The following is a 60,948-nucleotide window of genomic DNA, read 5'->3' as shown; positions in this document are numbered from 1 at the left end:
GCCTAATTAAGTCAACATTTCGCTAATCGACAGTTAACCGTAAAAAATTGACGAAACTGAAAAAATGGACCTAACCGACACGGATTTCATTTGTTTTAGACCTGTTTTCCAAAAAGTGAATGTTTTGGACCAAATTTGTATTTCGACCATATATTTAGGACTAAAATTGACCTTTACTTTATTTTTAATGAAGTTTTCATATTCTTCTCTTTGATCTTTATTTCGTTTCTGCTTGAACATATAAATTTACTTAAAAATAGTTACTCCCTCCGTTCCTCTATAGTTGAGTCGTTTTTCCATTTCGGGAAGTTCCTCCATAGTTGAGTCGTTTCTAAAAATGGAAAAAATCAGCATATTTAATGGTGATTTAGCTGTTTTAATTAACACCCCTTATCACAATTAATTAAGTTAATTACACACTTAAAAAAACTATCCCTAACCCTAATTCTCCCTATCACACGCCGCATTCCCCATCTCTCTCTAGAACAAAAAACGCTCCCCCTTCTCTCTTCTTCATCTCCTTCTTCCTTAAAACCCTAGATCTAAAATCCGTCGCTGCCTCTGAAATTTGAACACCAAATCAAGGTTCCGCCCTCCTATTCTCACTCACAACGTCGATTTCCCCCTACTCTCTCAACTCAGTCGTCTATTCTCTCATTTCGCCGACCCCAAACAATGAACCGGTCGCACACCGCCAACGCAGACGACCGGAGACAGCCACGCAGCCCCCTCGCCGATGGAGACGGCTGGATTAACCCTCGCATCATTCGTATTCCAGCAGCGTCGCGATTCAATTTAATGTGAAGTGCAATTACTGTAAAAGTGGCGGCAGATTCAATTTAATTCCCTTGTAAATTTAATGTATTGTTACAATACCAATGGATCAATAAAAAAAGAATTTGCTTTCTACTCTACTCTCTAGCATATGTGTTCTCTACTCTCTCACTCTCGAAAATTCAAAATTTAATTTTGAAGATTTGGTTAATTAACAAAAGAATAAGCAATTTATAAATTTGAATCTGTTGTGCAAATTGTGTTTACTTTAAATAAAAAGTTCAAATCAATAATTAAATTCAAATTCAAAAGTCCAACTACTTTTTCAACTTTATTCTATTTAATCCACTAAACATCCTTTTCTTAGACTCTGTGCCCAAAAGTTCCGCCTCAACTGTAGAGGAACAGAGGGAGTATATGTTAGTTTCTTTAAATTCTAATACTCGTTCTTAATTTTAATAGTTTCCATTTTGACGACTATTACTCAGCTTCGACTCTGGAGTGAGAAAGTCTTCGCTGTCATTGCTTTCTTTTCCGGAGGCAGAAAATTTCGTTATCTTTATACTACAGCCAACATTGTCCTCGAATACTTTCTTTTGAACCTTTTTACGAAATGCTATGAGCAAGCAAGCCTCTTTTCAATGATATGTTGTGGTTGAAATCAATGATATAGTAGTAAGTAACAGTACTCTCATAAATTTAAGTGAATCACTATTAGAAATCTGAAAAAAACTTTAAACTAATTTCGGTTTAACTTATATGCTAGTAAATACTAAAGCATAAACAATAAAAAGAGCAAAGAAGAAGAAACTAAAATATATAAAAAGAAGGAATATAAACTAGTAATAGTACCTTAGGAATCATCAACAAAATATGATAAAAAAATATTTAGTTATGGATAAAAGTAAAGACCCATGATATCTTACCAATCATCATTTTTCAATCTTACATCAATATCTTGGCGATGATGGGATTGAAAATAGTCTGGAGCTCTTCCATCTTGTCTTTAAAAACATAAATCTCTGCATGTTGGTTGAGCTTTAACCATTGTGTGAATGACTCGAAAGCATCCTCCATCTTCATCTTGTCTGCTGCTGTGACCCTTGCTGAACTTCTGATGGTGTTCCTCATGTCGTAGGCGTAGTCCTCCAAAGCTAACCTGGCCTTAGCCTTCTCCCTAAACTCGCCATCCTCAAACTTGTACTTCTTCGCATCCCGAATCATCCTCTCAATTTCTTCCTTAGACAGCCTGCCCTTTTCGTTGATGATGGTGATGCTGTTCTTCGCTCCACTCTCTGTGTGCTCCGCTGATACATTCAAGATACCATTCTCATCAACGTAAAAGCACACGTTGAATTTAACAACACCTCTGGGTGCTGCTGGAATGCCTTGGAGTTTGAATTCACCTAGCAGATTGTTGTCTGTTGACTTGCTTCTTTCGCCCTCATACACCTGAATCCTTACACTGGTTTGATTGTCCTGAGACGTCACAAAAACTCTATCTTTCCTTGTTGGGACATGTGTATTTCTCGGAATACAGACAGCCATCTCATCTATACCAACTTCAGTTCCAAGCGACAGAGGAGTCACATCTAAAAGAACCACATTCTTCACCTTATCATTGCCTTTACCACTCAAGTTGGTAGCCAACACTGCAGCCCCATATGCCACGGCTTCGTCTGGATTAATAGTCTTGCACACCTCCTTTCCACCGAACAACTCCTGCAACATCAGCTGGACCTTGGGAATCCTACTCGACCCGCCCACCAGCACCACCTCATCCACGCTGCTCTTCTCTACCTTTGCATCACTAAGGCAACTTTCAACCAGTTCCATACACTTCCTGAATAAGTCCATGTTAAGGTCCACGAATTTAGCACGACTAACAGTAGAAAACAGATCAATACCCTCAAACAATGATTCAATTTGAATTTGGACTTCCAAAGTTGAGGAAAGGATCCTCTTGGCTCTTTCACATGCACTCTTCAATCTCCTGACAGCTCTTGAGTTTCCACTAATATCCTTACCAGTCTTGCTTTTAAACTCCTTCATGAAGTGATTCACCATCCTATTGTCCATGTCCTGGCCTCCAAGATGTGTATCTCCAGCAGTAGCCTTCACTTCAACGAGACCATCCTCAATCGTGGCCACGGACACATCGAACGTCCCACCGCCAAGGTCGAAAATCAGCACATTCTTTGCCACATCACCCCCTTTATCCAGTCCGTATGCAATGGCGGCAGCAGTTGGCTCATTGATGATCCTCATAACATTCAGTCCAGCAATAGTTCCAGCATCCTTGGTGGCCTGACGCTGAGAGTCATTGAAGTATGCAGGGACAGTTACCACAGCATCCGTGACAGTAGATCCAAGATATGCCTCGGCAATATCCTTCATCTTAGTGAGCACCATTGAGGAGATCTCCTCAGCCGAAAACTCTCTCTCTTCCCCTTTGTAGGTTACTACAATTATAGGCTTACCATCAGCACCAGGAATAACCTTGAATGGCCAAAATATCATGTCTTTCTGCACCGTTGAGTCACTGAATTTGCGACCGATCAACCTCTTTGCATCTATGCATTAAGTAGGAGAAACCGAAAAAACAATAAACTTGTGCTTTGTTTGCATATGAATCTAATAGATGAGAAAAAACTGAAAAACTAATAAAATTGATAGAAGAGAAAACTCACCGAAAACAGTATTGATGGGATTTTCGGCGACTTGATTCTTAGCGGCGTCGCCGATGAGACGTTCGGCGGCAGTGAAAGCGACATGAGACGGCGTGGTGCGGTTGCCCTGATCGTTTGGTATAATCTCAATGCGGTCATGCCGCCACGCCGCCACACACGAATACGTCGTCCCCAAATCGATCCCAATTGCCCGTCCATCCCCCTTTCTCGCCATTAATGATGCTAACAATGAACAGCTCTACAACTAAAAGAAAACAGAAATATCAATAGGAATGCTTCATAAATTTCAACAAGGAACTGGAAACGCACTATACCGTTAAAGGAAGCCCTCTGATATGCTCGGCGGCGGATCATCAAATCAAAATATATAAAATAAGTCTTCCCCTTAACGGGCCCCTGCATACCCTGATCAAACACCCCTCACAATAATATCGGGCCGAAGTGGGGCCCCTTGGAGTTGGTGTTTCAACCTTTTGTAAGAATAAAGTTCTTCATTTCCCTAGCATCATCTTCTCTCCGTCTTCCAACAGGTAGTAACAACGTCTCTCTATCTTCCATCGCCCACGCCATAGCATCGTCTCTCCTTCTTCCCAATCCCAACAGCATACTAACATTATCCAATAAAAAACATTTTTACTAAAAAATTCAAGGTTTTTATTTTAATTTGATGGTAAAATGTAAGAGTACTTTTAATGTAACTTCATCATATAAATTAATTTATTTACAACAAAATTTAATATCTAAATTTCAAATTTATCTACATAAAATCTTACTACTATTTCCTAAGCTTGGAATTTAATAGAAATTTATAGTAACGAACTTGAAACTATTAATATTTTTTAAAATGTACTATATTTTTATTAGACTGTTTGGGGTGTAAAATATATACAATCTATTAAAACTAAATTCAATTTTCAATTTTTTATATACTCGAACAAAACCAAAAAATGAATTTTGTCAAAAATTTAAACCAAATTGAAAACGAAAAAATCGAACCAACTTTAAAAAAAATGGTACAATTCGGATATTCGAAAACAATTATTCTTAATTTATGTTTATGTTAAAGATGGAAGCAATCAACAGGATGATGAGAGAACTAATTTAGCTTCAAGAAGGAGTTGGTTAAAACGGTTGGAGCAGGGAAGCTTAAGAGAGAGCCGTTGGGGACCACAGCTGATGTGTATATATAGGAGCATGCATAGATGGAGAGTTAGTTAATTTTCTCATTGTAAACACACACTATCTTTGCGAGGCTTAGTCGATATTGAGAGTTCATTGTAACCAAGAGGAACAGCTTGAGTGTGTGAGGATTCTTTGCATCTTGTATATTCTCTACCATTTTTTTGCATCTTGTAAACACACACTATCTTTGCGAGGCTTAGTCGATATTGAGAGTTCATTGTAACCAAGAGGAACAGCTTGAGTGTGTGAGGATTCTTTGCATCTTGTATATTCTCTACCATTTTTTTGCATCTTGTAAACACACACTATCTTTGCGAGGCTTAGTCGATATTGAGAGTTCATTGTAACCAAGAGGAACAGCTTGAGTGTGTGAGGATTCTTTTCATCTTGTATATTCTCTACCATTTTTTTGCATCTTGTAAACACACACTATCTTTGCGAGGCTTAGTCGATATTGAGAGTTCATTGTAACCAAGAGGAACAGCTTGAGTGTGTGAGGATTCTTTGCATCTTGTATATTCTCTACCATTTTTTTGCATCTTGTAAACACACACTATCTTTGCGAGGCTTAGTCGATATTGAGAGTTCATTGTAACCAAGAGGAACAGCTTGAGTGTGTGAGGATTCTTTGCATCTTGTATATTCTTTGCATCTTGTATATTCTCTACCATCTAAGATTAAGTTGTGGGATTATTTTAGTTGGAGGGGGGAGGCTATGACTAATTAGAATGAGACTATCCATCTAGGATTAAGTTGAAGGGTTCAATCTTATGAACCAAACATGATACATTGATACGGTGCAACCCGTGCTGCCCTCTGCGAGGCTTAAAGAGACGAGACCAGAGCAACTGAGGGAAGAGTTGGATTTCGATACATCAGAGAAGGTCGACAAGGAGCCGGAGAGAACGATCGGGAAGGATCGCCCGCGCCGCCTGAGACGGCCGCCGGATCACCTGGCCGACTTCTCCACCAGCCGGAAGTGAAGCAGAGTAATCGAGTCTTATTTTTGCTTAGTTAGTATTTTTATTTTTGTTGCTTTATTTTTTATGACAATTATTTACTTATTGAATATTTTAAGTTGAGCGGGCTTTAAGCTCCTTTCCGGGTTTTCTTCGTTGATTCTTTCCCGGATCGTAGGTCGAATCAACCATAGAGTCCTTAGATATAAATAGGCGTGTATTTTATTTCACCGTCAAGGAATAAAATATTTTTACGCTATCTTTCTTGCTTCACGTTCAACTCTATTCTTCTCGCGATTGATCGTCGGGCAAAGGTTCCTGCGACTTCTCGAAGGAATTAATCGTTGTTGGGGAGTTTCTCCTTAACATACATATTTAATCATGAGATTTCATCTTGCCAACCGAACACCCCCTAACAATACTACCGAGAGTCCGAGACAGAGTAGGGAGTGAGCGCCGCTACAAAAAGCTAGACAGGGAGTGACTCATACTTTTGAAGCGAAAGAATACATCAATAAATACTCGAACAGAGAGATTGTACATTATGCCAAGTACGAAAACTACATTGGCTTAACAAATTTAATCAATGGCTATATTGTAAAAGTTGTTCATAAATTTTTATCATATTGTAGATACCCTTTAATATTTTTTTGATCTTTTATCACCCTTCAGTTGGATTTTCTCTTGAAAAGCTAAAAAGTAGAGTAATTTTGATTAAACTCGTATGCTGCATAATAAGGAAAAGGAGCAAAGGAAAGAAGAAACTGACAAAAGAGACAGGAATAAATCAACATAAAAAAAGAGCAAATAAAGAAGAAACTAACAAAGAGATGAAAGTAAACTAATAAAAAACGAAGTAACTTAGAGTAGGTAACTTAAAACTAAATACCAATCATCAATCAATTTCCATCTTAATTCATATTGCTGATGATGGGATTAAGAACAGTTTGAAGCTCCTTCGTCTTGTCTTTAAAATTATCAACCTCTGCATGTTTGTTGGACTCCAACCACTTTGTGAAAGCCTGGAAAGCCTTCTCCATCTTCCTCTTGTCAGCTGCTGTGACCTTTGCTGCATTTCTAATGGCATCCCTTGAGCTGTAGGCGTAGTTCTCTAAAGCTCTCCTAGCTTCAACCTTCTTCCTAAACTCCTCGTCCTCCCTCTTGTACTTCTCCGCATCCTCAATCATCCTCTCGATTTCTTCCTTAGACAGCCAGCCCTTGTCATTGGTGATGGTGATGTTCTTCTTCTTCTTCTTTCCAGTCGTTATGTGCTCCGCAGACACATTCATGATCCCATTTGCATCAATGTTGATGCACACTTTGAATTTAGCAACACCTCTAGGCGCTGCTGGAATGCCTTCGAGTTCGAATTCACCTAGCAGATTGTTTTCTTTGGACTTGCTTCGTTCGCCCTCATAGACTGAAAACTTCACCCAGGTCTGATTGTAATCGACCGTCGTATAAATTCTCTCCTTTCTTGTTGGAATTGGTGTATTCCTTGGAATAAATACTGACATCAGATCTCCTTTAACTTCAATACCAAGTGACAATGGAGTAACATCGCAAAGAATGAGCTTTTGCACATTGTCATTGCCTTCAACACTCAACTTGGCAGCCAGCACTGCAGCACCATATGCTACAGCTTCGTCGGGATTAATGGTTTTGCACAACTCTTTCCCACCGAACAACTCCTGCAACATCTGCTGCATCTTGGGAATTCTACTCGACCCGCCAACAAGCACCACCTCATCCACGCTGCTCTTCTGCATCTTTGCATCACTTAGGCAATTCTCAACCAGCTCCTTACACTTTTTGAATAAATCCATATTAAGGTCTTCGAATTTAGCACGAGTGATAGTCGAAAACATATCAATCCCTTCAAACAATGATTCAATCTCGACTGGCGTTTCAATGGCAGAGGAAAGGACCCTCTTGGCTCTTTCACAAGCACTCCTCAATCTCCTAATAGCTCTTGCATTCCCACTGATATTCTTACCCTTCTTTCTTTTGAACTCTTTGATAAAGTATTCCACCATCCTGTTATCCATGTCTTGGCCTCCAAGATGAGTATCGCCGGCAATAGCTCTCACTTCAACGACATCAGCCTTAATCATGGCCACGGACACATCAAACGTCCCACCACCAAGGTCGAAAATGAGCACATTCTTTGCCATAGTTGTAGAAGCTCTTTTATCCAGACCGTAAGCGATGGCTGCAGCAGTAGGCTCATTGATGATCCGAACAACGTTAAGGCCGGCAATGGCTCCAGCCGCCTTGGTGGCCTGACGTTGAGAGTCATTGAAATAAGCCGGCACAGTCACAACAGCATCCTTGACAGTTGATCCAAGATAGGCCTCCGCGATTTCCTTCATCTTAGATAGCACCATCGAAGAAATCTCCTCAGCTAAAAACTGTTTCTCCTCCCCTTTGTAGGTTACCGCGAACATAGGTTTGTCGCCAGCCCCAGGAATGACCTTGAACGGCCAATATGTAATGTCTCTCTGAACCGTCGCATCACTGAATTTGCAACCAATCAATCTCTTCGCATCTGCATAATTCAACTAGTTGGAATAGGGAGAGAAGAGAACATAACAAAACTAAAGCGCAAAACAAACAATGCATTAAATCAAGAAATATACTAGTGCTTTGATTTGGTACTCATCACCCAAGATGAAAAGAAGAGAAACGGTATAAACATATTTTTAATGATAGGAAGAGTAATTAAAGTCACCAAAAATGTGTTTAAAAGTATAATGAAGGCAGAGAACACTTACCGAAAACAGTGTTGATGGGATTATTGGCGACTTGATTCTTAGCGGCGTCGCCGATGAGACGATCGGTGGCGGTGAAAGCGACTTGAGATGGCATGGTGCGGTTGCCCTGATCGTTTGGTATAATCTCAATGCGATCGTGCTGCCACGCTGCCACACACGAATATGTCGTCCCCAAATCAATCCCTATAGCGCGCCCTTCACCAGTTCCGGCCATTTATGATTACCGAGAGAGGGGAAAGAATTGGGAGTGGTTTGGAAAGAGGAAAATGAAACCCTAATCTGATAAGCAGTAGTCCTACTCTGAAATTAGACCTATTCTGAGAAGCGCATTTAAATCACCTCCGCCATCACATTAGCATGCCTCCATCTTCCACAATCCAACTGATACGAATATTATTATGTTTAGATATTTTAGGATTTGCATATTTTTTCATATATTGGTTTTCATGCTTAGTTATAATATTATAAATAGAGCTATTATTATCTTTAATATTCTCCCTGTCAATATTGTAATGAAAGTATAGATAAATATAAGTATGTGGGATAATTTGAGGAGGGGCAAATGCCCCACCTGCCAATACATTGACCCAACCCAATCAGCAACCCTCTCTAACATCAGCAGCCGCTGCCGCCAGCCTACTTCACCTACCACTAACTCAACCCACTCATCTATCACTTAAAACTAATATATACAAGTGAGACATGCATTCCTCTAACTTTCTTCCACACCCATTTTTCTTAACATTTCTTAAAGCCCGAGTCGGAAAGAAATGAGACTTTTATTCTCCATTAGGAGTCTCATTTCTTAGCGGCACGGATTTTAAGAAATATTAAGAAAAGTGGGTGGAAGAAAGTTAGTGGAATAAAGATGTCACTTATGTATATTAGTTTTAAATAAAATGTGAGTGAAGTGAGTTACTGGAATGTGAGATCCTATTACCATTTATGATAAAAGTGAACTAGGACTCCTATTTGCAGACGGAAGGAGTATTAAATAAAAGATTAATAAAATAGGATAGATAGAAAAAATAAAATAGGAGAAATAGAAAAAATAAAGTACGAGAGAATGAAAAGTAAGAGTGAGAAAATGTGTTACTTTTTTACTCAAAAAAAGAAATGACTATACTACTATGTAACATTCAAAATGAGAAAAAAAAATGAATCTACTATTATGGAATAGAGGGAGTACGAATTTTAGTGGAAATAGATTTTTAAAAATTACACCATTTGTTTCCTGAAAATAGAAATTCTTTTCATTTTGAGTCATTTCCTGAAAATAGAAACACTCTAATTTAGGAAACTCCCTTCTCTCTATGAAATGTGATTCATTTTCAGTAACACACTTTCTCTTTCTATCTCTCTTGCCTTACCTATTTTGTACTCGTATCGTTTTAAAAGTTCTTATTTTTAAAAAACGGAGGGAGTGGTAGAGGAATGGAATTTTAAGTATCTCATTAGCCTTGATGGATGGAATTTTAAGCTATAACAAAACAAAAGTAAGAAAAATGTAACAATGGAGACTATGTTGTGCGCTCAACCATCACCCGGCATGTCACAAAAATATGCATTTAATCATCGTATTAATACTTGATTGGTTGTGAATTTATATTTTATTATTTAATTTTAAATTTTTACTGTTATATTTTTTCAATTGTTAAAAGTTAATCAAATTTTTTTTTTCTTTCAAATATATATGAAATTATATTTTAATTCATTATTTAAAAATCATTCTCATCGTTTTATTTTTATAGTTGCATTTATCATAAAAATTATATACTCCCTCCATCTCTCAATAAATGTTCATTTTGGTTCCGGCTTGGGTTTTAAGAAATGTAAAGAAAAGTAAGTTGAAAAAATTAGTGGAATATGAGTCCACTTTTGTATATTAGTTTTATAATAAAATGTGAGTGAAATGAGTGGTATGTGAGACATACTTACCATTTATGGTAAAAAAAATGAAAGTGAACATTTAATAGGAAGCGGACGAAAATGACAAAAGTGGACAGTTAAAATGGGACGGAGAGAGTATAGATTTAAAAAATGGGAATTATTTAGAAAACACATGTAGTCTAATATATCTACGAGTTATGCATATTAATTTCGAGCTTAAATAACACTTATTTGTAGATGTATTCATTCATTATATACTAGTATAAAATTATTAATGAAGAGTAGTAGTTAAAAATTACTACTACTATAATTTTATTAGTCCAATTGAACCACCAGGTTAGCCAAAAATCTGAAATTGATAGATTAAGACTAAAAAATTTTGTAACCCAAAATTATAATCCGAATTGCTCATATCTAAATAGTCCAAAATAATTTGATAGAGAGAGTCCATAAACTTGAGCGGATTGGCCTGACTTATATTCCTTACCTATAGTTAATGCCAGCAAATCATTCCTCTTTCATTTTTAACAAAAAGTACAAGCAAATTTCCATTTAAAATGTATTCAAAGAAACAAATAAAGGAGACGAAAATTAACTATAAAAATCAATAGAGAAATTTAAAGATAGCAACGAGCGGGAAATTATCACCCTTTCAGTAAAAGAAACAACATAAAATGAAGCTCACGATATCCTGCCAATAATCAATTTTCATTCTTGATTCAGGTTGGTTATGATAGAATTGAAAACAGCTTCCAGCTCCTCCATCTTGTGTTTAAAGTCATAAACCTCTGCATGTTTGTTAGACACCAGCCACTTTGTGAAAGACCGGAAAGCTTTCTCCATCTTCTTCCTGTCTGCTGCTGTGATCTTTACTGCATTTTGATGGGGTACGTACTAAACAAGCCCAATAGCAGTGACAGCTCGGCCAGCCCAAAGCCCAAGAGTTCAGTTCGGCATTACCAAAGAGTTCGGCCTCAGCCTACAGCTCGGTAAAAGCCAACCAATCAAGCTCTGCTCTCAGGTCGGCATCAAGCTCTACTCTCAGATCGGCAACCAAAGCAGTTCGGTCTCGGTATTCGACCGAACAAGGAGTTAGTGGACCCATACCGGATGTCCAACACACCCACTACCACGTGATGTCAGTTCAGGCCACGATCGTAGGCCATGACCTACGCTTCACCCACGATCTTAGGCCATAACCTACACGACATCCACGACTTAGGGTGGTGACGCAAGCCATGATCTGAGTTCATTATATAAATAGAACTTAGATCTGATAGAAGAGGTTAGAATCTCTCTAGAGAAACAATCATATAGCAAGTCTGTGTTGTAAGCTGTATTTGGCAGATCAAGCAATACAAACCTGCCCCCATTTCTCCCCGTGGACGTAGATTTACCTCAGTAAATCGAACCACGTTAAATTCTCTGTGTCGTGATTTATTTTTACGAGCATTTATCATCATCAATAATTCGCGGAATCATCACTGGCGCCGTCTGTGGGAAACGAAGAACAAAATTTGTGATAAAGCGAATTTTTGATCCATTTTTTCCACCCAAAAAATGCATACCAGATCGCAGAATACCCGCATTCCTGCCCGTGAGAACCCGGAGGAAGCCAATCCATCCCATAGGTCTGGAAAACAGCCTAGGGATAAATCCACCACCAGTTCTCATGGCGAAGGAACAGGCCGCTCCAAAAATCGTCCCACTGAGTCTTCCCAGCAGCCTGATCTGAATGAGGCTGTCAAGCTGTTCTTGGCTGAGAAGCAGGATGAGTTCTTAGCCTTCCTGCAAAAGAGCCAAGAGCCGAAGACGAAAACGGAGGATTCTCCTTCCTCATCCAGACATGAAAGTCACTACCGCAGTAGTGCCGTGTCTTCCAGGAAGAAGAATCCTCAACCCCGACATATTCCTGATCTTCCTCGGTACCGGAATCACAGGAGAACTCAATCTCCTCCATACCGACGAGATATCGGATTCGCCGTGTACGGAGCACTGAAGACTCCGTTCTCGGACGACATCACCCGAACTCCCCTACCACAGAACTACCGAACTCCGTCGATGACTTACGACGGGCTCGTGGACCCTCACGATTTCCTGGGGCGCTATCAATATAACATGGCGAACCAGGGTCTCAACGAGGTCCACATGTGCAAGCTATTTCCCGAGCTGCTCATCGGGAACGCGAGAAGGTGGTTCGATAGCCTCCCCCAGGGCAGCATCAGATCTTACCGAGATCTAATGGATGCCTTCCACAGGAGGTTCTTTCAGAAAGCGGAAGCCCGAATCACTTCGGCTCAGCTGCTTTCCATTCGTCAAGGTCGCGACGAAAAAATCAGCGACTTTATGACAAGATTCCACAAGGAATGCCTGCAAGTTGACGATCTCAACGATCTGCTTGTCATCTCGGCATTCCAAAATGGAATCCTGCCCGGAGCTCTCTACAGGAAGCTCGTTGAGTGCGGTCCGCAGACAGCTCAGGAAATGTGGGACATTGCGGACCAGTACTCCCGAGCCGATGAGGCAGACCGTCGCAAACGGTCGTTAGACAGCTCATCGTCCCGAGGAGACAGGAGGAAGCCCGATCATAGCGATCAGGGACATCCTCGCCGAACTCCTTTTGGCGATCAGGGACATCCTCGCCGAACTCCTTTTGAAAGGATTCAAAGGACTCCGGTGCAAGACAGATTGGGACCCCGTCTCAATCCCGAGAAGCCGCCCGCTCAGTTCGTACCGCTGAACAAGCCGAGAGCGGAAATTTTCGAACTACACTCCGACCTGTTCGAAAAGCCAAAGCGGATGACGAAATCTGCCGCGCGCCGACCCCAGGATAACTACTGCTCCTACCATCAAGACCACGGTCACGATACCGAGGAGTGCAGAAACTTGGCTGCAGGTATCGATGTTCTTGTGAGGGCAGGGACATTGAAAAAATACCAAAGCAAGCAGTCAAAGAAGAATAAGAAGCAGAGAGGTGCGAACTGCGCTCCTCAGGATCCGAAAAGGCAGCCGGATCCCGAAGACGATGACGAGCCGCAATATGATGGAGTAATCCTGACTATTGACGCTCTCCCTGCCGGGAAGACCAAGTCGTCCCTGAAGTCAGAGCGCAGGGGCTCCAATCGAGAGGAGCCAACGCATAAAAGGCTGAAGCAGGACGAAGTGATTACGTTCTCGGATGCTGATCCCGTCCCGGCCATCTCTCCTCACCAAGACGCCATTGTCATCCAAGCCGGAGTGGCAAACAAACTGATCCACAGGGTGTTTGTGGATACAGGAGCGTCAGTCAGCATTCTTTTTAAAGAGTGCTTCGACAAACTAGAAGTGGACCCAGCTCGGCTCAGCCCGGCTCCGCTTCCCCTGAAGAGCTTCGCCCAGGAGGACACCCGCCCTGAAGGTATTATCAGCCTTCCGATCACGGTGGGGAAAGCGCCTACTAGCTCCAGTACGATGATTGAGTTTTTCGTGGTAAAAGCTCGGTCCCCGTACAACGTCATCCTGGGAAGAGACTGGCTCAACACAGTTCGGGCCGTTTGCTCCACCTATCACCTCACCATCAAGATCCCTACTAAAGGAGGGATAGCGGTCATCCGAGGTGACCAAAAAAGAGCAAAGGAATGCCTGCAAATTGCGCTTAGAAGTGCCGAGCAGTCAGATCGGCACCACCAAGCATAGCAATCACAGCAGCCGGAGTCAGAGGCGATGACCGAAGTCATACCGGAGCCGAACTCGATGACAGTTCAGCTGTACGAAGACGATCCATCCAGAACGGTTAAGATCGGCTTCGCGGGAACGCCTCTACTTCGGGAAAAAACCATCCAGCTCCTCAAGGAGTACAAAGACGTCTTTGCATGGTCTCCGTTGGACATGACCGGAGTGCCCCCCGAGGTAATCACTCATCGTTTAAATATTGATCCTTCGGTCCGGCCGATAAAACAGAAGCAAAGACTCTTTGCGGCAGAACGAAGTCAAGTCATCCATGACGAAGTCCGTCAATTATTGAAGGCGGATGTGTTATTCGAAGTGAAGTATCCTTCGTGGGTGGCCAATCCTGTCATGATCAAGAAAAGGAAGGAGGATGGCGGATGTGCATAGATTTCACCGATCTAAATAAGCACTGTCCCAAAGATTGCTATCCCCTTCCGAACATAGATAAAAAAGTAGAAGCTCTGATAGGCTTTGAAATTTTTTGTTTTCTTGATCTATACAAAGGATACCATCAGGTTTTAATGGATGAGATTGACGCTTCAAAAACGGCCTTCATTACTGATTTCGGCATTTTCGCTTATAAAAAGATGCCATTCGGTTTAAAGAATGCCGGAGCCACTTATCAAAGGATGGTAGACAAGCTTTTTCGGCACCTGATTGGAAAGGAAGTCGAAGTATATGTTGACGATATAGTCGTCAAGAGCAAAAGCACCTCGGAGTACGAGCACAACCTCAAGTCCACTCTCAACGTGCTCAAGAAAGCCAACCTCAAACTTAATCCCCAAAAGTGTACCTTTTTGGTAGATTCGGGAAAGTTTCTGGGTTGTTGGGTTTCAAAAGACGGACTCAAGGCAAACCCCTCAAAAGTTCAAGTCGTTCAGAACATGGCAATGCCGAAGTCCATACATGACGTGCAAAGGCTAACCGGATGTCTAGCCGCACTGAGTCGATTCCTTTCCCAAGCAGCCGAAAAGCAACTGCCGTTCTTCAAGGTGTTGAAAAAGGCACCAAAGTTCGAGTGGGGAGCCGAGCAGAAAAAGGCCTTTGACGAGCTCAAAAGTTATCTAGCCGAGCTTCCTATTCTCTCTGCTCCAGCCGAAGCCGAAGTACTATTCTTATACTTAGCGGCATCGGATCAAACCATCAGCGCGGTGCTTGTACGAGAAGAAGGCCTAAAGCAGTTTCCCATCTACTTTACAAGCCGAGCATTAAGAGGTCCAGAAACAAGGTATCAACCTCTGGAAAAAATTGCTCTGGCGTTAGTAAATGCAGCAAGGAGACTGCGGCCATACTTCTATGCTCACAAGGTATGCGTCTTAACCGATCTACCTCTTCGGCAAGTTTTGACCAAGCCAGAAGCATCGGGCAGAATCGCCAAGTGGGCTATAGAGTTGGGAGAGCACACAATTGAATATCTACCTCGGAAAGCCATCAAGGGACAAGCCTTGGCAGATTTTCTTGCAGAAGCGAAGTTCGATCAAGCAATTCCTATTATTGCCGAACAGAAGAATTCTGCCAATGCCGAACTAGCACAACCCTTGGAATCCGAAGTAGAGCCGCCGGACTGCTGGAGCGGATTCGTAGATGGAGCTTCAAACAAGATGGGAAGTGGAGCTGGTATTTTACTTGTCGCTCCCGACGGACACGAGGTAACCTACTCACTTCGTTTCCTATTCCCCACTACTAATAATGAAGCCGAGTACGAAGCCCTCCTGGCCGGACTCCAGTTAGCGCAAAGTCTACTCGTCAAATCTCTCAAAGTCCATTGTGATTCACAAGTCATAGTAAATCACATGTTGGGTACAAGTGAAGCCCGTGACGAGAGAATGAAGAAGTATTTGGACAAAGCGCAAAGCATCAGCCGAAGTTTCTCCTATTTTCGGATAATCCGCATTCCCAGAGCGGAAAATAGCCGAGCAGATACCTTAAGTAAGTTGGCCTCAGATCCGAGCTCAAAGGCGGAAGAATTAATGCATCGAAGCATTGATGAAGCCGAGGTACATTCTGTATCCAGCTCGCCGAACTGGATGACGCCGATCTTGCAGTATCTGGATCAAGGACAATTGCCCGAGGATAAGAGAGAAGCTCGGAAGATCACGTGCCGAGCTCTTCGGTACGAACTTCATGAAGGAGTCCTCTTTAGAAAGTCTTACCTCCAGCCGTTATTGCGGTGCGTAGGACCAGAAGAGACGGACTACATCCTCAGAGAAGTTCATGAAGGATCGTGCGGTAGCCACATCGGAGCCAGAGCTTTAGCTAAAAAAGTTCTGAGATGGGGATATTATTGGCCAACCATGGTACAAGAGGCAGTGCAGCTCGTCAAGAAGTGTACGAAGTGCCAAATTCATGCAAATGTCCCAAGGATGCCGCAGACCGATCTATACACTATGCAAAGCCCTTGGCCTTTCATGCAATGGGGCATAGACATAGTGGGACCACTTCCTCAAGCTCCTCGGCAAATGAAATTCCTTATCGTTGCCGTGGACTACTTCACGAAGTGGGTGGAGGCTGAACCATTAGCTACGATAACGAGCTCAAAGGCATTGGACTTCGTCTGGAAGAACATAGTGTGCCGATTTGGCATACCCCACATCCTCATCTCGGATAATGGGACTCAGTTCACCGACAAGACGTTCAAGAATTGGTGCCAAGAGCTGAACATACAACAGCGGTTCACTTCGGTCTCCCATCCCCAAGCAAACGGACAAACGGAAGTAACGAACCGGATTCTGGTGAAAGGGTTGAAAGCTCGGTTAGAACAAGCCAAAGGACAATGGGTAGAAAATCTCCCTCAAGTCCTATGGTCCTACCGAACTACACCCAAAACCTCCAACGGTGAAACTCCGTATAGTCTGGTGTACGGCACTGAAGCCGTAATTCCGGTGGAGATCGGCGTACCCAGTCCCCGAACTCTAAATTTCTCCTCAGAAATGAATGACGACGGACTGAGAGCAGAACTAGATCTCGCCGAAGAAAGAAGAGAATTGGCGTGCATAAAAGCAGCCAAGTATAAGGAGCAAGTAGCCCGGTATTATAACCAAAGGGTGAAAAAGCTTCAATTTCAAGTGGGAGATCTCGTCTTGAGAAACAACGAAGTAAGCCGAGCAGAAAAGCTGGGCAAACTCGAACCCACATGGGAGGGTCCATATCGGGTGTCAGAAGTCCTCGGCAAAGGGTCTTATAAATTGACTCACATGTCAGGAGAACAAGTACCCCGAACATGGCACGTCTCCAACCTCAAGAAGTTCCACTTGTAAGAGACAAGTCCGGTCAGTCCGTCTCGTGTCTAGTTCGGTCATAGGGGTATGTGTTTTTATTTGTTTGTTTTTTACTTGCACCTTTTACTTGTCGTTTTATAAAAAGTTTAAAGTTTTTTCTTTCGTCTTTTTCATTTTTTCTCTATGTGTTTTGTCCCTATGTGCTTGTCGTCTCTTACAAATGGTACCAAGGTATATCGTTCTTTAAAGACTGATCCCCTTTTTAGATCGATTATTAAAGACTATTGTGAGTCCAAGCTTCTAAGGAGGATATAAGACCACAATTCAGCTTAACAAGCAGTCCGTCTGAAACGAACTGCAATAAGCCAACGATTGTGAGTCCAAGCTTCCAAGGAGGATATAAGACCACAATTCAGCTTAAACAAGCAGTTCGTCTGAAACGAGCTGCAACAAGCCCACGATTGCGCGTCAAAGCTTCTAAAGAGGATACAAGACCACAATTCAGCTTAAACAAGCAGTTCGTCTGAAACGAGCTGCAACAAGCCCACGATTGCGCGTCAAAGCTTCTAAAGAGGATACAAGACCACAATTCAGCTTAAACAAGCAGTTCGTCTGAAACGAGCTGCAACAAGCCCACGATTGTGTGTCAAAGCTTCTAAAGAGGATACAAGACCACAATTCTGCTTAAGAATCAAGCACTTCGTCTGAAACGAACTGCAACAAAAGTCCGATTCTCGCGATAAAACTTGCCTGAATTAGGACAAGGGAAAGTCCAATCCACGCGATAAAACTCGCCGAATTAGGACGACCAAGTTCGGTCAAAACAGTTTACCTCATAAGACCGAGGACGACCATGTCTAGTCAAAGAGGTTTACTGCATAAGACCACTTCGGTTAACTGGGAAAGTCCGATCCACGCGATAAAACTCGCCGAATTAGGACAAGGGAAAGTTCGATCCCGGCGACAAAAATCGCAAAATTAGAACACAAACCAAGTCCGGTCAAAGATGTTTATTTCATCAGACCAAAGACGAGTCCGGTCGAAGATGTTTATTTCATCAGACCAAAGACGAGTTCGGTCAAAGGTGTTTATTTCATCAGACCAAAGACGAGTCCGGTCAAAGATGTTTATTTCATCAGACCAAGGACCAAGTCCGGTCAAAGAAGTTTACTTCATAAGACCGAGGACAAGTACGATGAAATTTTTTCGCTAAGCTGTAAATACAGTGTTAGAAGCGAAAACAAAATTTCATTTATCAAATCTTGTTCGGCATACAACTCCGCTACCCTACAAAATGGCGTTACGCTATTACAAAGGACTATTCTACCGTCCAGGGTTGCTGAAGTTAAGCCACCTATCTGCAAAATCCTCTGGAAGCCGAGTTCGGTTGTTCCGAGCAGATGAAGAATAAGCAGGTCGACGAGATGCTATCCTCGACCCAACGCCTCTTCCCCGAGCCCGAGAAGTCCTAACACCTCGGCGATGAAGAGTCTCTGCAATAAGCATCTGCTGATCTTGCTCGCTCATAGTCACAACTCCTCGGCGAATTTCAGTCCGTCCCCGTCTTGACGATTCCGGTTGCTCCTGAGCCCGTTCTCGTCTTGACGTTTCCGGCTGTTCCGGAGTTCGTTGTTGGCTGGGAGTAGGATTTTGAACAAGGGAACCAGAGGTTTGATCTGGAGTGCGAGCATCTGTTGGCACGATATGCCGAAGGAATCTTTCTATGGAGGGGCGCCGAGAAAGAACAATGTCGTACCGAGAAGCCCAGCGCCGTAATGATTTCACAACTTGTTGGCAAGCCGAGCTCTCCAGCGCATTGTTCCTCCGGAGTACAAGATATTCCTCCCACAGTTCGTCAACTCGACTCTGAACATCTGAGATGGTCAATCCCCCGCGCACACGGATGTAATCCTCGTACGCAGTCCTCTCAGCAATGGTCGTATTCAGCTCGGCCTCCAGATCCTTCTTATCGGACTCTAAGTCCTTATTATCGGCCTCCAGCTTCACTAAACGAGCCAGAAGCTCGTCATTCTTCGTCTGATCGGCTATAGCTCTTCTCTCAGCTTCGTCTAAAGCCGAAGAGTACAGCCGTTTCCAGTGAAGTATCTCCATCTCCTTGAGTACAAAGCAGCTATATTAGTTCGGCAGCTGTACCGAGCAGATAGTAAAATGCAACAGGAGTAAAGGCGAGTACGCAAAGCTATACGAAGACAAGTGTAGAGAATTTTTCATTCACAAGGAAAATTTTTTACACTAGGGCTTCAAGGCCATTTTACAAGGAAGAAACTAGACTAAGAGAAGGGAGACGAAATCATACTCCGCCAGCTTCGTCTCCGGCTCCTCGGTCTGGTACAGCTTCTTTCTCTTGGGCTACCTCAGCCTCGGCCTCGCTTCCTGCCGGCCTCGCCTCCGCCTCCTGATCGGCTTCCTCCTCCGGATGCCCGGCCCGCTCGACTTCGGCCTCCGGCTCCAGCGGCTCGGCCTCACCCTCTCCGTTGTAAGTCGAAGCGGGTGAAACGGGTCCCACGGAGGCAAAGATAGCCTCCAGGTTCTCGTCCCGATCAGCTCGACAACTCCGGACTCGGTCTGCAGAAAGCAGGACCGAGGATGAAGCGAGCTCCTCAAGGAGCGGCAGATTCTGAAGCCGAGCAGCTATCTCTCGGCTGTACAGAGGCAGCACGACGTCGGGCCCCTGCTCGCCCTTATCGGCAATTAGCCTTACCAGACTACCGACAAAGGCCGAGAACTGGCTGCTCAAAAAGAGTCTCTCCGTGTAGGCACGGAGACCCTCTCCTTGGGCAACCACGGCGGCAGCATCCCTCCGTTTCGTCTGCTCTCGCTGGATGACGAGCTGGTTTTTGGCAAACTGAGCTTCATCCTGGGCCGAAATCCTAGCAGCCCTGGCTTTCTCAAAGTTTGCCTCAGCCTGCTCGGCCCGGTGACAAGCAGCCGCCAATTTCCTCTGCATCTCGGCATAGTCGTTGGACGCTTTGGAGAGTTCGACGGCGACGAGCTTGGAGAGCATATCATTCCTCTGAAAATGGATAAGGAAAAAAGTTAACAGAGGGCACCAAAAATACAAGACAAGCCAAGCCAAGGAATCAAGAAGACAATTCACCTCGGCGAAGTCCGTGGGCCATAAAAATGGCTCACAGATATGCTCCGAAGGAGGCGCCAAGACCACGTCTTTCTCTGGCGCCCTTGGGGGCTTCTGGGTCTTCCCCTTCTTGCTTGCCGAAGTCGACTCCGGCTTCTTTGGACCCGAAGAGGTCTTTTGCCTCTTCGGATTCTTCTCGGCATCAGGCGCCGAGCTGGTAGCCTTCTCTCTCTCCGGCTCCACAAGCTCGGAGGACTTTCTGATAGCCTTATTCAACATGAACACTGCCAAAAAGCAAGAAAGCAAAGTCAGATTTTCTTCGTTAAAGCAGTAGAGCATAAAGATAAAGAGAAATCCTCACCCTCGGCCTCTTCGTCCGAAGACGAGATGTCGAACACGACGTCGCCCTTGACGAGCTCAGACTCCGTGTATTGTTTCCTAACTATGGGAATCTTGTTGAGCTCGCCATCGAGCTCGTCCAACGGTTCAGGCCGAGGGTGACGGATAACGGACTCCGGCCCTCTCCAGGGAAAACTAGGAGCCGCGGTCCTATCATAGTAGAAGAAGCGATTTTGCCACTTCGGCCACTTCGTTTTACAAAAGGCCCTAAAGGGCTGTAAAGGGATCAAGTAAAACCAAGACCCCTTCCTCTTAAATTGAAAGAATTTAAGGATCGCCTTCAAAGACAAATCCCTTCCTAACCTACGGAGTTCGGCAGCGAAGGCCGACAAGTGCCTCCAAGAGTTCGGAGTCACCTGGCCTAAAGGAAGCTGAAAAAAATCTAGTAAATCTATAAAGGCAGAAGGGAGGGGGAAACGAAGCCCGCATTCTAAGCAGGCCTCGTACACGGTGACGTAACCCTCCGGCGGGGAGTCAGCCCTGTGATCACCGTCAGGTACCACCGCCTTCCCCCCAGGAAAAGAGTATTTTTCGTAAAGGGATATCACAGTATCCTTACTCAAGATACTGTGAAAATACTCTACGGTCTTCTCCCCGGATTCTTTCCGGCTAGAAGACCCCTTACCCCCTTTCCTAACGCTACCCGACTCCGAAGAAGAAGAAGAAGACATTTTTCTTACTTTTTGAAGGTGAAGGTAGTCTGAAGAAATTTTTGAAAGCGGAAGGAAATTTTTCACGCAGAAGATAGAGAGTGCAGAAGAAGCCAATAGCAAAGGTGTTCAAATGATGAAGAAAGACGGTATTTATCAGATTTGGAAAAGATTTCAAATCATCGCACCGTTTCATATCCCACCTTTTCAGGATTCAACGGCCGGATTTTACTGTCGCATTTAATGCCGCATTTAATGCAGTCACGCGCAGGGCACGTCCCCTGACTTCAGCCTCCCCCGTACCCTTTTCCAGAATGCCGAAGTGACTCGCTTCGCCGAAATGAATCACTTCGCTTTTCGGGGGGGGTAGTGATGGGGTACGTACTAAACAAGCCCAATAGCAGTGACAGCTCGGCCAGCCCAAAGCCCAAGAGTTCAGTTCGGCATTACCAAAGAGTTCGGCCTCAGCCTACAGCTCGGTAAAAGCCAACCAATCAAGCTCTGCTCTCAGGTCGGCATCAAGCTCTACTCTCAGATCGGCAACCAAAGCAGTTCGGTCTCGGTATTCGACCGAACAAGGAGTTAGTGGACCCATACCGGATGTCCAACACACCCACTACCACGTGATGTCAGTTCAGGCCACGATCGTAGGCCATGACCTACGCTTCACCCACGATCTTAGGCCATAACCTACACGACATCCACGACTTAGGGTGGTGACGCAAGCCATGATCTGAGTTCATTATATAAATAGAACTTAGATCTGATAGAAGAGGTTAGAATCTCTCTAGAGAAACAATCATATAGCAAGTCTGTGTTGTAAGCTGTATTTGGCAGATCAAGCAATACAAACCTGCCCCCATTTCTCCCCGTGGACGTAGATTTACCTCAGTAAATCGAACCACGTTAAATTCTCTGTGTCGTGATTTATTTTTACGAGCATTTATCATCATCAATAATTCGCGGAATCATCACATTTCTAATGGCGTCCCTCGTGTTGTAGGCATAGTTCTCCAAAGCATATCTGGCCTCAGCCTTCTTCATGTGCTCCTCATCCTCCAACTTGTACTTCTCCGCATCCTCTATCATCCTCTCGATTTCTTCACTAGACAGCCTATCCTTGTCAATGGTGATGGTGACGCTGTTCATCAACCCACTTTCCATGTGCTCCGCCGACACATTCAAGATACCATTCTCATCAATGTCGTAGCACACTTTGAATTTATCAACACCTCTGGGCGCTGCTGGAATGCCTTTGAGACTGAACTTACCCAACAGATTGTTATCAGTTGCCTTGCTTCTTTCACCCTCGTACACCTGAAACGGCACAGTCGTCTGATTGTCCACCGCCGTTGTGAAACTATTTCTCTCCTTCCTAGTTGGGAAAGGTGTATTCCTTGGAATAATTACAGTCATCACATCTCCATAGCATATAATACCTAGAGACAAAGGATTGACATCCAAAAGAACCACATTCTGCACATTGTCATCGCCTTCGCCACTCAACTTGGCCGCCAACACCGCAGCACCATACGCCACAGCTTCGTCTGGATTAATGCTCTTGCACGCCTCCTTCCCATCGAAAATCTCCTTCAACATTTCCTGCACCTTCGGAATCCTACTTGACCCGCCCACCAGCACCACCTCATCCACACTAGTCTTATCCATCTTTGCATCACTCAGGCATGTCTCGACTAGATCCATACACTTGATGAATAAATCCATGTTAAGTTCCTCAAACTTAGCACGAGTAATGGTCGAAAACAGATCAATCCCCTCAAACAAAGATTCAATCTCAATTGGGGTTGCGAAGACAGAGGAAAGGACCCTCTTGGCTCTTTCACAAGCACTCCTAAGTCTCCTGATAGCTCTTGCGTTCCGACTGATATCCTACCGTCTTGCTTTTAAACTCTTTCATAAAGTAATCAACCATCCTATTATCCATGTCCTGGCCTCCAAGATGAGTATCGCCGGTAACAGCCTTCACCTTAGTGACATCGGCCTCAATTGTGGCCACGGACACATCAAATGTCCCACCACCAAGGTCGAAAATGAGCACATTCTTTGCCACAGAGCTGGTAACACCACTATCAAGACCGTATGCAATTGCTGCGGCAGTAGGCTCATTGATGATCCTTATAACGTTGCGGCCAGCAATGGATCCGGCAGCCTTAGTGGCCTGACGTTGGGAGTCGTTGAAATAAGCAGGCACAGTCACAACAGCATCCGTGACAGTTGATCCAAGATATGCCTCGGCGATATCCTTCATCTTGGTAAGCACCATTGAGGAGATCTCCTCAGCAGTAAATTGTTTCTCCTCCCCTTTGTAGGTTACCACGATCATAGGCTTGTCCGCGACAGGAATGACCTTAAATGGCCAACAGATCATGTCACACTGTACCGTTAGATCACTGAATTTACGACCGATCAACCTTTTTGCATCTGTGTTAGAATTCATTAAATGTCACATAAGAGTATAAGACCAAGAAACGACACATAAGAGTATAAGACCAAGAAAATGTCATTCATCTTACATATATATAACTTCGATAAGAAAATTGTATAGAAATCTCTGTCAAACATAAAACAAATACAACGTAACATGGATCGGCAGCAGCAAAAACGATTAAAAACCATGGAAAATTGAAGAGAAAACTCACCGAAAACGGTGTTGACGGGATTACTGGCGACTTGATTCTTAGCAGCGTCACCGATGAGACGATCGGCGCCGCTGAAAGCAACGTAAGAAGGGGTTGTGCGATTCCCCTGATCGTTTGGTATAATCTCAATGCGGTTGTGCTTCCACGCCGCCACACATGAATATGTCGTCCCCAAATCGATTCCAATTGCCCGCCATAAATGATTGGTTGCGAATAACGTAAAGATTTCCTCACAGAACACAAAAACTAGGGAGATCGGTTTGGAAAGAGGAGAGTGGACTCACCAAACATTGAAACTAATACCTACTTATAAGTTAGTAGCAGTTGCATGCATCTTCATTCCCTTCAACTTCCACAATCACCAACTTTCCATATTCCCACCACCACGTAACATTCATTGCCCATTACATAATTAATTACTTAGATGTTATAATAATATTTAACAAGCGGTAGCAAGTTAAATCGCTAAAATTTACAACTTTAAAATTTACACACTGTACTTTTAACTAAAGAAATAATTATATTAACTATAAAAAAATACTTCTATATGAATTTCTCATTTAAACTATAATATATTACACATATGTAGATTTTATGCAATCATATATGATAAAGGAAGATAGAATTTATAGAACAATATAATTATCATTCTATAATACTCTATAAAAAAAAAGAAAATTTATCCATTTAATGTACGGTAAATATATGATATAATCAATTCTCACCCGAGGCAAGTTATGTGCTACTAATATTTTCAAAAGTTGGAATTAAGAAGCTGTTAAATGAAGATTTATTTGTGTAAATAAGCGTCGAATTGTTTTAGAGTGCAATGGAATATATAAAAGATCGCGGACTTTTAATTACGTATTGAATAATTAATTAATAGATAGATCAGTGATTAATAATGTCACCAAATGCATTATGAACAGAGTAGCCATTTCATGAGACGTGAATTTAGCACTAGAAATTGTGAAAAGCTGAAAATTAGCACTAGGAATTGTGAAAAGCTGAAAATCATATACTCCTAAGTGTTCGGTTTGCAAGATTGTACACCGAGATTAAATTAGTAGTGTGTTTGGTTCATGAGATTTAGTCCCCCAATTCAATCCTAGATGGATAATGATAATTAGTCGTAGCTAACCCCCTATGACTAAAATAATCACACAACTCAATCCTAGATTATATCTTGATATTATTTTATCGAGGAAACCGAACGCCACCCTTTTAAACAAGTTAATAATATAACAATACATACTCATTCGAATACAGTCATATATACACCAGTCAAACTACATACTAGTAAGACCTATTGTCCACCACTTTTATAAATTCTCTAATTTCATAGTACATATATTTATTCAAATTATAATTTTTCAAAATTTGAATAATTTAAATAAAAATGTAGTATAATTATTAAAATACTAACATTTAAAAGCCAAAAATTACATATTATAAGCCAAAAATTAGTTAATTGCTATTACTCAACTCCGGCTATGGATTGAAAACGTCTCCGGACTCCGGTGTCATTGCTTCTTGCGCATTGGCTGAAGGCAGAAGTCTTCGTAATCTGTTAACGGTCTAAATCATGTGGCAACTTGTGGTCACCGAGACTCGAGAGGTATGCAGCACATGCACCTCAAGCCTCTTTTTGGTGGCGTTGAGTACTCTTATACCATGTATGTGTGATTAAATAAGCTAGTATGAATATAAATTTAAGTCAATTACTATTACAAATCTTAAAAATTACTCCATTTGTCCTAAATAAATTGAGTCGTATTTCTTTTTGAAATGTCTCAGCTAAGTTGAATCATTAACTTTTTTGACAAAAAAACAAAATATTCGATCTCTCTTACTTTATTGCATCAACTATTTTACTCTCTTTATCTTTCCAACCTTATTCCTTTCCCCTACTTTTTAACACAATTTCTTAAATCTCCGTTCAAAAGTTTTGACTTAACTTAATTGGGACGGAGGGAGTACTAGAAACTAATTTCAGTTTAACTTATGTGCTAAAGGCTAAAGCAGAATCAGGAAAAAAGAGCAAAGAAGTGGAGTATAAACTAACAAAGACAGGAAAATATAATCTGCCAATAAACTAGTAAGGGGTGTTCGGTTGGCAAGATTAAATCTCATGATTAAATATGTATCATGTTTGGTTCATAAGATTGAACCCTTCAACTTAATCCTAGATGGATAATCTCATGATAATTAGTCATAGCTTTCTCCCTCCAACTAAAATAATCCCACAACTTGATCCTAGATGGATAGTCTCATGATATTAGTCATGGCAACCAAACGCCACCTTAGTACATTAAAGAAAGCAACTCGCGGGAATCATCACACAAAATATGATCAAAATGTTGATAGATAAAAGTAAAGACCCACCAGATCTTCATCATTTTTCATTCTTATTTCATCTTGGCGATGATGGGATTGAAATAGTCTGGAGCTCCTTCTTCTCGTCTTTGAAATCATAAACCTCTGCATGCTTGTTGGACTCCAACCACTGTGTCAAATTCTCGAATACATCCTCCATCTTCTTCTTGTCTGCTGCTGTCAGCTTGGCAGCACTTCTAACGGCGTTTCTCGTGTTGTAGGCATAGTTCTCCAAATCAGCTCTGGCCCACGCCTTCTCCCTGAACTCGTCATCCTCCAACTTGTACTTCTTTGCGTCCCGAATCATCCTCTCGATTTCTTTATTAGACAGCCTGCCCTTGTAGTTGGTTATGGTGATGTTGTTCTTCACTCCAGTCCCTATGTGCTCCGCTGACACATTCAAGATACCATTCTCATCAATGTCGAAGCACACTTTACATTCAGCAACACCTCTAGGTGCGGCTGGAATGCCATTGAGCCAGAAATCGCCTAGCAGATTGTTATCAGTACACTTGCTTCTTTCGCCCTCATACACCGGAAGGTCCATACAAGTCTGATTGTCAAACACTGTGCAAATATCATTACAAGAGTTCCTTGTTGGGATAGTTGTATTCCTTGGAATAATTACCCTCATTTCATCTCCATCAAGTCCAATACCAAGGGACAGCGGAGTAACATCGAATAGAATGAGTTTTTGCACCTTGTCATTGGCTTCACCACTCAACTTGGCAGCCATCATTGCAGCACCATGAGCCACAGCTTCATCTGGATTAATGGTCTTGCACACCTCTTTTGCACTGAACAACTCCTGCAACATCTGCTGAACCTTGGGAATCCTACTCGACCCACCAACAAGCACCACCTCATCCACGCTGCTCTTCTCCATCTTTGCATCACTCACACATTTCTCTACCAGGTCCATACACTTAATGAATAAATCCATGTTGAGGTCTTCAAATTTAGCACGACTAATAGTCGTAAACAGATCAATCCCCTCAAACAACGATTCAATCTCAATTGGGGTCTCCAAAGCGGAAGAAAGGACCCTCTTGGCTCTTTCACAAGCACTTCTCAATCTCCTTATAGCTCTTGGATTCCCACTAATATCCTTACCCTTCTTGAGATTAAACTCTTTGATGAAGTGATTCACCATCCTGTTGTCCATGTCTTGGCCTCCAAGATGAGTATCCCCGGCAATAGCCTTCACTTCGATGCTATCTCCTTCAATCGTGGCTACAGAGGCATCGAACGTGCCACCACCAAGGTCGAAAATCAGCAGATTCTTTGCCACAGAGCTAGTAAGACCTTTATCCAGACCGTATGCAAGGGCAGCAGCAGTAGGCTCATTGATGATCCTCACAATGTTAAGGCCAGCAATGGCTCCAGCAGCCTTTGTTGCCTGACGCTGAGAGTTGTTGAAATACGCAGGCACAGTCACGACTGCATCCGTGACAGATGATCCAAGATATGCCTCGGCAATATCCTTCATCTTGGTAAGCACCATTGAGGAGATCTCCTCAGCTGTAAACTGTTTCTCCTCTCCTTTGAATGTTACCGCAAACATAGACTTGTCGTCAGCGTCAGGAATGACCTTGAATGGCCAAAACATAATGTCACTCTGCACTGTTGGGTCATTGAACTTGCGACCGATCAACCTTTTTGCATCTATTTAAGAAAAAAGTAGTTCAATTAGTTGGAGGCCGGAGCAGAGACAGATGAAGATACACTAAAGTTCAGAGGGTAGAAAAACAACACATAAAATTGAAAAAATAAAATTGTGGTTAGTAGCGAGAAAACTATCCTTACTGTTGGGCTTTTACATACATGTAAATATATACTACATATAAAAAAAAACACAAAACACCAATAAAAATAATGACAACCATAAGAAATAGAAGTGAAAACTGACCGAAAACAGTATTAATGGGATTATTTGCGATTTGGTTCTTAGCAGCATCGCCAATGAGACGCTCGGTGGCGGTGAAAGCTACATAAGAGGGTGTGGTGCGGTTGCCCTGATCGTTTGGTATGATCTCAATGCGGTCGTGCTTCCACGCTGCCACACAGGAATACGTCGTCCCCAAATCAATCCCTATCGCCCGCCCATAGCCCGTTCCAGCCATTAGTGATGCTAACAACAAACTGCACTGTAACTCATTAAAGAAAACAAAAATGTCAAACGAAGGCTTCAATAGTTGTCGAAATTTTCAACAAGGAATTGAAATGTGAAACACCTATTCTGAAATTAGCCGCATCCAAATTCTAATTTCTTTCAGCTTACTATTAAATTACTTGAGTATATTACACAGTTAGCGGTTCACTAGTTCAATTCCTACTATTTCAGTATACAAGCATTTAAGACGTTGAAAAAATTAAACACACGGAGTTTCTTAATTTCAACCCTAAAAGAAATTTAACACACGAAGAGAAATTTACCAAGTCGGCGGAATAGGCTGTGGAAGAAGGCGACGGGCGGCTCTGGAAGAGGAGGGCGTTGCTGTAAAATGGCGACGGCGCCGGAGGAGGAGGGAGGCGGCGGTGCAGTGTGCACTATAAATGAGAGAGCGGAAAGGTGGTATTAGTAAAGAGAGCGTCAACTGTCAAGCTTATGTTTTGAAAAAGAGGGAATATCTTTTTAGGTAACTTTGCGAAGTATCATTTTAGATCTGTCAACTATAAATTAATATCATTTGAGGTATTTTGAACTTTTTTCGGACGAAAATGCTTTTAAGGCCCTCAAAGGGCAATTTAAACAATTCTTCCGCCATTCATCTTGCGTTAAACACCTAGATTCCAATAATTTTTTTTGCTACTGTTTAATATTCAATTATCATCCAAATTGAATTTAAATATAATTAAAGTTTGCCGTAAAAATAGTACATTTTCAATTATTAGATGGCCAATTATATAGGGATAGTGAATTGGGACTTAAATACTTTATTTTATTTTTTTAATCTAAACTGCATTTTAAGAACTTACTATAGGTGATTTGTGAATTATATTTAGCTTATTTGTTTTGAAATTGGATAGCTATTAATTTGGATTGTAATTCGGAGTATTATTTATATGAATTTCAGAATGAGATCAATTATCATCCAAATTAAATTTAAATATAAAAATTATTGGACTCTAGGTGTTTGACGCAAGATGAGTGGCGAAAGAATTGTTCGAATTGCCCTTTGAAGGCCTTAAGGGCATTTTCATCCGAAAAAAATTCAAAATACCTCAAATGATATTAAGTTATAGTTTACGGACCTAAAATGATACTTCGGCAAAGTTCGTGAACCTAAAAAGATGTTCCCTCTTTGAAAAAAATACACATAAAGTTGAACAATCTTCAATAGGCTTTTTAAGTCGAACCGACCGGTTCGACCAGTCTAAAAACAGTTCATATAGCAGCCGGTTTTTAGGGTTGAATCGTGAGACAATGTGCCAATTTGCTTCCGAATCGATTGATCCAATTCAATATACTAAACATAGGTTTAAAGTGAACGGATTCCTATTAGGGTAACATTGGTTAAAAGTGAGTGGACTATTCGATTAATGTCATTGTCGTCTATATAGTTCATAGTGGAATTATCTTATTAAAAATATAAAGAAATGGGAGATTATGAATTGGGATAAAATGAAATACCGTCTCCATCCCACTATATAAGGAGTTTTTTTAGGCATGATATTTTTTGAAAAAATGGTATTTATTTAGTTAAGTGGAGGTATATCACAATAGTTTCGCACTAGCTCGCAATATTTCAGCCTAAAACTCCTCTTCCCATATCAGCATGCCATTCTAATAGTCTAGCCAATGCTCTAGCCCCTAAAAGCAGCCCAACCAATGCCCTAGCCCTATCGAGAAAAAACACAAAAAACAACAACGAAATGAATTGGAGAAAAAAAATTAAAAAAAATGAAATGGCTATAGAGTATTTTATAGAAAAAATTAAAAATAAATAAAAAAAATTATGGCTCGCCACTCAATAGCGCTCGTCCACGCCCTAGCTCTAGGGCGTTTTTTTTTTCGTCCTCTCTGCTAGCCTACCGCAGTAGTGGGGCGAGCGGCCTTGTATCAGCCTTCTCACTAAACCTCTCATCCTCCACCTCGTACTTCTCCACATCCCCAATCATCCTCTCGATTTCTTCCTTAGACAGCCTGCCCTTGTCGTTGGTGATGGTGATGCTGTTCTTCGCTCCATTCTCTATGTGCTCTGCGGACACATTCATTATACCATTTGCATCAATGTCGAAGCAAACATTGACTTTAGCAACATGTTAAGGGTGCACTCCCTTAACAAGATTCCGGCGACGACGAGAGGTCGACGACGGAGGGATAAAAGTGGACGTCTCGGGCTTTCCCCGAGATCAGCTCCAAACTAGGGTTGCGAGAAAATAAAGAAGACGATAAAAATAGGAAAATTATGATATTTCTTGATTGATTGAAATGAATAACAATGTCCACTATTTATAATAGTGGATACTAACTTAATGAGCAAGACAAAAGATACGAAAAAGATATGCACTCCCTAAATATCTAACTAAATAATGCAACTAAATAATAATGCAAGATATGAAAGATATATAAACAATAAACGTATCAACTCCCCCGTGGTTAAAATCCACCTTGTCTTCAAGGTGGGAACCATGAAGCCGCTACCATCTGATTTTCTGAATCATTTTCCCCAACAATAAGAGAATTTGCAAGAGTTCTCCATTGTTGTTCAACATTTTCCATTGCAGCCATAGCCATACCAGGATCATGAACCATGTAAGAAAGCTCTCCCTTCAAACCATTGTACTCCAAGTTAGCTCCAACGGCAACAAAATCAGTAAACGAGTTGTGAAAATTGACCCTCGCATACCCTCGAAGCTTGAACGAGAAACCCTGCTCGTCATCAGTACCCCTCAAGACTCCACTCTCTATCAATGGAATAACATGGATGACATGGATTATCCACAATCTCCCTTCAAATCCATTATCAACAACAACTGCTAAGCTGAAAGGTTGAGATTTTGCACGCGTGTCGTAGGCACGTGTCCCTTCCTATTCAACAATATTTATAAGTTCCCACTTTCCAAAATACTATTAATTAGCATATGGTAAGTTAGGGTGTCGAACCCACGAGGAACGGTAGCATCCGTTATGTATTTCCACACTTAGAAAGGTTTTGGCGATGCCGCCACGCTCTAAATTGGGGGTGGGAACTAAACTACGAAATGCAAATAACACTTAAGCTAAGATTGGGAACTAAAAGGGAAAATAACATGCAAGTGAAAGAAGGCATTTAAACTGGAATGTAAACTGGGCAAGCTAATAAACTGGGCAACTTAGCAGAGAAATAAAGCAGTAGCGAGAAATTTTTGCACTTGACGAAAAAAAAAATAAAACAGCAACATGCATGAATATTCCTAAGTTTATAAAGCAAGAGGAACTAAGCTAAAAGCTAAGGAAGATAAACTAAGTGTTAGCTACTAAAGAAAGTTAGAAACTAGGAAAGTGACCCTTAAAAGTGGCTAAACTAATTAACTCCTAAAAGCTAACCTAAATCATATGTAAGTGGAGGTTGAGTGCATAGATTAACTAAGCTAAAATGGCTGCCAAAAGTGAAAGAAAGCATGTACTAGTTGTCTCCTAAACCCTATTACCCAAGGTGTAAAACCAATGGATAAAACCTACCACTAATGGTCCTTCAACTTGACTCCTAAAAGATGATCATGGCTCCTAATTCTACACTAAAGGCACGAAAATAAGAGTAAATAAAAGACTAAATGGCCACTACACAACTAACCAAGCAAGAGAAACACCAAATCATCAATTAAACTACCTAAACATGCATTGAAAACACCAAATTAAAAGCTGAAAGTTAAAGACTCATTGAAGAAGATAAAGAAAGCTTCATAACACATAAACAAGGTGAAAGAACACTCAAGAACCGAGCTCATCAAACTCATGCAAAATCATACGAAAATCACACCCAACGAGGTGCCGAAAACACACAACACATGGCTGATTGTTTTGAGACTTTTCTAACTTCTTCTCCACGTTTTTTAACCATAAACTAACTAAGAAAAAGCTTGAGAAACTGATTTAAAAGCTTGGAAAGAAATTTTAACTAAACAAGAACATAACCAACACTAGAACTAAACAACAAGCTAAAACCGGAAATCAAACAAGAACTAAACTTTAAAACACATTAAACACAAACACTTAGAGAAATTACTACTTGAAATGAGCTTTTAAAACAAGAACAATAACAAAAACTAAGTGAGAAATGTGCAAAAGAACTACAAAGTTAAGAACAAGTAACTAGTGAAACAAATACTACTACTAAATTACTACTACTTCAACCCATGATGAACAAAAGATCTTGGCAGCCTTGAGTTTGAAATCTCTCTTCTTAAGGAAGAGAGAAAAGGTTTTCTAGAGAGAGAGTAAACTACACTAACTAAACTAAAGCTAAGTGGTGAGTGATAAGTGGTTCTTGTCCTTGAAAAATTAAGTACTTTTAATACATATATCCAATAAAAGATATTTTCCCTTCTTTTTTACTCTCCAAGGGCAGATATGGGCGTGTGTAGCAAGTGGGATTTGTCCTTGATAAGTGTGTGGAAGTGGCTTTAATCATTTTCCCGTCAGGTTCAAACTGTCCAGTCCAACAGCTTGGGCAGTTTGAGTCTTCTTTGCCTTCTTCCTTCACATTCTTCCATTTCATGTCATTTTGCCCTCTTTCTCGCATGTTTTCCTCTTCGTACCTTTATTAAGCAGCTTCCGAACTTAATGATCTATACCCTGCCAAAAAGCATCTTTTTCATGCAAATATTCAACTAATAAGTGTGAAAAGTGATTGTTTCCGAGTGACGAAAACTAGCCTATCATAAGCCTTGGACGTATGGTTTTCCTTGTGAAAGGGATGGAGCAATTTTAGAAGCTTTTTGTGGATATGGATGATTAGCTTTTCTTCGTGGCCAAGGTGGAGGAAGATATCCACAGGTTCCTCTCTTCTGAACTTCAAGTAAATACTTTTGTACATTAATTTTTGTTGTTTTCGTCCCAATAGATGCTTCAATCTTCTTCCAATCCCAAGCAAAATATTGCAAGGTACTCCCTCCTGGATAAAATGCACAAGACCCTTGTTTTGCGCTCAACTGACTAGGGCAAAGCGACGCAGTATTTCCAAGAGAAGTTTATCCCACTATACTGGTCACTAAAATGCCTTTTGGGGATGTAACCCATCTTTCTCTCCTCTTCACTTTCTTGTACATATACCATGTTTTCTCTTTGCTGAACGAGTATGCTTTTTCACAAAAGTCAACAATCTTAGCCTTCGGTTGGCATTCAGGCAACACAAGCTGCAAGGCCGTGTTCACAGTTTCAGCCATGGCCTTGTATTTTGTGACCACTCCAGAATTGGTGAGATCCAACTCCTGCTCCTCACTTTCTTCATCCAACGTTGTTTCGCACTTCTGCTTCAAAGACCCTCTGTGCAATAGGCATTTGTGGCCATTCGTAACTGCACACGGTGTGTCGTCGCGTGGAGGGATCAACCTGGCATTGAAGTCGAGTGTCACTGTACGATGACTAATACCAACCTCGCTTTGCTCACCAGTATTTTCAGCATATGTCCACTTGCAATCCGACCCATTTCTACTAATTTCACTAACTGGCTCCTTCACAATTAATTCTGAAGATGACTCAATATGGCACAAGGTAAATGAACCCTTATAACATTCCGCACGTTGGCTAGTAATTTTGGTTTTGGTGTCATTGTAACGACTATGACCAGAATTGAATGATTCATTATTATCATCGGCCAATAACTCCAATGAGCCATACCTGATATCACGGCTGCACGGTGGGGGCGCTGCATTGGTGGCTGTTGATCGAACACGGGTTCCTGGTATTGATGGTGCTTCTGCCAGTAAGAGTCCACTGGTTGCACTTGCTGCTTGCATTGATGGTGTTGATGGTGCTCATGCTCGTAGCTATGGAGCTGGAGCAGATCCGTAGGTTGTTCGTGTCAATAGACACCCTGATGGTAGTGATTTGTCGGACCCCAGCAGGAAGAGTGTTGCGGTGGTGGATTAGTGTAGGGGTCGGTGTAGTACTGCGACTGACTATAGGGATCCGTGTAGGACGGCGACTGACTATAGGGATCCGTGTAGGTGAAGGGCGGCTGCAGGGCAGCAGCTGTAACCGGCCAGTAGGATGGTTGTTCGTGGTATACGTGCTGCAGCTGCCACGCATCCAATCTCATGTGTAATCTATTGCAAAAAACCGTTACCCGGTCATATAGGGAAACGATATCCTCGGTGGTGTAACGAGCCATGAGTACGACAATGAAAGCACCAATTGTTAAGGGTGCACTCCCTTAACAAGATTCCGGCGACGACGAGAGGGATAAAAGTGGACGTCTCGGGCTTTCCCCGGGATCAGCTCCAAACTAGGGTTGCGAGAAAATAAAGAAGACGATAAAAATAGGAAAATTATGATATTTCTTGATTGATTGAAATGAATAACAATGTCCACTATTTATAATAGTGGATACTAATTTAATGAGCAAGACAAAAGATACGAAAAAGATATGCACTCCCTAAATATCTAACTAAATAATGCAACTAAATAATAATGCAAGATATGAAAGATATATAAATAATAAACGTATCACAGCACCTCTAGGCTCTGCTGGAATGCCAAAGAGTACGAATTTACCTAGCAGATTGTTGTCTGTCCCCTTGCTTCTTTCACCTTCATACACCGGAATATTCATACTGGTCTGATAGTGGAGATTATTATTATACTTTCTCGCTGGGATAGTTGTATTCCTCGGAATAATTACGCACATCCGATCTCCGTCAAGTTCAATGCCAAGGGATAATGGAGTAACATCAACAAGAACGAGCATTTGCACCGCTTGGTTGCCTTGACCACTCAACTTGGCAGCCAACACTGCAGCACCATGAGCCACAGCTTCGTCTGGATTAATGCTCTTGCACACTTCTTTCCCACTGAAAACCTCCTGCAACATCTGCTGAACCTTGGGAATCCTACTCGACCCGCCCACCAGCACCACCTCATCCACGCTGCTCTTCTCCATCTTTGCATCACTGAGGCAATTCTCAACTAATGCCATGCACTTCTTGAATAAATCCATGTTGAGGTCCTCAAATTTAGCGCTGAGTGATGGTTGAAAACAAGTCAATCCCCTCGAACAACGATTCAATCTCAATTGGGGTTTCGAAAGCAGAGGAAAGGACCCTCTTGGCTCTTTCACAAGCACTCCTCAATCTCCTAATTGCTGTTCGATTCCCACTGATATCCTTACCTTTTTGCTTTGAACTCTTTCGTGAAGTGTTCCACCATCCGGTTGTCAAAATCCCGGCCTCCAAGATGAGTATAGCCAGAGATAGCATTCACTTCAGTGCCATTTGCTTTGACCGTGGCCACAGACACGTCGAACATGCCACAAAAAATCAGCACATTCTTTGCCTTAGAGCTAATAACACTATTATCAAGGGCATAAGAAATGGCTGCAGCACTAGGTTCATTGATGATCCTTATAGCATTGAGGCATGATCCTTATAACATTGAGGCCTGCCTCCTTGGTGGCAGGACGTTGGGAGTTGTTGAAATCCAGCAATGGTTCCAGCCTCCTTGGTGGCCTGACGTTGCGAGTTGTTGAAATAATGACAGTTGATCCAAGATATGCCTCGGCAATGTCCTTCATCTTAGTAAGAATTAAAAAAAAACTCAATTAGTTGGAGGCTGAAGCAGAGATAGATAAGAAAACAACAAAGTCTAGAGAGTAGATGAAACAACACATAAAATCATAAGATTAAAATTGTTGTTGAATTGGTATCAACTCCAACCACACCTCTCTTTAGTTAGGCAAAATATGACACGCATTTTTAGGTTTGCTAGATTTATAACTTCAAATAGAAGTATGAAACAAGGAAAAAAAAAATTAAAATCACGGGAAATAGAAGAGAACACACCGAAAACAGTGTTGATGGGATTATTTGCAACTTGGTTCTTAGCGGCGTCGCCGATGAGACGATGGGAGTCGGTGACGGCGTGGTGCGGTTGCCCTGCTCGTTTGGTATGATCTCAGTGCGGCCGTGCTTCCATGCTGCAACACACGAATACGTCGTCCCCAAATTGATCCCTATAGCCCGCCCAGCGCCAGTTCCAGTGTTACGGACGTTCTCCGTAACGAGGCCGGATGGCTAACTTCTCGGAGAGATAAGGTGATCGAACCTTCGACGTGCTCGAAGGAAAGCTCACGAATTGCTGATTTTCGGACGTTCTCCGATGAACAACAATTTGGAAACGAGATATGATATTCTTGTTACTCAAGACAAGTTTGTGGAAAATAATACATTCATTGAATGATTAGAATGATAACAAGCTCTCCTATTTATAATACTAGAATACTACTACTCTAACTTAATGAACAAGAAACAAATATCTAAACAAATATGGGAAAGATATGGTGAATAAGGGAAAACTAAATAATTAGAAGATCCTAAGAGATATGATAGATATGATCGTATCAACTCCCCCACGGTTGAAATCCACCTTGTCCTCAAGGTGGGAACCATAAAGCAACGACGAGAGTTGAAAGCAAACGCTTTGGCGAGGCGTCTCCTCCTGGATCAAACCCATATCGAACAGCTGAACGTCCCCCTTCTTCACCTTTGTCAAAAATCAACAAAGGAGACCCAATGTTGTCGGCAAAATTCCATGCCAAAACGAAAAGCTTGTCCATGCTTCCAAGAATGCCCAAACATGACGTGTCATTGCGCGGAGGGATCAACCTCGCATCGGTGTCGAGCGATGTTGATCGAGGATTCAGACGTGTAGCATCCATAACATGCAAATCCCCATAGATAAAGGCAATCTCCTTCAAATGTATTGGAAAGGACGGTGCAACTTTATTTCCAACTAATGCACATAGATAAGCACCAACATTTTCACTAAAACAATTCTCAACAACATCGGGAGATGTCATTCGAGCAGCGTCGAGAGATGCGACGACCTTCTTCACTTCCTCAATGGAATCAACCTCATCGTCGCCATCTAACAATGTTTCTTCCTCTCCACTGATATAGGGGCTGCACGGCGGAGAGATCATAGCTGGTGGAGGCAGTTCATCTAACAATCCGCCTTCCCCTCCGCTGTCATCGTCGGGGCTGCAAGACAGAACTGTTGGGGGCAGATTCGAAGATGGGACAGCAGCTACAGCGGGCAGTGACGCTGCTGCACGGCAGTGGCTTGTCATGCTCAAGCAAGATGACGAGCGTTGTGGTGGTGGTGGCGGGACAACAATGACAGTTAGTTGTGAGTTGCTAGATGGGTCGTGGTGGACATCAGCGTCCTCACCATATCCAACAGAGTCACAATCATAATCAGGGTAATATATAGATGCGATCTCTTCATAATCAAGGTTACCCATCGACACCCCAGCGCCCGGCGGGTCCCAACAGGATGGTTGGCGAGAAGGCTCATTCTGCAGCTGCAGAAATTGACGAAGCGGGAACCCCCTGTACGTTGGTGGCGGTCCATAGTCGAAGGGATGATAGTGCTCGGGCAGTTGATAACGAGTTTGGTGGAGGTGGTACGGGCGGCATCTATCCGGCTGATATGGAGGCGACGGTGTGTACCTGTCCGACTGGTGGTGTTGTGGCCGCCGGTACGTAGGCTGGGTGTAACGCCGATGCCGCTTGTCCCAATCAGCGCGTCGTTCCAAGTTTGCAACCCGGCGATCCATCTTATCGAAGCGCGCGTTCAATTGCTCAAACCCTAGCGTGATCGGGTCCGTCGATTGAGGCCTACCTCCAATCTCGCCGATATTCCGCTGACGCGTCGGCCCCAATTGCAGTGTTTCAGTCACCGGCACTTCGGACTCCATTAGATTTCGTTTTCACAGATAATGATGAGTTTCGGGATGAAAGAATATGGAGGATTAGGTGTGGCCGTGGTGGTGGAGCTGCGGCTGATTGTTTTTCTTTCTTTTTTTTTTCTTTTTTTTTCGACGGGGGCTGGGAAATAATTTGGGGGATACGGATGAACGAAGACGGAGGATGAGCACGAGATGAAAGCACCAGTTGTTACGGACGTTCTCCGTAACGAGGCCGGATGGCTAACTTCTCGGAGAGATAAGGTGATCGAACCTTCGACGTGCTCGAAGGAAAGCTCACGAATTGCTGATTTTCGGACGTTCTCCGATGAACAACAATTTGGAAACGAGATATGATATTCTTGTTACTCAAGACAAGTTTGTGGAAAATAATACATTCATTGAATGATTAGAATGATAACAAGCTCTCCTATTTATAATACTAGAATACTACTACTCTAACTTAATGAACAAGAAACAAATATCTAAACAAATATGGGAAAGATATGGTGAATAAGGGAAAACTAAATAATTAGAAGATCCTAAGAGATATGATAGATATGATCGTATCATCCAGCCACCCTCAAACATAGTCATAATCTTATTTTTTTTCTTTTTAATAGTAATTTAAATTCTAATATTCCTTCCACCCTCAAACATAGTCTTTTTTTGCATTTTAATTCATCCCATAAAATTAATCCACTTCCGGTTCTCTCGCAAGTTTTTCTCTATTAGGAGGCAAGTCTCATTCTTTATTAATAAAACTCTAATCATTTATTTTTTATAACAAAATGAGTATTAAACGTGTGAGGGATGTAGTCTTGCTAAATTTTTCCTTAAAATGGATTTATTAAAAAAGAGCAAAGAAAGGAGAAATTAACAAGAGAAAGGAATATAAATTTAATAAAAATCAACATATATAAGTAACTTAAAGTTGGCAATCATGGCTAATGGTATTAATTATCGTAGCTCTAAACAAAAATCAAGATAGATAAAAGTAAAGACAAAAGAGATGTTGCTACTCATCAATTTCCATTCTCCTTGTCTTTATAATCATCAGCCTAGCTTTGCACGTTTGTTGGTGATGATGTGATGATATAAAACAGTGTGGAGCTCCTCCTTCATCCTGTCTTTATAATCCTCAGCCTTTGCATGTTTCCAACCACTTTGCTAAAGACTCGAAAGCATCCTCCATCTTCTTCTTATCCACTTCTGTGAGATTTGCATCAATTCTAACTCTCTTCCTTAAGTAGTAGGCATAGTTCTCCAAAGCAAATCCGCCAAAGCAGTGCCACATGGCAGGCCAAAAAACTGGCACTTTATATATTGATAGATTAAGAGCAAAGTATTTGTGGATTAAATTAATTACGTTTAGTGTTTTATTATTAGTGAATGAATTGAAGTCGTTTTAGTATTCTATTCTAGCAAGCTCTCTTTGTCTTTCATTTTGTTATTGTGAGCATGGCCACGTCTGCCATTTGAAGAAGAATTTGTGTAGTATTTGGGTTACTTTACTTGTACACGTGATAATATCTTATGAATTAATTTTCCTACTACTTTATTGTTATTAATGAAAAGTCAGATGTCTAAATCCATGATAATTATCTAGAAATTCGAATTAATGTGGTAAAACTACCTACAAGTCCACCGTATGATTTTTGGCAATAGTTAGTAGTCCACGAAAAATAGTCTTATTTTGTCATTTTTGGATATTCATAAAAATAGTCTCATTTCAAAAATAAAATTTTTTTCTCACACTTTATCCACTTTTTCACCTCCTCTCTCTCTTACGGTTTCTCCCATCTTTCTTACTTTTTCCCCCTTCTCTCATACTTTACTCACATTTTATTTTCATCTCTCTTACTTTATCAATTCATTATTAAAATTAAAACTCATACCATCCACAAATGGAACTATTTTTTATAGATAGAGGGTGAGGGAGTATTTCTCTTGTAACTACTATAGTTTGGTGAACTGAATCTGTGATGACTAAGTGCTTGAAATTTAATTTACTGTATCTTTTAGTAACAACGTTTATTTATATGATATAAATAAACTTTAGGCTGCAGTCAATAACACAAACTTTATTTGTGTTACAGCACATTTCATCAACAAGGACTGGAGGCTGCAGAAGAAAATAATCAGCTTCTTTGACATTTCTAGTCATAAAGGGGGTGATCTTGCTGAGGTATTGATAAAGGCTCTTACGAACTGGGGCATACAAAGGCTTTTTTGTTGCACCATGGACAACGCTAAATCTAATGATGTAGCAATCAAGCAAATGATGTCCACCTTCAATGCGAGAAACATGCTTGTTGCCAATGGGCAATATTTTCATCTGAGGTGTGTTGCACACATAATCAACTTGGTTGTGGATGACGGATTGAAACAAATAGGCATGGCCGTGGTACGAGTTAGAGAAGCCGTGAAATGGATAAAGGGTTCATCAGCTAGATCTAAGTCATTCAAGGATATAGCCAAGGTATGTAAGGTTGATACCAAAAAATTCTTGTGTCAAGATGTACCAACTAGGTGGAACTCGACTTACTTAATGCTCGAGGCGGCATTGCCATATGAGCCGGCTATGAAGCTGTTCAACAGCGTCACTCCCCAGTTTGGTAGTGATTTGAGACGATTGAAACACAAGGACCTCACAATTGGCGTACCCGGAGAAGAAGATTGGATTGAAGTAAAGAGGATGTGTGGTTTCCTCCAAAAGTTTTATGATCTGACTCGTCTCGTCTCTGGCACTACGTATGTCACATCACATTCATTTTTTATGGAGATGTGTAACATATTCACTATCATTAAAAGCTTGGAGGATGATCGTGAAGATGCTGATATTAGATACATGGCCAAGAAGATGATGGAAAAACTTGGTAAGTATTGGTTAGAGGAATATGAGCCTAATCTAAATATGAACAGAATTCTTTACATCGCTGCAATGTTTGATCCTAGACAAAAGATGAAGCATGTGCAATATTGTTTGAAGATGGTGTATGGTGACGCACGGGCAAATGAGTTGGTGGAGGAGTTGAGAAAGTCAATCTTTGACTTATTTGAGTTGTACAAGAGAGAAATTACTCCAATGGCGGATCAAACACGTCCACCAACAACAGCACCACCTACCCAAGTGATGATTAGATCAACTGATCTACGATTTCTTGGCAAAGGTTTCTGTAACGTTCTCTCTGTTGCTAATGAGGATGATGACGGTGAAGATGATAGCTCAGAGCTCACTCAATACTTCGCGGAGAAGCAATACAAGATGAATGCCAGTGATCTTGGGCATTTTGACATTCTTATGTGGTGGAAGAAAAATAGTGTGCGTTTTCCTATCCTATCAGAGATGGCTAAAGATATCCTTGCTATTCCTATATCAAGCGTTGCTTCTGAGTCAGCGTTCAGCATGGGGGGGCGTGTGCTTTCGACATTTAGAAACTCTTTGGCACCGGAAATGGTAGAAGCTTTGATATGCTCTGAGGATTGGTTGAGGTCTAGTTCTAGTTCTATCGATCTCATGGAAGAAGAAGGAGAACCAATACCATTTTTGAGAAAACAATACTATGATAGTGAGTAATTCATTGCTATTTACTACTATACTTAAACTTATTTATTCTTCATTTTTAACTCAATTTCTTCAATTCATTATTTGTGACAGCGATGGAGGCACTCCATAAGGATGGCAAAGTGACATGGCCATTGGACGATGCCGATACAAATACAGAATTGGAAAGGACTTATTCAAGTGATCCAGATCAAAGTTAAATTAATTGTGCATTTGTTTTGGAATTTTGAAACATTGAACTTGGATGTTTTCTTTTGAATATTTGAACTTTGAATGTGTGTTGGATTGAGTAGGTTGTAAACTTTGTTGGATTGACCATGTTGTTTTGGAAACTTTGAAATTGGAGGTGTTTACTTTTTTGGAATATTTGAACTTTTGGTATTATAATACTATTAGGTTGGCTTGCTATGTTTACTTTTGGATTGAGCAGGTCATAAACTTTTTTAATTGTTAGATTAAGCATAGGTTGTTTTTATTTTTTTAATTTATAATCCGAAATATAAAGATAATTATTTCTACAAACATAAGAAAAACAAAGAGCGTTGTAGCACAAGTGGTAGGCTAGCCGTTTTTCTCACGCATTGACCAGGGATCGAATCCCAGCAACAACTTTTTTTATTTTTTTTCCCAATTCGGTTCCTACCGGTTCCTAACCGAACCGAACCGTGTAAAATCGGTTCCTAACCGAACCGAACCGATTCCCTCTCGGTTCCGGTTCCGGTTCTTTGTTTTCGGAAATTTTTGGAGTCGGTTAACCGACTTTTCGGTTCGGTTCTAACCGAACCGAACCGATTCCCAGCCCTATTTATATCAAAACCAACTTATTAATTGATGCGGCAAATAATTTCTATTTATTTGCCAATGAAAAACAAGAGTTAAATACCAACAACACTAACTTGATTCCTAACGTTTATAGCTAAAATCAAATGAATCTCTAACCTAAAATCCTTCTGTCCAACAACATAAAAATATAAATAAATGAGCTTGGTCAAACATGTCTAATTTATTCTTTTGGGTAAGTATGTACAAACATATTTGAACTAAGCCAACAGAATAATAAAATTACCCATTGATCTATATTTCTTTAAAAAATCTAAAATTGCAGTGCAAATAGAATCTCCATTCCACACACAACACTTTCGTCAACCCAAATTCCATTCACTATATCAATACGAATAAAAATAAAACAAAAAGTGTATGATTTCTCTAACGTAAAATCTGGTTCCTCTACTACATTTGTACATGAAATTCTTGTCAATTTATGCCCAAAATCTCCGACCAGCAGTACTCATTTCCTTTTCAGAACTCCTAAATAAATTATGCATAACAAAAAGAGGAGAGAAGTTAGCTAATGATGTCTCATGTTTGAGCTGCGAAGGGTGAGGCCATGCAAAAATTTAGTATATCCCAACAAACTAAGTTTGCCATTGGGCTTCAACCAATCTCTCAGCATAGAATACGCGGTAGGCCCGACGTTCAGCTCCTGCATCCAACCCGATTCTATTAGCTACTAGCGAGTCAAGATTAGTTAGTTCGTTAGCTAAGACAAGATATATACGTACCCGGGCTAATTCCTCTACTGATATAACGCGGCTACCCTCCTCTTCGAAATGCTCGAAAGCGGTGGAAGCAATTTGCTCCCATTTCTCTAGGGCCTCCAGTTGGTATGTGCTGATGGCAGCTGCACAGAACTCTTCAAACTCCATCTTTCGATAAGCTAACGGCGCCATCTGAAGTAACCTCATGCACAAAAAAAATATTAGCTTATTTAGTTTAGTATAGTTATGTGTGTGTAGTGAAAGGTGTTGATAAGGTAGCTAACTGCGTGAAGGATATCCGGGACCCTAGACGCCTTCATGGCATCGGTAGCATTACGTGCAAGAGCCTGCAAAACAGTTATAGCGTCTCAATAAGGGACATCCGTGATTCAGAAAATGAGGGCCGGGAGGTTAAGCTTGACAACCTTTTTGAAGTTTTCGAGAGACACTCGCCCATCCTCACTCGGCTCTAGAAGCATGAATTGCGCTCTGAGATAGATCAGCTCCTCCTCACTCAATGCTTTCGAGAGAGCCTATATGTAACCATCGGACGAGATTATTTATTACTATGTCGCAACAATTTAATCAAACAAGGGCATTATCAAAGGTGTAACAATTACTCATGAAAACCATATAGCTAAGATCACATAGTTTAGTGGAGAACAAGTCCTAATATAGACCTCAAACTCCGTTAGCAATGTAATAAAATTAACAAACTTCCAAAAACACATCTTGTGAAACAGCAAACATACCTTTAGTGCTGCACGTTTAAAAGGTGTAGCATGTAGATACGTCTTTACTAACTTATAGACCAATATGTCTAGCGGAATTGGATGGCTCTCACTTCGCAACCAAGGATGAGCTGTGTAAGCAAAGATAGGCAAGTTAGCTGCATCATTTAGCAATATATTGGCGATTTCGGTTTGGGTTAAAATGGATTTTATGAGAAACACATGGAACAATACTAACTCAAAGCTTGAGCGGCAGTCATTCTTTTCCTGTAATCCTTGTTCAGAAGTCGCTTCACGAAGTCCTTGGCATGTGAAGAGACAGATGGCCAAGGTGTGTCCTCAAAGTTTGGCTCGGCCCTCAAAACAGAACGGAATATTCCAGACTCCGTTCTTGCCCAAAAAGGTCTGCTACCACAAAGCAAAATATAGGTAATGACACCGATACTCCATATGTCAGCCTCTACACTGTAAGATCTGTGAAGAACCTCAGGTGCTACATAATAAGCACTTCCAACAATATCATTTAGTCTTTCATCTGCCAAGTCAAAAGTGGGACAGAAATTAGAAAACTAAGATACCCACTTTACAAATGCAAAGCATTCAGCAGTAAGAAAAGTGCAAGGGAAAGCCGGTGAAAGATGTTACACCTTGTTGGTAACAACTTTTGCTTCACTGAAACAGTGCAAATTAAAAAAACATTTCTACATATATCCACGTGTTAAAACTGATACAAGCTTGGGTTCGGGGGAGTTCACGAGTTCAAATAAGTAGGCAGAGGGATGCAATTCACCCAGAAGCAACTAATCTAATAAACATTTTCTCAGAAATTGACTTATCGAGCAATACCTCATGTCATAGTTACCAACTATAGGAAGAAAATCTACGAGGTTATACAGCAAGTTGAAAGATAGCAGTTTTCAGAAAACGGGGTGATGAAATGGATTATTACCTGTTCTTATGAAGTCAGAAAGACCGAAGTCAATGAGCTTCATATCAGCATCTTCACTTCTGGAGGCAAATAGAAAATTCTGAGGATTGGAATTAGCATCGATGTCATGATGGAAAGTTATAATAAGTCTTCTATCAAGAGTTATATCAAGCTGATGGGAAAAAGAAAAATTCTGTATACCTCAGGTTTCAAGTCACGATGGACAACACCTTGAAGATGACAAAATGCGACAACGCTAAGAATCTGTACGATAATAAGTTTTGCTTCTTCTTCAGTATACCTACCACCTCTGAAATGAATAAGCTGTTGTCAGTGTTTTGCTTGCAAACATCAGAAAGATGGATTAAAACTAGAACATAAACGAATATCAGTTTTCTCCGGTTCTCCTCTGTAATAGATTGCAGGCGAGACTATGAAAGGAAAGCACTTCTATCACTTACTTTGCCAATATTCTGTCAAGCAGTTCTCCACCATCACACAACCTGCAAGAAAAAAGAGAGAGCTAATATCAGAATTACAAACGCTAATGGTTCAAAAACTCGTAGTACAAACTTTCAAAACTCCTGCCAGTCCCAGTTTCAATTGTTATCTATCTTACTCCTATATCTTTTACTGCTATTAAAGAAGCATTTCGAAATCAAAATGTAAAGTTTGTTTGTTCAAACATGTGAGAATTTTTATATGCGAATCCATTGGGTTAAAAGGAGATCACTCATACCAGAAGACAGAATTAGTATATACTATTACAGGATGTTCACGGAAGAGGGACTTACGTATAGAAAACTGTAGTATGTGTTTAGCAAGCATCAACAATTGTTTTCTAGATTAAGAAACTAACAAAAACTGCCTGATCTAGGAAAAGTGTAACAAGGAAAGAGGGCAAATCAGGAAAAGTTGCAAGCTTCACTCAACAAAGATTCAATTTGTGTACACAACAGCACAGGGGAAAGAGAGATGCGTACTCCATTATTATGTATACATTGTTGGAATCCTCGCAAGCATCATAAAATCTAACTAGATGTCTATGACCTGAGAGAGCTTTCAAAATTTTCACTTCTCTGCGAACATCTTCAACTGATATTGCAGTCGTCATCTGCCAAACAGCTTATTGAGATATAAATCAAGTTTCATAACATCATAAATTATTCATTCAGAAAGAAGCCATCAGTAGTATAAAGCAAACTGTGAGTAAAAAAATACTAATATGCATTTGACGTATACACAGGTCTGCTAAAGTTGGAATATATCTTCCCAAGTACCCTTAGTGCTTATCTTACTGTTACTCTAATCCAAAGGTTTACTTCTCCTACCAGTAAAGATACTGATAGTTGTCTGCTCATTATGCACTTCCACCATCTCCATAAAATAATGCTTCGATAAGGACACTAGGATAAATTGTTATGTTTTGCAGCTGAAGATAGTTCATTTTCTTATTCGGCAATTATTTATTTTGAGGGAAAGCAAAAGACATATCTTAATGACTCTTCAGCAGTCATATTAAGGCTCACACCAACCTAATCACGACTGAAAGCCATAACATCATCAGAAAATGAAATTATTGAACCAAATGCTATTGGCCATTACCAATATGATAACTCAATTTCCTTCATTTCAAACCACAACCTCCCTTCACCCCAACACTAAACCCATAATCTAAGGCCCCCAACTTCCTATAGCCCCATTAATCAGGAAATGGTACTTACTATTTAGAGTTGAATCAGTTAAGAAACAAATTCTGCAACTCGGGATATACGTTTGATTTGTATCAATAATCCTAAACCTGTTTCCCTGATCTGCTAGACATTCACCAACCTATCTAAACCAGAAATACATTATTGATCAGCTAATCTAAACTAAAAATAGATAATCAAAGACAAAACTGTTAGCTAATTATTGTTGCTGAATCGTTGGCATATGTTTGTGTATACTTCCTAACAATTGTGAATCAATTGGCTATGGATTAAAGATGCTTAATTTGGCAACAAAAGGTAAGCACATTACAATTGAGAGTTTGAGAGAGATGAACCTTGGATTTGGAGATGATTTTAACTGCAAGAGGCAAATCCTTGAGCTCCCCCTTTCTCCCTTTCGCAAAGCAGGTATGACCAAAATGCCCTCTGCCGACCTCCTTCCCAAGCTCATACTTTGCCCCAAAATTCTTATTATACCCAAAATTCTTATCCAGCGCGTGGTGCTGCTGCTGCTGCGGCGCCGCCTCTTCCGCCGCATCCTCCGGAATCGCGCCGTGCCGGGGCGACTTCTTCCTGTTCCCCAGCTTCCTCAGCGACGCCCTGATGTGCTTCGCCGGAGACGGCGGCGGAAAGGGCTTTTTGAAGAACCTCATCGGCGTCGACCTCGCCGGCGACGGAGACACGCCGCCGGGCGTCGCGGCGCCGGCGGGGTAGGGGCTTGGCCAGGCGCTGTTCGCGGCGGAGGATCTCGCCGGAGTGCCGTTGGGAGGGGGCGTCTGGGGAGGGAGATCGGTGGTTGGGTACTCATCGTTGCTTACCGTGGGGATCGTCTTACCGTAGCACTGCCCCATCAGCAGTGACTGTCAACTCTCTCTCTCTCTGTTTCTCTCTCTGCAAATAACAGAGTTTCTTCTTCTCCTCCTTCTCTATACTGTCTTCTACTATTACTATACGGATAAAAAAGTATATACGTTTCTTTGTCTGTATCCGTATTTTCTGCATTTTTTAGTAATAAAATTGAAATCGGAAAATTCAAATGTGACAAAATGTAACTGAGTCAAAACAAAGTTAATTGGACAACGAGACGAAAAACGCACACACATACACTGATTTTAATCTTTTTCTAGAATTAATTAGTTAAAAATAAAAGAGTGAGATTTTCTGCAACGAATACTACATGTGCAAAGATAGAAGCAAAATTAAGAGGAAAGGAAATTATTGATTTACTAGTAATAAATGCTCTCTATTCCACACCTAATGATGACACATCCACATTTTGTATTTGCAAATCAAATTTTAAACGGATTCAAACCAATTTATTTAATTGAAAGTAAAACTCAAATTTAAGCTTGAGAACATGCTACACGCAGTATTAGGTTAACAGGAAGTCAACTAATTAGAAATTTTTATATAGGTGTGATGCTGTATCACAGTGTGAGAGCAGCTTCACCAACATTTGAAAAAAAAAAACATACGGCCGTAATTTAGGTTGGAGGTTCGAATCATCATGGTCAAAAAATTATTAATCCTCTTTAATATGGAAAGGGAAAAAACTAGAATATGAGAAGTTTATTTATGTATTTGTGGGGCTTTACTGTATCTTCATTTTGGGCCTATTTATTGTATTTATTATGAGTTGATTAAATTGCAACGCAATAAATTAAATTCTTGTTATGGTATTTATTGCGTTGTGAATTATCTGGTGGTGTTTTTTCATCAATCATAGCATTCAATATAAATTATTGCTTACCTCTGCATATAGTTGGTGAATGTAATCATTTTATCCCCAGCCTGCCACTGTAAATCAGGCCGGCCCAGTCGAGTATGTGGATCTAGGCCCATTTATGATTGTGCAAAGAGATCAAATCAAATATAATAGTAATACATTAACATAAAAGAATTCAGCTGATAATCTCATGGTCAAGCTTGTATTAATGTAAATTTACAATTGGTAACCACACTACATTTGCGTGTTAAATTTAGAGCTGGTAAATAGGTGTCAAGTGAAAGAGTTGTGGGGTATGCAGTTGACACATTCTAAGCATAGTGTGTGTCAATCACGTCTATATCATTGATCTCATACCAAATTTTATCAAATCAAATCACTTTACATGCCAAAATCTTGTCAAATTGAATCACTTTCTGAGAAATACGAGATAACGACTAAATATATTGGTCACGGTTCGTCATTATGTGAATTTTTTTCGAGATTCACACTATAATATGGAGTTAAAAAGCTAAAATAAGGATATTAGCCTTTTATAAAAGAAATATTCTTAAAATGAAAATATCCAGTAAAAGAAAGAAGGTTAAGAATAAGGCTTATGTGGGAATTAAGTGGTTGGGCTTTTTTTCAACTTATAGTAGTGGGCCAAATGTCAATATAGGGCTTACTTCGAGTAGCTTCAAAGCAAACTCTTCCACACCAAACAAATTTGTTCTTCAAATAGATTATGAAGAAACAGATTATTTCGTATTGTAAGTCGTGATAGTAACTTTGATATATTAATTGCTCATATTATAATATTTGGATAAAACTTGGATGCATATGCTAAAAATTAACAATATGATAGAAATGTTGGAGCTTCATAAAAAATACTATTTATACTATAAAAAAAGACAATGTTAGGATGGTACAGACAGTTTGTCACAAACCTACGAAAAAGAATGGACTAAATTCAATGTTAATGTCCAAGTGAATGAAGGAGGATCCATTGATATGACTGGCAATTACTCACGAAGCCGTACTACCATAGCTTATTATTATTAATATTAAAACAAAACAGAATACAAAGATTGAGAAATGAATTTGCCAAATATATATAGCTTCGGCACTTAACAAATTTCAAATTTTCAGATTTAACTAATTAAATATAATAATTTCTTTAAAAGGATAATTGATATTTAAATTAAAATTTTCAATTTATCGCAATTGTTTCAAATGGTCAAAATAGAAACAAATATGATTAAATAACAAAACGATGTTGGCTATGGATATATTTATTGTTACATCATATTGATTTTGTTACATCAGTTACGATTTTTTATTATCGTGGTACAATTGCAAATATTTGAAAGTTATAATTTTCCTAGTATTTTTAGATTCAAAAGTTATGTGTTTGACTATAGTCAAACAAGAAATTTTAATTTATTGACAGTTACCTATTTTCTTGAACATAAGTTATAAAATACTCATAAAAATTCCAAAATTTTGCCCCACCCCACTTTCATCCCAGACAAAATACATATGCGAGGTGACTGCTCCAAATCACTTTACTCATCTTTGATAAGATTATTACTATTTCTGAGTGACCACCAAATTAATAGCCAGGGATCTTGTCTCTTGGTAATAAATAAATAAATTAATTAATTAAGGAATGAATAATTAAAATGTGGGGATGCATGGTTGTGTGGAATGGACAGACGATGAAGCTGGAAAGAACATCCCATGTGCCATCATGTGACCACGATGTGGATGTTGCATCTTCGTACCATATATCTATACATATACGTACACATGATGTACATACATGTATATATATCTACAACAATATCCACATATTTATATTGCAATATTTTGGTATCTAATGTTTCCACTTTCTTAAGAAAATGTTCCTAGGTTTCGATTTTAGATGTGGAGTTCCACGTGAAAAATATAATAGTACTAGTATAATTTTTGTCGAACTTGAATGAAGGGAGAGGATACCACCGTGCGTTACCATTCTAGCTATGATGTAAGTATGTTATTATATTATTAATTTTTTATGTGAGATCTCCACATAAATTTTATAATAGACAACAATGTAAGGGTGTGTTTGAATTACGAACATTTAAAGGATATTTACTTGTCCAATCTAGTGTTTGAATTGTCATATATATATTCTGTGTGGCCTATTCATAAGTAGGCATGCACAATCCGGCCCGGCCCGCCGGTTAACCGCCGGTTCGGGCCCGCCGGTTCATGAACCGGAACCGGGCCCGGAACCGGCGGGTTGAACCGGCTGAAGGGTCGGAGGGTCATAAGGGCCGGTTCAGGTTCGGGCATAACTTGAACCGTGAACCGGCGGTTCAAAACCGGCGGTTCGGCGGTTCGAACCGCCGGTTCAAAGGGTCGAACGGCTAGGGTTCGTAGGGGTTCGTAGGGGTTCAAAGTAGGGATAGGTATGAACCGGCGGTTCGCCGGTTTTGGGCGAAAACCGCCGGTTTTGGAGGAAAACCGCCGGTTTGAACCGGCGGTTCCGACCGGTTTCCGCCGGTTCCGGAAGCTTTTCAGGCGTAGGGGGCTAGGTGAGGTCAGAAACCGGCGGTTTGTGTCGGAAAACCGTGGACCAACCCGCCGGTTTCGTGGAAAAACCGCCGGTTTTGAGGTTGAACCGCCGGTTCAGGCGGTAAACCGGCGGTTCGGCCGAAAATTTGAAAGTTTGAAATTTGAATTTTTTTTTTTATTTCTTCCAATTTTACTCCTATAAATACCTCACTTCTCCTTCATATTTCCTTACCCCATTCTTGTGTTAACAAGGATTTCATTCTCAATCTCCATTTCTCTATTCTCTCATCATTCTCTCTAATTGCGCAAGTTTAATTCTACACTTTCTACTCACTACTATATTTGTTGTGCTCATAATTTACCACTTCTTTTATACTTCATACATATTTTATTCCAAGTCCATATTACTTTTCATTTATCAATATATTCAATATGTCTTCTTCTCGTGGTGGATCGGGACGTGGTGATCGGGGCAAGGGAATAGCCCAAGATCAAAGCACTACGCGTCCCTCAAAATCTCGACGACCTAGTCGTCGAGATGTTATGGACGAGGTTTCCCGATTGGCAGCCGAACGCATGCAAGTAAGTAATGAAAAATTTGTTTTCCAATTCACATGCACAAAATTTCATTAATTTTTTTTTGCGTTCATACTTTTAACTTCTACGTACATAATATTTGTAGATGGAAGAAGATCATAGGACCGCCATGCTACTTGCTGAAATGCAACAAGGCGGGGGTAGGGGAGATGAGGAGTTCGACGTTACTATATCGTCGGACTCGGACAACAACGAGGATAGATCGCATTCTCGTATTCCTTCTAGCACCGGCGGAAATGAGGAGATGCCTCCCCCTGCACCCACTAACACGGCAAAACCTTTGAAATCGGACATTTTTATCAAACACTACAAGAAGGTGGCGGTGGTGATTCCAAGTCCTCACGATCCGAACTCTCAAGAAGAGACTTCGGACTTTCATGTTTATTGCAACTATTGCGATAAAGTGTACAAATGGTCCGCCGGTGGTGGATATGGCACCCTCCGTCGCCATTTAGTGGCAAAGCATCCGGTAGAATGCGGCACTGCCTCTACCCAAAGCCAACTAAACTTCCAACCCGCCGGCGCCGGCTCGGGTTCGTCAGGTGCGCCTCTATTTAAATATGATAAAAAGAATTTTGATGATACAATGACTAGATGGGCGGCTATGAAGCATATGCCCTTTAATGTTTTTGATGACAAAAGTTTTGAGGTTACTATGCAAAGTGGGTTGAATGTAGCAATCAAAAGAATAGGTCGAATGACCGTGCAACGATCTACCGTTCGGCAGTGCTTGGAGAAAAAGGTAGAATTATCACGTTATTTAGTTAACATGGGCCACAGGGTGAACATTTGCTCAGATGTTTGGACGGATTGTTTTAACCGTCATTCATACATGGGTATTACGGTTCACTTTGTGGACAACAGTTGGACTTTGAACAAGCGTTTAATTGGTTTTAGAGAATTTGAAAGTCCACACACTGCACCAGAAATTGCTTCTTTGATTATACAAGTGTTGAATGAGTTTCAGCTATGCAACAAGATATTTTCTATTGGTTTTGATAATGCAACTGCCAACACCGCAAGTATTGCCGATTTGATTGCGGCTTGTACACCGGTAATTGGAGGTAAGTATTTTCATCAAAGATGCATTTGCCATATTTTAAATTTATGTGTACAGGGTGCCCTTGAATTATGGCAAAAGCATGTCTCTCCTATTAGAAATGCAGTTAGATTAATCCATCAAAAGCCAGCTATTGGCAAAGCATGGAAGAAATATTGCCATCAAAAGAATGTCAGGTACACGAATTTTACTATGGATGTGTCTCATAGATGGAATTCGACATATGATTGTCTGAATTCTACCTTGACACATAAAGATGCTTTATGTGATTTTTATAGAACTAACCCCTACCGTGATTTATATCTTTCGCATAGTTGTTGGGATAACAGTTTGGCTTTATTTAAATTGTTCAAATATTTCAAAAATGCTACTGTTGAATTGTCGGGTGTTTATTATTGCACTGCTGTTCGTGTTTTGGAGCATTGCATGTACATATCCCTTGGTTTTAAAACTTCAATGAAAAATGCTTCCTCTTCTCCCGAGTTAATGTGCGTTTTGTATTATATGATTGAAAAATGGCTCAAGTATTTCAGTGAGATTCCTAACGTGTTTTTGATTGCAAAGGTATTGGATCCAAAATGGAAATTAGCAGGTACCTCTAGAATTTTAGATTTTTATTATAACAATTTGAGTTCAATTGATCTTGGTCCCCTTCAAGCAATCCAATCCGATACCAGTGACGAATTTGGAGTCGACCTCTCAGAAACCTTTCAAATAAACCTCCTGGACCGGTCAGTTGTGCAACAAAACCTCGAGTATAACTTGCGCTCTCTCTACACCGAATATGAAACCAAGTATAACACCACTCACCAAGTCAGAAGACCCCCTCCTCCACAACATAACTATGGCTTTGCATTTCAAGCCGATTATGATGACCCCGACGCGCAATCCCAACTAGCCGACCTATACAACTACAGCACCGGCGGAAGGTCCTCAGGTATGGTCAGTGAATTAGATTTATATTTTGAATCACTCTTTTCCTTTGGTGATGAAGGTCCTACTCCTCCCGCCCAAATCGACGTCCTCGATTGGTGGGGAACCCACGAGAAGATTTTCCCATCCTTGCTTCAATGGCCAAGGAGATTTTTTCTGTTCCGGCTTCCACCGTCGCCGTCGAGTCCGCTTTTAGTGTTGGCTCGCGCGTTTTGGATGAATCAAGAAGTAAGCTCTCGGCGAAAAATATGGAAGCCGTGATGTTACTTGATGATTGGGCCAAAGCTGACGTCCGAGAACAAGAAAATGATTGGAATGATCGTCAAGAGGGATCACAAGATGAATTCACCGGGGATGAAGATTAGGCCAACCGTCAACCGCCGCCGGCCAAACCAAATAGGTAAGTAAGGTAAGAGAACTACGTGGACTTTGATTCCCTAATGCAAATGAGCAATTGGGATACGTAGGCACCTCAACTTAAATTAAAAATTTAAGTTGAGCTCAAGTCCTTTTTCTTTTATTTCTTTTTTTTTTCCCATTAATTCCTACTTTAAAAATATGCAAATACAATTACATAATTGTATTTGTATATACTCTAGTCGATGAAGTATATTTCTCTATACGGCTAAATGAGGGAAACTTTTGACAATTCTACTATAATTGTTGATTGTTAGACGAAACTCAACATTTAAAGTTGAATTGCTAAAGGTGTCCTTAATTTAGTTATGTAGAAAGATCTTCTTCGCCGGTTAAGAGTATATATATAATACACTTATACGTTTAAGAACTTCAACGTCGTTTCTTGTCATTTGTAATTAGTTCTTCACTAGTAGTCTCATTTGTATTTAAATTTTGTTTAAGAATTCAAGACCGCCATATGTTTTCAATTTGTAATTGTTGTAACTTGTAACGTGTAATTTGTAAACATGCAATTTCAATAAAATTGCAACTTTAGACGTATTTTTTTCAATTTTATTTACTCACATTGCATACAAAAGCAAACTTGAAAAGTGTAATGTAATTTGATTAAAATTGAAAAGTTGAAAAATGCAAAAAAAAAAAAAAAAAATCGTCAACCCGCCGGTTCGGGCCCGGAACCGGCGGTTCGAGCCGAAAACCGGCGGTTTTGAACCGGCGCGTAACCCGCCGGGTTTTTGAACCTGAACCGGAACCGCCGGGAGCTAGGCGGGCCGGTTCAGGTTCGCGGATTTTCCGACCCTTGACCCGCCGGTTCGGGCCCGGAACCGGCGGGTTCCGACCCTTGTGCAAGCCTATTCATAAGGCAAGAAAATGGTGTATTACTATCAACAAAAATTCAATGATAGCAATAAAATGTCAATCTTAAATTAACTGAAATTACTAATATAGCCTTCAGATTCAACACACCCCTCAGTATCAACGCATCTCACATAAAAGCTAATGTATTGACTAAGCAAGTGAGCATTGGGTTCGAATTACCAAGAGATAAATAAGGAATCATTGACCTTTAAATACACATTTTAAGAGATAAAATTGTAGTATATATACGTAAGGGATAGGTTAAAAATCTTTGATAAAATGTCCACCTGTCATCCAACCGTTAAAGTACATTATTTTATTACATAGCTTAAAGATTAACGACTTACTTATTCAGTGACTATGAAAAATGGGCGTTCCAAAATAGGCACTATTAGGTCGATTGTGAACTTTTCTTGACAATAATTGAAGCGGAAAATATTTCAATTTAAATTTAAAATAATATTTCCTATGTCCCAAGGTAGTTAGGGTATTTCTTTTGGGTACGAGATTTAAGAAATTGATTTATTAAAGGTTAAAGTAGAGAGAGTAAAATAAGAGAGTGAATAAAGTAAGAGAGATAAAGAGAGAAAAATAAAAGAGGGAATAAAGTTTTTACTAAGAGCATTAGCAGTGGGGCGCCCTAAGGCGCACCCTATGGCGCGCCACGTCATCAGTTTTATCCTCCTACACCCCACCTGCAGTGGGGCGCCCTAAGGCGCGCCACGTCATCAGTTGTACTATTGTTTTGTTTAATTAATTTAAATGTTTTCACATATAGTGTGCAAACGAAAATTAACAAAAAAAGAACAAGTAACTAAAAACCGGCGAAGATTGATTAAAAAACAAGTTACACGATTCAAGTTTACACAAAAAACCGGCTAATCTACGCAATTCTCAACGTCCGACGCAGCTCATCGATCAACGCCAGGAGATATTCGGCTTCTTCGGTTTGGTGACGGCTCCATGTCAGACAAATCGTACGATTCCGTGCTGAATTCGGGATCGTACTGCGTGTTGGCGGCGAATGATCGATATTCGTCGGGTTCTGTACCCGGCCAACGCGCCTCACCACTGAACATCGGACTGTTGGGACTTGATGAATCCATTTCGTAGTAATAAAAAATGTGAGTTTCGAGAGTGGAATCGCGAAATGAAATGTTACAAATGAAGGGTATTTATAAAAAACCCAAACCGCGTGTCATCGTCCGCCACCATCGTCCGCGGAGCCCACAATGGGGCGGACGATAGCGCGGACGATAGGCTATCGTCCGCGACATCGTCCGCCGCTCCCACAATGGCGCGGACGATATCGGCCGTGAGCATCGGGCGCGCCCGATGACAGGCACCCACAATGGTGCCATCGTCCGCGCCCGAGGACGATAGACGCCATCGGGCGCCCCATTGTGGGTGCCCTAAAAAGGAAATAACTCAACTAACTTAGGACAAACAAAAAAAAGAATATGACTCAATTATTTTAGGATGGAAGGAGTAGTATACTAAGCCCCCTTCTCATGACAAGATCCAATTCCTTTAGGGCCGGAAAAAAATTTCACATTCTTCCTTCGGGAAAGGAGAATTAAGAAAATCCTATTAATTGCAATCTTTTTTCAGACCTCCGAAAAAAGCATAGAAAAGGCCCTCCTCAAATTATTTCAATTGTATTGCCAACTATTTACCCAAATTGGGTGGCAAAGCTAAATAAGAGCCTAGCCAAATTAAATACAGAAAAGGGTGAAATTAATTCAGACCTTCCAATATTCATTAACAACTTCAGCTACTTTCTTTCATTTTTGGTGTATGTACAGCTGTTATTTACACTACTTGTATAATAATACTGTGGTGTTGTTGGCTTATCAAATGCTGTTAATGTTATACTCTCTCTATATATATGGATATTTGCCAAAAATATTCAAGTCCCAACTGCCCCATGCCATTATCAACTCTTTGTCTTTGTGCAATCATGGCCTCATTCCAAGGCCAACTGCTCTGCAAATTTATTGTTTATGTCGTTAAATCCTATGCATCATCACTACTAAGTAGCATACCAGAATTCAGTTCTTTATACTTACATATTGTCCCAATTTGCCAAATAGGTTGTTTATTCAGTTATTTAACACTCAATTAATCAAACAACCAAAAAGGTGGGACTCAGTACTATATTAGTGCTCCCTTAATCATAATCAATGGCGGACGCAGAAATTTATTTTGATATGGCAATAATATATTCCAAAACTCAAACTTAAACAAAATAACGAAAATTCAATGATATTATTATAAAAAAAGTTCGGCCACTACTTATAATATACTCCATGTATATACTTTCTTAAAGCTTGTGCCGAAATCAAATGTGACATTGATAAGAGACTGAAGAGGGAGTATTGGTTGTGGGAATAATTATCAAGATTAGTTAAGTTGATGGAATATATTCTAATAAAAGTAGTTAATTTTCAGGGCTTTACAAAAAGATAAAGAGTTGTAAAGAGGCTGGAATCTCTCAATTCTTTGTAGAGAAGCATGAGAGTTGGAGAAAAATATTAATCAAACTATCTTAAAACTCCAAAATAAATTATCTGCCACTACACATGGACGAAAACGACTGCACATAAACACAAAACACAACTTAATTTGGCATCATCTACTAACTCTCTTATCTACCTTATTTAATGTCACGATAGTAATGTAAATCATCAACACACAAATAGATAAATCATCAAATTTACGCAAGAATAATACGTGTTATCAAATTGACCCGAGATTAATTTTGTCACAAGAGTCGTAAGTCATGACTAATACGTATTACACGTGGCACGTTTCGCCACCGGTGATGACCCCCCCGCAGTAACGAGAAGTGGGCGCATTGTGGATGAAGAATAACGACAACTATATAGTTGCTAGTTGTCATCATTGAGTAGTAAATTCACAAACAAATAAATGTATAATATGAGTCTTGAATTTCAATGTATTTCGATTTCCAAATATGAGTCTGAATTTTAGGTGCAGGCATCATCGGCCCCCATATCTCAAATCAGCCCCTCACAATCATACATTTTGCTAGCACTACTATCATATCATTAGTCATGCATTAATCAATTCGCAATGCTTCTTCATCTTCGTCTTCAATTGAACTAAATTAATGGCGCGGCTCTTCCGATCCAAGTCCTGCTCTCTCAACGCAATGCCGCCGCCTCTATACGAAGACGACGAAGGCGGTTATTTTGGAGACTACAACTACAACACCGACGACGAGGAGGAAGAAGAGGAGGAGGAAGACGACGGAGGCTCGGAGAATCCGGCGACGACGCCGTTTTTGAGCCCGGGAGGAAACGGCGGCGGTAATCAGGCGCAGTTTTCGGTGCTGGGGGTTGTGGCGGCGGCGCTGAGGAAGTCGCTGGTCACGTGCTCCGTCGACGCTGACGACGTCGCGTCTGACGTGGACATAGGATGGCCAACCGACGTGCGCCACGTGTCACATGTGACGTTTGACCGGTTTGATGGGTTTCTGGGCCTGCCGGTCGAGCTCCAGCCGGAAGTACCTTCTAAACCGCCCAGCGCCAGGTTTGGTTTTAACTCTTTTTTTTCCCTTTTAATTTACTTATGTTTAATTAATTATTGTTAATCTCAATATTTAATTACTATAATTTAAGTGAGGGAAGAGAGAGACATGCATGCATATTAATTTGTGTTTGGTTGAATAATATTTGTGTTTTTGTGGAATTTAATGACTATTTAATTGTAAAATAAGTCTCTAAATCGTCTGACAATTGATTGTGTATTTTCCGTGTATTATTTTAGTAATTGGAGGTTGCACTGGATATTAAAGTTGTGTTTATTTAGTAGCAGTAATCAATTCTAAAAAATCTGTGTTTATTCAGATCTAGATTTGCAATCCAGGTGATCAAATTAATCCATCAATGCTGTTGTTTGGTGACATAATTGGAGTGGTGGGATTTAATACGGAATTCATGGGTAATTCTATCTTAAAATTTATATAGTGATTCTAATTTTTTCTTTATATAGAATCATAAGTAAATATATTTGTTTTATTTTGCCAACGCCCTCCTTCAAACTCTTTCAAAGTCGGATTATTATTCTGATCGAGTTAGACAACCCCTTCACATCGAACTGCACCAAATTTGAAGCTAAATTACTATTTATTCATTTTCTTGTTTTTGGATCAGTGAAAGTTTTTCAGTTCATATTTGACATGGATCAAGAGGTAGACGAAGAGACACTGTGGATATAGAGATTTTCTATGGTTTGTATGTAACTGATGGAATTAAAAGAGAAATACATAGAGTATTTCATTTAGGAAAACTATGACTGACATTTATACTTTAATAGAGGGCATATTTTTTGGTTTAGTACATAGATTATGACATAAGCCCTGTAAACATTTTTGGTAAGTTCACATGTAACTCTGCAAGATTTAATTGGTCCTTGTTTTTGTTTCTTTCTTCTAACACAAATTGTTTTGCATTAAGTTGATTCATGTGCAATAGTTAAAGTGGCTGGTTGAGAATTAAATTGAACAGTTGAGATTGAATGTAATGATGTGGACAGTGCTAGTGTATTTGGAGTTTCTGCACAGTCAATGCAATGTAGCTTTGACCAAAGAGGAAACAGCGTACCAACAATTCTTCTTAGGATGCAAACAAGACTCTATGAAGAAGGAGGCCTTCAAGTATGCCCAATTCTACTTTTTTTTCTTCTAGCTATATGTGTATACATGTGATTAATTGTGTGTGTGTGTGTGTGTGTTAATTTGAAGGCAGAAGGAATTTTCAGAATCAATGCTGAGAATAGCCAAGAAGAAAATGTTAGGAAACAGCTTAACAAAGGAATTGTGCCACATGGAATTGATGTCCACTGCTTATCTGGTTTGATAAAGGTAATTATAGAAGCAAATTATTAATTAGTACTAGTATAGTTTATATTGTCAAATTGTTAATGATGAAAATATGATATCAGGCTTGGTTTAGAGAACTCCCTTCAGGAGTGCTTGACTGTTTAAGTGCAGAAGATGTGATGCATTGCAACACGGAGGAAGAGTGTAGCGAGCTCGTAAAGCAGCTTCCCCCGACCGAGGGCGCGCTGCTCGACTGGGCCATCAATCTCATGGCCGACGTAGTGCAGCAGCACCACCTTAACAAGATGAATGCGAGGAACATCGCAATGGTTTTCGCTCCAAACATGACTCAGGTGCTTCTCTATTCTCAAATGACTCTAATGTCCCTCATCAGTTGTGAAGATTATAGACCAAATGACATTCTCCTAATAGACTAGTCTTTTGGATGAGTTATTAGACTGTATAATTTGAAATACTAATATATACAAGTCCAGATGGCTGATCCACTTACGGCGCTCATCCACGCGGTCCAAGTCATGAACTTTCTCAAGACCCTCATCGGGAAGACACTTGCTGAGAGAGAGGAGTATTCGGCGGTACTGGAGCAGAGTGGTGCTCCAGTTGACGAAGAATGCAATAATGCAATAGTGATGAGTAGTGGAGAGACGATGGCTGCTACCACCGCTATTACCACGCGCAAAAGGCGAACCTTAGGGCATAGTTTCAAAGACGAATACGAAGCAGACGACGGAATTCTCCGTCGCCTAAATCTTCGGAAAGGCATGCAAAAGCTATGCCGGCATCCGGTATTCCACTTGACCAAGACACAACCTAAGAAGCTATATAATTCTAATTAATCTTTTTTTTTTATTTCTAATGCAATGTTGATTTGCTAGCTAGCTTTTTTCTTTTTTTTTCATTTCACCACATAAATAGACACAATATGTAGGCAGGCTTGTTGGTTGGTTGGTTCTTAAAAGTTGGGCCTTCACTTGAAAATTAGGACTTTCTATGTATCAAAGTCTCTTATCCCTTTTCATCTTATTTATCCATTCTAACAATCTTCTTTTCAAAGAAATGAATCCATTTTTTCAACTTTAACCTAATCTCTATTTTCTCCAAATATCGAGAGAGACACCTTACCTATATATGTACCAATAAAAAATATACCAACACGTGGGATAACTTTTTTTATTCAATTCAAGAAATTCAAGAACAAGTGAAG

At 40.7% G+C, this 60,948-nt stretch overlaps 3 protein-coding genes and 2 pseudogenes across 3 annotated transcripts; 1 reads left to right on the top strand and 4 right to left on the bottom strand.

Annotated features, from left to right (window-relative positions):
- Positions 1-1,567: 1,567 nt before the first annotated feature.
- Positions 1,568-8,787, bottom strand: LOC121774811 (heat shock 70 kDa protein 18-like). The gene is made up of 4 exons (XM_042171670.1): positions 8,380-8,787; positions 7,154-8,153; positions 3,465-3,670; positions 1,568-3,347 (listed from the first exon to the last, which is right to left on the bottom strand). The coding sequence occupies exons 1-4, from the start codon at positions 8,591-8,593 to the stop codon at positions 1,720-1,722; spliced, it is 3,048 nt and encodes a 1,015-aa protein (XP_042027604.1). The 5' UTR covers positions 8,594-8,787; the 3' UTR covers positions 1,568-1,719.
- An 8,543-nt stretch (positions 8,788-17,330) lies between these two features.
- On the bottom strand, positions 17,331-28,969 carry LOC121774988 (annotated as a pseudogene).
- A 1,157-nt stretch (positions 28,970-30,126) lies between these two features.
- On the bottom strand, positions 30,127-37,821 carry LOC121774543 (annotated as a pseudogene).
- Positions 37,822-42,890: 5,069 nt separating this feature from the next.
- On the bottom strand, positions 42,891-47,673 carry LOC121773350 (CDPK-related kinase 3-like). Its single transcript, XM_042170180.1, has 11 exons — positions 47,078-47,673; positions 46,014-46,144; positions 45,492-45,533; positions 45,232-45,340; positions 45,052-45,130; positions 44,341-44,637; positions 44,124-44,233; positions 43,797-43,904; positions 43,656-43,718; positions 43,396-43,563; positions 42,891-43,316 (listed from the first exon to the last, which is right to left on the bottom strand). The coding sequence occupies exons 1-11, from the start codon at positions 47,591-47,593 to the stop codon at positions 43,182-43,184; spliced, it is 1,758 nt and encodes a 585-aa protein (XP_042026114.1). The 5' UTR covers positions 47,594-47,673; the 3' UTR covers positions 42,891-43,181.
- A 10,139-nt stretch (positions 47,674-57,812) lies between these two features.
- On the top strand, positions 57,813-60,780 carry LOC121775497 (rho GTPase-activating protein 5-like). The gene is made up of 5 exons (XM_042172574.1): positions 57,813-58,432; positions 59,438-59,558; positions 59,646-59,765; positions 59,846-60,076; positions 60,218-60,780. Exons 1-5 carry the CDS (start codon positions 58,011-58,013, stop codon positions 60,578-60,580), a joined length of 1,257 nt encoding a protein of 418 aa, XP_042028508.1. The 5' UTR covers positions 57,813-58,010; the 3' UTR covers positions 60,581-60,780.
- Positions 60,781-60,948: the final 168 nt, after the last annotated feature.

The sequence above is a fragment of the Salvia splendens genome, chromosome 17 (genome assembly GCF_004379255.2).
Source record: "Salvia splendens isolate huo1 chromosome 17, SspV2, whole genome shotgun sequence".
NCBI lineage: Eukaryota > Viridiplantae > Streptophyta > Magnoliopsida > Lamiales > Lamiaceae > Salvia > Salvia splendens.
Note: the sequence above shows the minus strand (reverse complement) of the source record. Positions and strands in the feature narration are given on the sequence as shown.

Coding starts and splice junctions, on each gene's coding strand:
- LOC121773350 (XM_042170180.1), bottom strand. CDS start 47,593: ATGGGGCAGTGCTACGGTAAGACGATCCCCACGGTAAGCAACGATGAG. Junction 44,638..45,051: donor TTCTGACTTCATAAGAACAG/GTAATAATCCAT, acceptor TTGACTTGGCAG/ATGAAAGACTAAATGATATT. Junction 43,719..43,796: donor CTCTCGAAAACTTCAAAAAG/GTTGTCAAGCTT, acceptor ACTGTTTTGCAG/GCTCTTGCACGTAATGCTAC.
- LOC121774811 (XM_042171670.1), bottom strand. CDS start 8,593: ATGGCCGGAACTGGTGAAGGGCGCGCTATAGGGATTGATTTGGGGACG. Junction 8,154..8,379: donor TCCCATCAACACTGTTTTCG/GTAAGTGTTCTC, acceptor TGAATTATGCAG/ATGCGAAGAGATTGATTGGT. Junction 3,671..7,153: donor CTTTGCGATGTTACTCCATT/GTCACTTGGTAT, acceptor ATTAATGGCGAG/AAAGGGGGATGGACGGGCAA.
- LOC121775497 (XM_042172574.1), top strand. CDS start 58,011: ATGGCGCGGCTCTTCCGATCCAAGTCCTGCTCTCTCAACGCAATGCCG. Junction 58,433..59,437: donor TCTAAACCGCCCAGCGCCAG/GTTTGGTTTTAA, acceptor TGATGTGGACAG/TGCTAGTGTATTTGGAGTTT. Junction 60,077..60,217: donor TCGCTCCAAACATGACTCAG/GTGCTTCTCTAT, acceptor ATACAAGTCCAG/ATGGCTGATCCACTTACGGC.